The 60,948-nt window shown below is 38.1% G+C and overlaps 4 protein-coding genes across 4 annotated transcripts; 3 read left to right on the plus strand and 1 right to left on the minus strand.

Annotated features, from left to right (window-relative positions):
• Positions 1-10,574: 10,574 nt before the first annotated feature.
• Positions 10,575-11,090, plus strand: LOC126700526 (uncharacterized). The gene has a single exon (XM_050398720.1). The coding sequence runs from the start codon at positions 10,575-10,577 to the stop codon at positions 11,088-11,090; it is 516 nt and encodes a 171-aa protein (XP_050254677.1).
• Positions 11,091-22,908: 11,818 nt separating this feature from the next.
• On the plus strand, positions 22,909-35,206 carry LOC126700533 (NAC domain-containing protein 4-like). Its single transcript, XM_050398734.1, has 5 exons — positions 22,909-23,080; positions 23,752-23,916; positions 33,620-33,756; positions 33,863-34,212; positions 34,909-35,206. The coding sequence occupies exons 1-5, from the start codon at positions 22,909-22,911 to the stop codon at positions 35,204-35,206; spliced, it is 1,122 nt and encodes a 373-aa protein (XP_050254691.1).
• Positions 35,207-36,095: 889 nt separating this feature from the next.
• On the minus strand, positions 36,096-36,736 carry LOC126700541 (uncharacterized mitochondrial protein AtMg00810-like). The gene is made up of 2 exons (XM_050398741.1): positions 36,601-36,736; positions 36,096-36,439 (listed from the first exon to the last, which is right to left on the minus strand). Exons 1-2 carry the CDS (start codon positions 36,734-36,736, stop codon positions 36,096-36,098), a joined length of 480 nt encoding a protein of 159 aa, XP_050254698.1.
• A 15,788-nt stretch (positions 36,737-52,524) lies between these two features.
• Positions 52,525-55,326, plus strand: LOC126700551 (protein NTM1-like 9; the record flags this gene model as incomplete). The annotated part of the gene is made up of 4 exons (XM_050398746.1): positions 52,525-52,767; positions 53,840-53,974; positions 54,068-54,353; positions 54,652-55,326. Coding segments are annotated over 3 exons (441 nt in total), but the record flags the coding sequence as incomplete, so codon positions are not given.
• Positions 55,327-60,948: the final 5,622 nt, after the last annotated feature.

Raw genomic sequence — 60,948 nt, forward strand, 5'->3', positions numbered from 1 at the left:
GAGAAAAATTTTAAATGGTATCTTTTTTTATATTTAAAATGTATTATAACGTTTTATATTTAGGTTTTCCTAATATCTGCTTTTCAAATGATAACATGATTAATCTACCTAATCTTTTCGTAACATAATCAATTTTAAGTATGATTTTATCTAATTAATTTTGAACAACTTATTTTGCAGAAAGGGCTAAAGACAAAAAACTCCCACAAATTTGGCTAAAATAGTGCCAAAAAAGTCCAAGTTTGGCAATTAATTTGGGGAAACAATCCTCTCTGGTCAAATGTCAACCCCACAAATAACTTCATACTTGTCATAAAATGATTAAAAAAACTCATATATAAACAATATTTTTCCAAATCACTCATTGTATAACATTATGTTCTTCAATCAAATCCAAACAAATAGTTACATTGAACAAATTGTCCTTAAAAAATGATATTGTTTGTGTTTCATTAGTCAAAGTAATTATGTGTTTGAATTTAATTAGAGAACCTAATTTATTAGATGATTTTTATTCCTATATTTATATTACGATAGAGTTTAATATTGTTTTAATAAAAATTCTATAAATTGATATTATTTTGATAATTATTTGGGGATCTAGCATGTTTTTTAGAATAATGTTTTGTAAACAAGATTTTAGAGCATTCCCATTTGATGCTCTAAAACTCGCTTTTAGTAATTTTGCATTTTGCTATAACACCAATTGTTCAAAAAAACCTTACACCTAGTGCTTTAACATGGTTGAGATCCTTGCATTTTGCTATAGTAACATCTAAATATAGATGTTTACTGTAACTAGATCTATATATTAAATACTATTGTTTTATTCGACCCCTAAATTATTTTAGTTTTACAAAAAGAATTGAGTATGAAATGATGTAGAGTGTATAGTTAAAGTGGTAATGTAAAATAAAATAAAAATGAATAAGGTAAAATACAGTTAATACCTACACATAATCTTCAAATTAATTTATGTAATTTGTTATTTTTTTTGTATTTTTATGCAATTTCTGTTATTTTAAGTTTAGGGCATTTGTTTTCTTGTTTTTAGGTGCTTTTAATGATTTCAAGTCAAATTTGGTTCCTGTTATGGTTAGGTATTAATTAGGATTTATTTTTGAATATATTTTCTATCAAGTTTATGGAGCTTTTAAATAGGCCCCTTGGTCTATAAATGTTTTTGGAAGAGATTATTATTAATAAAATTCATACTTTTGTCTATTGTTTTCTCTTGTTGATTCTAGATCTATCACCTTGTGGATTTAAGGAACCCTTCGTGGATTCAAAGTTTACTACTAGAAACTAACAATTTAGTTTCTATTCCATCAAAGAGAGTATTGTGTGTGTTTTTGTTTTGTTTTGTTTTGTTTTGTTTTTTTTTTTTTTTTTTTTTGTTTTTTTTTTTGTTTTTTTTTTTTTTGTTTTTTTTGTTTTTTTTGTTTTTTTTTTTTTTTTTTTTTTTCAGACTTCCATGACATTAGTTAGTATTAGAGCCTTGACTTACCCTGATCTAATGGCTAACTGGTGTGACGGTAACCACCACAACTACAACAATGAAGTTGAAAACACAGTTCACACTAGGGTTGATTCCACCAATTTCGTGAAGAGAGACAACTTGTGGGCGAAATCCTACAAAGGATTGTTACTCTTCTTGCTAGGAAATCATCTCACAACAACGATGATTAATATATTCATAGACGCACTCCTAACTATAAGAAAATTCCATTCTTTGATGGAGATATGTGTAAGTTGGATTTTATTAATTGGCTTCTTGATTTGGAAGAGTATTTTAATTTTTGCAAGATTTACAATGAAGAATAAGTATGGTTTGTATCTAATAAATTGGACGATGAAGTAGAGGAATGGTGAGAAGACATTCAAATTGACAGAAGGTGTCGAGGTAAGCATCCAATTCGCTCTTGGAAAATAATGAAAAGGGTATTAATTGATTTATGATTTCCTAATGATTATTATGATATACTAGATTATACTAGTGTTGATTATAAATCAATATATTCATATAAAACGCAATATATTCGAAACATGAAAGGTCAACCACAAAACCAAAACTATCACAGCTAAGTCCATGTATCAAGAAAAGAAAAGGGTTTGAGGGTTAACAAGATGCAGCCAATTTCTAAAGAAAATTTTGAAGTGGTTGAAAAATGACAAGACTTGCAACAAGTTGTTGAGTTGAAACTTGAAGATACCACTTGTCAAAATTTTGATGAAGAGTTCAAAGAAAAGAGGTTGAGTTGATTGTGGATAATGACAAAAATCAAGAGATGGTAATTATTGAGAATATTGTGAAAGATTCAATTGAGGTCAAATATGAGAATGAATCTACAACTCACAATCCCCATTTTTCAGTTAATTTGTTGAAGATGACTACACGATATATTGATTTTCTTGGAGTAGAAATTTTTAATTTTATTACCAACCCTTTGTTGATTGATGTTGCAAATAAATTAAAGGTAGATGAGAAGAAATTTTATGCTACATTTTATGAAGGATTCAAGTGTTATGATCCTAGTGTCCCACATTGGTTAACTATAAGCTTAACCATGTGTTTATAAGCTCTTGCGCACCCTCCCCTTGCAAGCCGGTTTTCAAGGGTGAGTTTTACTCATGAGTTTGTAACATTTGGTATTAGAGCCAACCATCACCCCAATTAATCGGGTGTAACTCATTGAGTATGGGATCAAATGAGTTGCAACTTTGTGGTTGGATCCCGAAAGGGGCGACTTAGAGGCTGGATTAAAATTATTGATAGTTGACTAGAGACACCATAAAGAGAAAACGCTACCAACGGGTCAGCGTCGCTAGAGTGAGCCATCATGGACATCAGCTGCAGAGCGTGGTGGTATGTTATGATCCTAGTGTCCCACATTGGTTAAGTTTAAGCTTAACTATATGTTTATAAGCTCTTGGGCACCATTCCCTTGCAAGCTGGTTTTCAAGGGTAAGTTCTACCCATGGGTTTGTAACATTCAAGTTTCAAAACTAGATCAAGTTATTAAAACATATAAAGTATTTGTTTATTTGGATCAAAAGATTTCAGATTTCGAATATCAACTTGAGGACGAGTTTTTTTCAAGTGGATGAGTCTGATGTAGGACATAATCTTCAAATTAGTTTATGTAATTTGTTATTTTTGGTAATTTTTTTATAGGTTTAGGGCATATATTTCCTTGTTTTTAGATGCTTTTAATGTTTTTTAGGTCAAATTTGGTTTTTGTTATGGTTAGGAATTAATTAAGACCTATTGTAGAATATATTTATTTGTCTATCAAGTTTTATGGAGCCCTTAAATAGCCCCTAAGTCTGTAAATGTTTTTGGAAGAGATTATTATTAATAAAATTTAGACTTTTGTCTATTTTTTTCTTTGGTAGATTTCAAATTTATCACCTTATGGATTCAAAGAACCTCTCGTGGATTCGAGGTTTATTACCAAAAAATAATAGTTTAATTTTTGTTCCATCAAAGAGAGTATCGTGTGTGTTTTTTTCAGACTTCCGCAACATCAATACCCCTAAAGTTTAGTTTAATGCTAGCCAAGTTCAAGACTTTTCAAAACTGACCAACTTGGTCCCTAATAATTGTGAGAAAGAGAAAAAAAGAAAAAGAAAAAAGAGAGTAATAAATAGTATTTAGGAACCATGTTGGTCAGACGTTAACCTAAACCTTAGGGTATTACCGTATTTTACCTAAAAGAATATTTAAATAGAGAGGTAAGATAATAAAGTATGAGATGTATTATGTATTTTGAAAGTGGTAATGTAAAATAAATAACTGTTTTTTCTTTTTATAAAATTATTTTATTTTATTTTTATTTATAAATTTTAGTTTTGGATTTCAATGTTTTCAAGTGCTAAAATAAATGGCGTTTTTTTGAAAACATTTAAAAAAAAAGATTTTCAAATAGTTTCAAAATAGAGTGAATTTAAATGATAAATATTAAAAATATATTATTTAGCAAATTTTACCTTTTGAGGGTTCGTTTGGGATCTGTTTATTTTGCTGAAACTGAAATTTTTTGCTAAAAGTTCTATAAATAAAGGTAAAAATTAGTGGAAATAGTATAATATGACCCATGAATAGTACTAAAAAGTATAATAGAACTCATGAATATTAGTAAAAATATAATAGTAAAATAAGTTGGCAAAAATAATTTTTGCCAAATGGGGAGTATAATGCTTCTAAAAAAAAAAAAACTTTTTGAGTATAATACTTGACAGGATGTGTTAACGGGTACCTTGTGGTGCCCGTTAACCACAAATTTTTTTTTTTTTTTTTTTTACTTTTTTCTGACGAAAATTTTGTCTTTTTCTGATCATTTTTTCAGTTTTGTAGGTACTATTTGATATATTTTTTGACTGTTTCTAATAGATTTTTTTTAATAATTTTTTTAATCTTTTTTGCACTTAACGAGCACCGTTTGGTGCTTGTTAACATTCCCCATACTTGACTATGTGTCCTGGGCCTCATGGCCAATCCGAAACACACAATCTCTCTTTGTCAGAGCTCAAGGTAGCTTGTAAACTAAGCAGAAGACTTATATGGAAAGGTTTTCTTTTATTTTTGGGATAATTACACTTTACCCACTTGTGGTTTGCCTCTAATTTGATGTGCCTACCCGTGGTTTAAATTTTGACACTTTACCCACCTATGATTCTCATCGTTACTGTGCCATAACCCACCTCTCCCTCAGCCGTTACTCTAACACATATTATGTAAAAACCTCACTCCCATCCAGATCAAAACACTCACTCCCAAAACTCACTCACTACCATCCAGTTTGCTCACCAAACTAAGATCCTACAATGGGCTTTGCTTGAGATAACTGGGTTTTGATCGTGCATGCAAACCGAGCAGAGGAACAAGGAGACACAGTTGCTCCTCTATTCAGCTGTGGCAGGTAGATTAGAATCACCTAAGACAATGCAATGCACTTCGCTTCGCTTGAGATAACTGGGTTTTGATAGTGCATGCAAACCGAGCCGAGGAAGAAGGAGACACAGTTGCTCCTCTGTTCAGCTGTTGTAGGTAGATTAGGATTATTACTTTTTAATTTTTGAAACCTAGGGTTCTAAATTGGGTTTTAAAATTCTTTCTTCCAAATTGGTTTTTGCTTAACCATGGAACTGGTAGTGCTTGTGATCTAACTGGTAGTGCTATGATCGAATTGGTAGTGCTTGTTAAACAACTATGTTTTAATTTCATCAAACTGGGTTTTTGCTTCCTAAAGTACAAGCTTTTTGTTCTGTTAAACCTGAGGATTACTATGCTTACATACTGTGAATATGTTCTGTGCCAACATATATACTCTGATTTTCAAACCAAATGTGAAAAAAAGGAATATGCTTGTCATAAAGATATGTTCTGTGCCAATTACATCCATTTTGAGTCACCAACAAAGGAATATCCTTGTCACCAAAAAAAAAAAAAAATGAAAAAAAGGGGCAATGCAAACAAGTTCAATTCTAAGCTATGCTTCTCATGAAATTGGGTTTTGCTTCTATTCTTCAATGTGGAGTTGTTGGACGATAGTATTGATTATTGCTTTTCTGCTTTCCCTTTCCATGGGTTTGTCTCCCAAAAACAGAACAAAATTTTTTAATAATATTGTTTGTTTCTGTGTTGTGCTTTGTGTGGACCACAGGACCACATGATACTTTTCCACATGCAAGCCCATCTCATACTTTATTCTATTGTATTTTAAATGCAGATGGCTGACTTGACATTCAATTTTGAGATTCATCATGGTGGCCAGTTTGTGTGGAACCCAGATTTGGTATATTTAGGAGGTAGTACTTCTTTTATTGATAATGTTGACCCAGATAAACTTAGTTATTTTGAAATACAAGATATTTGTTCTGATGTAGGGGCAGTTAGTACAAATAGATTTCATTATCTTATTCTTGGAGGTAATTTGGAGCAAGGGTTAAGGCTTATAAATGGAGATGATGATGTAGTTTATATGTGTGAGATTCATGTTGCATGGCCTACTGATAAGATAACACTATATGTTGAGGGTGGTGAGGAGCCACTTGTAGTTGAACAACCATTTGGTAATGAGGAAGTAGTAAATGATGATGATGTTCATGAGGCACCTCAGAATGGTGATGATGTGCATGAGGTGGGTCAGAATGATGATGATGTGCATGATATGCATGAGGGAGGTAAGGTGGATGCTGAATAAGATGGTGGACAAGATTTTGATTGGTTAGAGGAAGGGTTTGAGGGGCCAGATTTTGATGATGATGTATTTGGAAATGTAGATGATGGGCCATCTACACATGATGGAGTTAATGTCAATGTAGCAGCCCCACATAGGCCCTTTGAGGGAGATGATGGGCCATCTACACATGAGGATCTACCTGTGTATGTAGCCCCACATAGGACTACTGCAATTGACAATGACCCACCTCTTGAAGTGGGTGAATGGATAGACCTACGTCTTGAAGATGACATGGAAAGTCTAGTAGTGTCTAATGATGATCAGCCATCACCACCTGCTGTAAAAGAACCTGAGTTTAATGTCCAAACTGACATGAGAAAACCAGAGTTAAAGAAATGAATGAAGTTTCCAAACTCTAAGGTATTTAGGGAGGCATTGAGGGAGTATGCTATAAAGAAGTCAGTAGATATCAAGTTCAAGCTGAATGAGAAGAAGAAGATATCAGTTTATTACATAAATGAATGTGGATGAAGGTGTTATGCATCTCAACTACCTGGGGAATTGACATTCCAAATAAAAACATTCAATCTAGAGTGCATTTGCCTTAGATCCTTCAAACACAGCCAAGTGACTTCAAGTTATGTTGCAAAGAAGTTTATGCAGGAGTTTGACAAAAATCCCAATTGGAAAGTGGCTGGTGTTCAACATCATGTGAAGTAAGCATTTGAAATTGACATAAGTTACAGTCAAGTGTATAGGGCAAAAAGGAAAGCTACTGACTTGATTACTGGGGATGAACAGCTGCAATATGGGAAGCTTAGAGATTATGCAGAGATGATAAGATTGAATGGTAAAGGAAGTAGGGTTATTTTGCAAACTAAAATGGAAGACGAAAATGCACAGCCCAAATTTAAGAGAATGTATATCAGGTATAATGCACAAAAAGTTGGTTTTTTGGGAGGTTGGAGACCAATCATTGGTTTAGATGGGTGCCACCTGAACGAGAGATTTGGGGGGCAAATACTTTCTGCCATAGCTAGAGATGCAAATGATAACATTTTCCCAGTTGCATTTGCTGTTGTTGAGTAAGAGAACAAAGATTCATGGGTATGGTTTCTGCAGCAGTTTTCAGATGACATTGGGAATCCAGAGCAACTTAATCTGGTCTTCATCACTGATAGACAAAAGGTATGACCTACGATTGTACTAACATATTTAACCCACATATTTAAAGTTCAATAATATATGCCTCAGTTCACTTCAACATGTTTAACTAACATATTTATTTAATCTGTTTTGTATATGAATTAGGGCCTTAAACCTGCAATTGAGATGCTGTTCCCAACTTGTGAGCATAGGTATTGTGTGAAGCATATCTATAATAATTTTAAAATGGATCATAAAGGGTTGGAGTTGAAGGATGCACTGTGGAGATGTGCTAGAGCCACAACAATCAGGGAGTTTGAGAGAAGAATGCAAGAACTGAAGGATTTGGATGTCAAGGCATGGGAGTATCTTGCTGACATCAACCCTGCACAATGGTCTAAGACTTACTTTAGTAGTAGAGCTTTGTGTGACTGTTTAGCTAATAACTTGAGTGAATCTTTTAATGCCATGATCTTAGAAGTTAGGGATAAGCCAATTTTAGCAATGTTGGAGTGGATCAGAGTTAGGCTTATGACCAAACAATACAAAAAGATGAAATGTATAGCAAAATACACTGGAAATGTGTGTCCTAATATTCAAGACAAATTAGAGAAGTTAAAACATGAATCTATACCTTTCAGTGCTACTCCAGTAGGCAGCTTCATGTATGAGATTGATAATAGTCGTGAGAGACATGTGGTTGACTTGGCTAGGAAAACATGCAGCTGTAGGATTTGGGATTTGAAAGGACTTCCTTGCAAACATGGGATCTCTGCTATTGTTAAGAACCTGGAGAAATTGGAGGACTATGTGCATCCTTGTTACTTGAAAGAGACATTCGTTGAAACTTACAAAGAGATAATACAGCTAATGCTTGGCTAGTCTGAGTGGGTTGAGACTAACCAACCTGCTCCTGTTGCTCCTCATGTGAATAAACCATCTGGTAGACCACCAAAGCAAAGAAAAAGAGATCCTGAAAAGCCAAGGAACCCTTATAGAGTTTTTAGTATGAACAAGACAATTAAGTGTGGGAAGTGCCAGAAAGAAGGACATAATGCAAGAGGGTGCAAGGCAAGCATCACTGGTGAAACTCCATGGCAGAGAAGAGATAGACTTGCTAAATCAAGAGATGTAAGTATTTCCATGCTTTGAACTATATTCATTTCCTCAAGTATTTCATGTGTATGTGACTTGTACAACCCTCTTTGTAGGCACAAGGTAGTAAATCTACAAAAATAAAGCAGACTGCAACACCTCAAACTACATCTCAGCCACCAAGTAGTAGATCTCAGCTTGCATACAGAGCTTTTGGTCAAATTGCATCTCAACCTGTAACAAACAATAGATTTGAGGCAGTAACTCAACCTCCAACTTGATTTAGGGCCAATTGGTTCTCTTCATCCTCACAATCGAGTTTCCATACCCCTAGAGAGACTTGAGATTTGTACGGCACCGAGACCCCAAAGCCCATACCGGCATTGAGCCCAAGCCCATACAGGCCCTGGGCCCAGGCCCATACCGGTTTTGGATGCAGGCCCAGCGGAAAGGTCCAGTTACCCTACGCCTTTCTTGAAACTGCCTTAACGTGAAAACAAGTTTTGGGGTTTGAGTTCCAACAGACGATCGGTTTAACTTTCCCGGGCAAGCGAATTGGCCGTGTCCGGGAAGGTCATGATATGCATGGGAAACTGGATTGCCGAACATAATCGATCAATCTGGAACCAAGTTCCAAGGTCATAAATGCTGCACCGCCCTCTCACCTAAACATCCACTTTAACCAGATAATATTGGACCTTTAGTAGCACTAACGGTGACTGTAATCATAATCTCCCCACTAACCTTGGCTATAAATAGAAGAAATTGGGGAGAAGAAGGGGTTAAGAAAAATTGAGAGAAAACGATCAAGTGAGAAAGAATAAACTGAGTGTTGCTTTGAGTCTCTCTGCCGAGAACGACCCAAAGTAGGAAATCCTCAAACCCACTACAAATAAGTTGTGAGCCCAAGTAATTTAAGGCCCAGAAGTCTCGTACTTGGTTCTTACAATTGGCGCCCACCGTGGGGCTCTCCTACGAAGCTGTGGTTCGATTGAGACTCAAACAAGGGAGATGTCTGAAGAGCGTTCAGGAGGGCGTGCTCCGAGCAGTTCTATAAGATCTTCTCGGGGATCGACGTGGAGGGAGAGAAGGCAGAAACGGCGGGAGGATAGGGAGCATCCAAGAGGAGAGGAAAGGTCCGGATTGGGAGAAGGATCGGCCCAGACACACCGGACGATTTCAGGCGTCTCGGCGCATCGGCAATATGATGATAGAGACCGAGAGTTGGAGCGGTTACGTAGGTTGGTAATGGATTTGGAGTTGGAAGCAAGGGATCGGCGCCACGAAAGGAACCGCAACCCCCAACAAAGGAGAAATCGGGGCGAGGAGGGCTCCAGCCGATCTGGTACGCAACAGTACCGAGACCGATCACGCTCTCAAGAGTCACATCGGCACTCTCGGGAGACACGTCATCAACGGGACCGTTCCCGATCGTATGGATATGATGACCGAGGATCAGAGTCGCCGGAGGAGCGGCAGCACCATAACGCCGCAATGGACGCCATGAGCAGAGCCCTGCGGATGGCAGCCCGGTCTCCATTCTCCGATGAGATTGAACGGGCCCCCATGCATAGCAGATTCACGCGACCGCCATTCAATTCCTATGAGGGGAGGACAGACCCCGTGGAGCATGTCAGTCATTACATCCACATGATGTCTTTGTATGCACACAATGATGCACTGATGTGTAAAGTGTTCCCCTCTAGCCTCGGTTCAACGGCCCTGAGATGGTTCAATGGGTTACGGAAAGGCTCCATACGCAGCTTTGCCGAGCTGATACAAGAATTCGGCAGTAGATTTGTGACATGTAGCCGAGTGCAACAGCCGGTTGACGCACTACTTTCCATGAAGATGAGGGTCGGGGAAACCCTTCGGAGTTATGCCAGCCGATACTGGGAACTCTACAACGAGATTGGTGGAGGGAATGAGAAAATTGCGGTAAGCACCTTCAGGATGGGGCTTCCCGAAGACTCTGAGTTACGGGAGTTGTTGACAAAAAGACCCCCCGAGGATATGAGGCAACTGATGAGGCGTATAGAGGAGTACAAACGCCTGGAGGATGACTGGCTGCAGAGCAGGGGGAAAGCCCCATTAATTGGGAGATCTCGGCAAGGCGTTTTGCCGACAAAACCAAAGAGAGACTTCAGAATGCAAGAACCAGAGGTGCAAATTGAAGGGGTAAATGTGGCATTTAAGGAGCCCGTGCACAAAATCTTGGAGCGGATCAAGAACGAGCCATTTTTCAGATGGCCAAACAAAATGGGGGGCGACCCATCTCGGAGGAACCAAAACCTGTACTGCACCTACCACAGAGACAAGGGACACACCACCGAGCAGTGTCGGGTACTAAAGGATCACCTCGGGCAGCTGGTAAAGGCAGGGTACCTGAAAGACTTCATTGCAGACTCTGCTCACCAAGAAGCCAGACAGGGCGTCCAACAGAAAAGCAACCCCCTCCCGCCTCCACTGGGGGTAATCAAAGTCATCCATGCTGCACCAAGAGGAACAGCAGCGACAAAAAGGGTATTGACAGTGGCTTGCACGGGGGGAGGACCAGCCGAGAAGAAGAAGAAAGTTGGACGGCTTAACATCTCGTTCGGGGAAGACGATTTGGAAGGAACAGTCCAACCCCATGACGACGCTTGGTGGTCACGGCCCGGATAGGCGGGTTCCTGGTGAAGAGGGTAATGATTGATCAAGGGAGCGGGGCTGACGTCATGTACCCAGACCTCTTCGAAGGGCTCGGATTAAGGACCTAAGATTTGGCGAAGTATGACACGCCGCTAGTCTCATTTGACGGGAGAGTCGTAATTCTCGAAGGACAAATCTCTCTCCCAGTGAATATGGAAGGCAAGGGAGTTATAGTTACCTTCATAGTAGTCCGATCATTCTCGCCGTACACCGCAATCCTGGGGAGGCCGTGGATTCACGCCATGGAGGCTGTCCCGTCCACCCTCCACGTGAAAGTAAAATTTCCTACTGAGTATGGAATTGCCGAGGTAAGGGGGAACCAACAAGTGCCGAGACAGTACCTTATCACCGCGGCCACATGGAAAAGTGAACAACCCGGACAAGCTAAGCGGGCCGATAAAGAAACTTCATAGCAATTACAGAGGCTCCGAGGGGAAGCGGGGGCGGACGTGGCCGAAGAGGTACTGAAGGTTAGGATTCTTCCAGATACTGACAAGTATTTTCAGATAGGCACAAGCATGAATGACCGGGAAAGGGTAGAGATGTTGTTGTTCCTTTTACAGAACGTAGATGTTTTCGCATGGAACCCGTACGAAGTGCCCGGCGTAGACCCCGAGTTCATTGTCCACAAGCTCAACGTGGACCCATCATTTCCCCCGAAGAAGCAGAAACCAAGAAGAGCATCAAAAGAACACGTCGATGCAGTAAACCTGGAGGTTCAGCGGCTGAAGGAAGCCGGGGTCATAAAAGAAATATTCTTCCCGAGATGGCTAGCAAACACTGTCGTAGTGAAGAAGAAGAACGGTAAATGGAGAGTTTGTGTGGACTTCACAGATTTGAACAGAGCGTGTCCCAAGGACCCATTCCCAATGCCCAAGATTGATCAGCTGGTAGATGCCACGTATGGGCACCCGAGGATGAGCTTCCTGGATGCCTTCCAAGGCTACCACCAGATTGCCTTGGCGCCTGAGGACCGAGAAAAGACAGCATTTATATCCCCGAACGCAAACTATCACTACGAGGTCATGCCGTTTGGATTGAAGAATGCCGGGGCCACCTACCAGCTTATGATGACAAGAATGTTCCGAGAAAAAATTGGATGCACGGTTGAAGTTTATATCGACGACATGGTGGTAAAAAGCAGAAAAGAGTCGCAGCATACTGAAGACCTTCGGGGAGTATTCGAGATACTATGGTGGCACAAATTGTGCCTGAATGTCGAAAAGTGCACTTTCGGAGTGGGGGCTGGCAAGTTCCTGGGTTATCTGATCTCCACTCGGGGAATAGAGGCTAACCCCGACCAAATAGAGGCCGTCAATCGCCTCAAACCACCAAGCAATCCTAAGGAGGTGTAAGTGCTCACTGGAATGTTAGTCGCCCTGAACCGATTCATCTTTAAGTTCGCCGATCGCTGCCTGCCATTCTATCAACTTCTGAAGAAGTGGAAGGGGTTTCGTTGGGACGAAGGATGTGATGAGGCTTTTCGAGAGCTGAAGGAATACTTGGCAAAGGCGCCGAGGTTGACGGCCTCGGAGCCTGGAGAGGATTTGTTTATGTACCTCTCAGTTACCGAGCATGTCGTAAGCGCTGTGTTGCTAAGGGACCAAGGAGTACAAATGCCAGTGTATTACGTAAGCAAAACCTTGGTAGATGCTGAGACAAGGTACTTGCCTCTGGAGAAGTTAGTTTTGGCCCTGGTGCACGCCACGAGGAAGTTGCCACATTACTTCTAGGCTCACACGGTGTTCGTCCTCACCGAGTATCCTTTACAGTCACTGTTGAAGAGATCGGATTTCACGGGCCGAATCGCCAAATGGGGGACTCGGTTGGGATCGTTTGACATAAGATACTGACCTAGGAGCTCGGTGAAGGGACAAGTCCTCGCAGATTTCATCGCAGAATTCACACCTAAGAACGATGGCAAAGTAATCTGTAGTGCAGAAATTCGCCCGTGGAGGGTATTTGTGGACGGCGCCTCAAATGCTATGGGGGCCGGAGCTGGCATTGTCATAATTACCCCTGAGGGCATACGATTGGAACACTCCTTCAGGTTGGGATTCAAAGCCTCAAACAATGAAGCCGAGTATGAGGCCCTACTGGCCGGCTTGAGGGCCGTATTGCATCTGGGTGCAAAAGATGTAGAAATTTACTTGGACTCTAGGCTGGTTGTTTATCAGATCACAGGAGACTTCGAGGCTCGGGACTCTCGAATGAAGGCTTATCTGAGTATGGCCAAGCAGATCATCAGCCAATTCGGAATAGTAAAAGTATCCCAGGTAGCTCGGTCACAAAATAAGCACGCCGATTCCCTTACCACGTTAGCCTCATCGGCTACGGAGGACACGCCTCGGTTAGTCACAATAGAACTTATAAGGGAGCCAAGTATCAGTGTGAAGAGTGTCCCCGGCCAAGCCAGAGTAGAGGTTGCGCAGGCAGCAGTGACTAATCCGTGTTGGATGAAGCCGATCATAGATTTTCTTGCCAAGGATATAGTTCCGGAGGATGAGGACGTGGCCAAGAAGATTCGTCGGGTTGCTCCCCGGTACTGGCTGTCCTCGGACCGCAAATTGTACCGAAGGTCCTTTGCTGGCCCTTACCTTTTGTGCTTGCATCCCGAGAAAGTCAGGGAGCTTCTGACTGAGCTATATGAGGGGGTGTGTGGCGGACACGTTGGGGGACGATCTTTGGCACACAGAGTGATGACCCAAGGGTTTTGGTGGCCTCAGATGCAGAAGGATGCCGCTGAATATGTTCGGAGCTGCGAACAGTGTCAAAAGCACACCCCTTTGATCCATCAGCCTGCAGGGCGTCTGAATCCTGTCAGCAGCCCTTGGCCGTTCGCACAGTGGGGGCTTGACATTCTCGGACTGTTCCCCCGAGCAACGGGGAACCGCTGTTTTGTATTGGTGGCAGTAGATTACTTCACGAAGTGGGCGGAAGCTGAGGCCCTGGCCAATATCCGAGATACTGACGTGAAAAAGTTCGTATGGAAAAACATTATTACAAGGTTTGGGGTGCCAGATGCGCTAGTAACGGACAACGGGCTACAGTTCGACAGCAAAGCCTTTCGGACCTTCTGCAGCGAACTCGGCATCAGGAACAAATATTCAACCCCGGCTTACCCATAAAGCAACGGTCAAGCTGAGGCAGTAAACAAGACTATTCTGAATGGGCTCAAGAGGAGGTTGGACGGGGCGAAAGGAAGATGGGCAGATGAACTACCCAGTGTATTGTGGGCTTACCGCACGACCCCCAGGAGATCCACGGGGGAAACCCCATTTTCTCTGACGTACGGAGCGGAAGCGGTGATACCGACTGAGGTGAGCTTATGCAGCGCAAGGGTCGTTGGGTTTGACCCCGTCCAGAATGCCGACCTGATGATGGAGCGTTTGGATTGGTTAGAAGAATGCAGAGAGGCCGCGTCCATACGACTCGCCGAGTATCAGCAGAAACTGGCCCAAAGATACAACCGAAATGTAAAGGGGAGGGAATTCAGTGCCGGGGAGCTAGTACTAAGAAAGGTTGTGGGAAACATGCGAGATATAGCTGCAGGGAAGCTTGCTCAGACCTGGGAGGGACCATACAGAGTTACAGCCATTGCGGGTGCAGGGGCCTACTACTTGGAAGACCTCGACGAGAGGCCGTTTCCCCGGCCATGGAACGCCAACAACTTAAAGAAATTCTATGCATAATTACCCGTGTAAGCCACAACTTGTATTTCGTTAAAATCAAGATTATGATGAACTTATTTGTATATTCCGTTTTCGCGACTATGTACCAAGAGAATTGCAAATAATATTTCTAAGGACAGAAACCTGACCCTCGGCTCGATAAAATTCGCCGAGCAGGTGGAAACCTTACAAATAAATCTCTAAGGACAGAAACCTGACCCTCGGCTCGATCATAGTCGCCGAGCAGGCGGAAACCTTACAAATAAATCTCTAAGGACGGAAACCTGACCCTCGGCTCAATAAAATTCGCCGAGCAGGTGGAAACCTTACAAATAAATCTCTAAGGACAGAAACCTGACCCTCGGCTCGATAAAATTCGCCGAGCAGGTGGAAACCTTACAAATAAATCTCTAAGGACAGAAACCTGACCCTCGGCTCGATCATAGTCGCCGAGCAGGTGGAAACCTTACAAATAAATCTCTAAGGTCAGAAGCCTGACCCTCGGCTCGGTCGAAGTTGCCGAGCAGGTGGAAACCTTACAGCTAAAATCTTTAAGGACAAAGACCTGGTACTCGGCTCGATTAGAACCGCCGAACGGGTTTAGACCTTATAACTAAAAACACAAAGGATAAAAGCATGACTCTCGGTTAAGCTAAATGACCTAAAGCACTGGCATAATCCCCGTGAAACAAACCAATTGACAAAAATTCATGCAACTGATTAAAATAAAAGTCAAACGGAAAGCATGTTACTCGTCAAATAGATAAAAGTAACTGTTCATGCACCACATCCCGGTGCCTTAGGCAAATAAACCTTTGAAATTAGAAAATTGATAAAAACAAAGTAAAAATACAAAAGGGCTATAAGGGAAATCAGTTGGAAGGTCGGGTAGGATCAGTCACTTCTGCCTGGACGGTTAGGGGGAAAGGCGGGTCTTCACCAAGGAGCTCCTGCACAGTCGGGATGCTGGTGACTTCCACTTCCTCGGGCTCGGCGTGAGCATCAATTTGTTCAACCAGCTCCCTCATACTGGCCGTTTCCTCCTCGTCAATAGCGGTCGGAGCTTCCTGGACGGTAGGGACAAGGCTCGGAAACGGAATTTGGCCGGGGTCCTTCAGATGCGAATCTTCAGGGGCTCCCATTGCTTGGAGAGCGGCGAACCACCCGGCCTTAAAACCGATATTCCGAGCCCTAGCCACTACCGGCTCTGCTGAATTTTCGGCATCAGCGAAGCCCTCGTTGTACCACTTTTGCTCCGCGGCCTCCAAGGCTGCCCTGAGGTCGGCTATCTCATCGGCGTTGGCAGTATTAAGGCTGATGGCTTCAGCTAACTTGACCTCCGTCTCATTCTGCTTCACCAGGAGCTCTGCGCACCTCTTTTCGGCCAATGCCCGATTCTTCTCCGCAGCAGCAGCCTTTTTCTCGGCAGTCTCAGCAGCTTTGAGCTTTTCCTTCGTCGTTTTGGCTGCCGACTCCCGCGCTCCCTTCTCGCGCTCGACTTCCTCGGCTAGATCCCGTGTTCGGCTGGCTACTATATGAGCCAGTTGGGCAGCCTGGCAAGCCCAAAAATTAATAAAGAAGCAAAAAAGGATGTATGGAAAGAAAACGAATAAGCTAAGTAATTACCGCAATGGCGTGCTACTCTAACCGGCGCCCCACAGACTCCTCGGATCCCTCCTCAAAGGCATGCACGTCCTCGGGAAGAAGAAGACCTTCGGCCAAAGTTTGGGCAATACGGCTGCCTTCGCCCTTCTCCCACATCCGAACACAGGCGGTTGAGGGCAGTGGTTTGCCGTCCAACAGAAACTTTGGCTTCCATGCTGGAGCCACCTGAGAGGAGGACGCAACCCCCGTGCTAGCTTGGGTCGATGGCTCACAGATAACAATTCCTCCTATTGGTTGGGGAGGAGTCTGGACTGCGGCATCCCCCGGACCCGTGGGAGGTTGATCGGTTACTTTCTGCTTCTTACGGGCCCAGACTACGAAGGGGGTGGAGGCTGAGACACTTGACCCCGACCCTGAGTAGGTGGGGGCTGATTGGGCTGTCGGGCACCGGGTACAAACCAGTCAATGGTCATGACTCTCCTTGACACCATCCTTGCACCGGGTTGGATAGCTTCAGCTAGCAAGGCAGCCGCTTCTATCACTTGCTGTTGAGGCTCGGCGGGTGGATTCTCGGGATTGGGCTGCTCTTGGACTTGGTCTCCTTGCTGTATGGCTTCGTGGGCTATCTCTCTGAGGCGTTGAGATACCTGTTCCGCGGACTCGTCTCGCAAGGGAGCTAGCTCGTCCGAGGCAGTGAACCACCGAACAAATTCTCTTGCCTCCCCGATTGTAAGTTTCGGAGGCAAAAAGTTTGCGTACCGGACGTCTATGTATGATAGTAGGGGGCTGTCAACTAATAGTGCCTGCTTGAAGGTCTGCCAGGTAGAGTAAACTGGCTCTACTCCGAGGATCAAGTGCGAGGCCCGGAGTTGTCCGTCCCAATGCACGTATATCTCGGAACTGAGGACGAAGTTCAGATCCTTGACGTGGACGGGTCGGATGTCCGGAACGAACACCTTGCCGTCTACAAAAGAGCAAGTATCGCATTAGTATCTAACAATAAGAAGAAAAAAAGAAGCAGAGGAAAGCAATTATATCAAGGGAATAATACGAACCCACTTCACGCCGTGAAAGGGGGCAAGGGACGTCCCCGGCAAACCAATTGCCGCGCACCCTTACAAACTCCCCGGCGGAGTTCCTGTTCGAATCAGGTAGGCATGATATCAACCGTACCCGATTATCTCTTGTCTTTAAGTAATAGTTGGTGGATTTGTTCCCACAGAGGCTATACATGTGGTTAATGTCATGGTGGTTTAACTGTAAGTCAAAGGTATGGTTCAACTTACTGACGCAGCTAACTACCCGGTAAAAGTTGGGGGAAAGCTGGTCAGGACACAGCCCGTAGTACGTGAGTGCGTTTATCAAGAGGGGATCCACGGGGAACCTAACCCCTCCTTCTAAAATTGACATCAAAGGGAAAAAGGCTGTGCCCCGCCCTCGGTGGAGTTCAATATCACTCTCATGGCAGTAGGCCACATCCACGTCATCGGGAACATTAAATTTACTCCTAAAGGTGGCTAAAGCTGCTGGGGATTCTAGAAGGTAAGAGTAACCCATCTATAACGACTAAAACTACAAAAGGGGAACTTGAAGAAATAAAACTGAAGGAATAGGAAGGGGAAGAAAAACTTACTTTGGGTTCTAAGGAGAAAAGGAACACTGGGCAAGCGAGTAAGCGCACAGTGATTTGGTCAGCAGAGAGTAAGCGCAAAAAATCAGAGGCGAAGGAAAAATGAAATGATGTTCAGAGGGGGACTATTTATAGAGCCAAAAGGAAAGGGGGGGGAGAAGAAACGTTTAATCGATCAATAAATGGGCACGATTTACGAGCGGCCCATCGAATGCCAAACGTAAGTGATTCGCGCGCCGCTTCGGTTTACGAACCAACAGGCAATAATGGCGACTGCATCTGGCGCCGCGAAACGGCGCGTATTTTGAGATAAATATTAATGAGAAGCCGTAGTCACGAGTCCCAGGCTATAAGATTCCCGAGGACCAAAGTCCCAGACAACTCCTTGATTCTTCTCGGCGACCGAGTATGAATCAAGGGGGGGCTAATGTACAGCACCGAGACCCCAAAGCCCATACCGGCATTGAGCCCAAGCCCATACAGGCCTTGGGCCCAGGCCCATACTGGTTTTGGATGCAGGCCCAACGGAAAGGTCCAGTTACCCTACGCCTTTCTTGAAACTGCCTTAACGTGAAAACAAGTTTTGAGGTCTGAATTCCAACAGACGATCGGTTTAACTTCCCCGGGCAAGCGAATTGGCCGTGTCCGGGAATGTCATGATATGCACGGGAAACTGGATTGCCGAACATAATCGATCAATCTGGAACCAAGTTCCAAGGTCATAAATGCTGCACCGCCCTCTCACCTAAACATCCACTTTAATCAGATAATATTGGACCTTTAGTAGCACTAACGGTGACTGTAATCATAATCTCCCCACTAACCTTGGCTATAAATAGAAGAAATTGGGGAGAAGAAGGGGTTCAGAAAAATTGAGAGAAAACAATCAAGTGAGAAAGAATAAACTGAGTGTTGTTTTGAGTCTCTCTGCCGAGAACGACCCAAAGTAGGAAATCCTCAAACCCACTACAAATAAGTTGTGAGCCCAAGTAATTTAAGGCCCAGAAGTCTCGTACTTGGTTCTTACAAGATTCTTTACCATCTCAGACACCTCTGCTTTCTTCTATTTTGTTTATTTTTTTCCTTTTACTTGCTATTGTTGGACCATCTTACTAACTGCTGGATTTTGGTTATGCAGCCAAGTGCATCTGTGAGCACTAGTGGTATACCAAGTCAAAGAAGTGGTGGTGGTGTTGCTAGGGGGTCTAAAGGTAGAAAGCTTGGTGTATCAAGGCCAACAAAGTTTCAACTAGTTGGTGGAAAGGGCAAGAAGGCAGTTGGCAAGGGGCTGTAAATGAAGATGGAATCTGTTAAAATTTCAACCACTTTTTTTGTTATAGTTCCCACGCTTAATTTATTTGCTTAAAGTATTTGCTTAAGCATGGTCAAGTGTCAAAAACAATATTTGCAATTTTGGTTGGAAGATGTGTATGTCTGATGTGTGGTGGACTAGTAGTTGGGTTTTGGTTGGAAGACGTGTTAAGTCACAGGATGTGCCAAAAACAATATTGGCAATTTTGTATGCATGTAACATAAAGTCACAATGACTGTTTTCACTTTTATTAATGTTAATGTGCATTGACACAGGATAAAGTATTTTGTTGTGTTGTGTTTGTCTTTGCTTTTGGTGGATTTACATAGATGTATGTATTCACACAACAAATCATGTGTATGTGTAAAACATGTTCCATTTATGGGCAGCAAGTGTGCATTGACATAACAAATCTTGTTCCATGTTCCATATATATTCCATTTATTGGTAGGGCAGGTGTGCATTGACACAGCAAACATGTTCCATGTTCCATATATTAATCTTGCATTAACACATGTGTATGTATTGAACCAACATGTTCCATTCATGTTATTAACATTTCCACATAACACTTTGTGCCAATATATATCAATCACAGAATGAAGTAAAAAAAAAAAAAATTATACTAAAGAATATTTGCACAAAAACAACACTTTCCATTGTATGTTCACTGAGGCAAAACACTTTCCATTGTATATTTGCACATTTCAACATCCCCCCAAGCATCATGGCAGATTAAGGTTCCTCACCCTTACATTGTTGTTCACTAAGGCAAAACACAACAACAATATTACAAAAATGAAAAATAACCATGACAAAGCTAGTGCCACCTTGTACAATCTCTCACTCTCTCTAACCCTCTTAAGTTTCTCCCTATTTTCTACATAAAGCTCATGAGTTTCTCTTTCCCTTTGGTTAGATCTTTCTTCCATTTCCCTAGTTGTCATTTCTTTTTGATTTGCAAGTTGCAGTTCATTCTCAAGCATACTTATCCTTTCACGGTCACTCTTACAAGTTTCATTATCCACCCACCGAAAGAAGTCACATTTAGGACCAACTGGATCATTACAATTATAACAATTAATTTCAGAGTTTACAATTAATCACAACTAATAATTCAATTCAATTCAAATACAAGAATGTAATTGTTTCTTACATTAAATTGACTACAACCGAGGAATCTTCTTCCATAGTTACTAGCTTTTCGACTTGTTCGTAGGGAACAATTCTCAAGGGTATATAAATGACCATCTCCGGCACGGTAGAAACCACTAGTTGTAGAGCCATTGCCAGTTGATGAAGACATAGCAAAAATTTGTTACAAGCTTATAAACCAACAAATTTGTTACAAGTGGCATAATTCAAATTTTCAGCATGTGTGACAGCATAAACCATTGTTAACAATTATCAAATTAAGTAAGATAAACTCACATTGAAATCCTGCATTAATGCATTGCAAACAAGCACCTTTGTAAGAAACACCAAAATTCCAAGAAAGAAGCAACCAGAGATTGACAATTTGACCACTTAGTGTTGCCATTTGGCTTTAATTTGTGGTTTTAAGAAGTCTGTCTACATTTTCATGACTCTTGAATTTTGGATTAGACTAAAGTATAATGTTTCTTTGTGCTTTAAGGTGAAAGTAACTAAGGTTGGTAGTTTTTCCCATGAGCATGACATTTTAACACAAAGTGACTGAATCATAGAATAAATCTAGACATACTTAAATTTCTGTTAGGAACAGGGGTATTTAGTAGTTGAATTTGAGGACAACCAAGCCTCCAAGAATAGGGGAAGAGATGTGAACAGAGAGATAGAGAGAGAGAAAATAGAGAGGATTGAGAGAATTTGGAATTAAGAATGTTCATCTGATACATGCCAATCCTAACCACACTACTCTAATACCTCCCAATATCTAACTGCCTAACTACCTAAAGCCAGCTGTCCATATCCTAACTAACTAATCATATCAACTAACTCTCATGCTATACAATACTGGTGTGGAGAATACAAGTATATACTGCCAACTAAGCAATTACAATTATCACCTGTAGTACAATATCACTGTACACTCTGGTAGCACTAATGGATGCACACCTCATCAGCTACACTTGCACGCCTCATCAGCAACTCATGCATCCTTCATCAGTAACTCACACACGCACCCCTCCAGCACCACACATGTAGCACCACATGCATAACTAATCAGCAAATCATGCATCCTTCATCAGCAACTCACACACGCACCCCTCCAGCACCACACATGTAGCACCACACGCACAACTAATCAGCAACTCATGCATCCTTCATCAGTAACTCACACACGCACCCCTCTAGCACCACACATGTAGCACCACACGCATAACTAATTAGCAACTCATGCATCCTTCATCAGCAACTCACACACACATCCCACCAGCACCACACATGTAGTACCCATATGCACAACACCACATGCACACCTCAACACCCAACTAAGTAACATACTCACATACTTCTAACAATTTCGTAGTTTGTTAACTTGTGCTAGTGGACACTTTTTTCCCACCTATTAACTTGACCCACTACTTTTTGTCAATCACTCATAATTGTGAAATTGGGCATGAAAATGGTTGTGTTCATAGCATTAATGGTTGGAATCTTATTGGGTAACAGAAGAACATAGTTGTATATGACAGGGGAAGCTAAATGAATAAAAACCCAAGTACCATGATTAGCCAAATAAAACAGAGACTTTTTAAGTACCATCAGTACAATTAAAACGCAACCAGTACTCCCACATTGATGAATACAAAAAAAAAAAAAAAAAAAAAAAAAAAAAAAAAAAAAAAAAACAAAACAAAACATAGATTTGCATTTAAATTGTCCTTGCAACAACCCAATTTCGTTTTTTTTTTTTTAAACCCTAGGTTTCAAAAAATCAGATGAACAGAGCATATGAAAGTAAAAAACCAAAACTTGAAGCTCACCCAAGCAACAAATGAACCTAGAATCAAGAGAAAACAAATGGATCAAATACAAAAAATAAAAAATATAATTATTGCACAATGAACTCACCTGAACTCACCCAAGCAACAAATGAACCTAGAATCAAAGCTCTTTCTTCCTTAGGTTACTTGCACGATCATAGCCCAGATGGTTCTCGGTCAAGCAAAGCACATTGCATTGTGTAGGATCTTTGTTTGGTGAGCAAGTTGGGTTGGATGGGAGCGATTTTTAGGAGCGAGAGTGTTTTGATTTGTTTGGGCTTTTTTTTTTTACATAATATGTGTTAGAGTAATGGCTGAGGGAGAAGTGGGTTATGGCATAGTAACGGTGAGAATCACAGGTGGGTAAAGTATCAAAATTTAAACCACGGGTAGGCACATCAAATTAGAGGCAAATCACAGGTGGATAAAGTGTAATTATCCCTTTATTTTTTAATGAATTGAAGGGGAAGTTTCAAGTCAATGCAATACAATACATATACTAGAATGTTCTCACTCCTTAGCCCTCACCCTCTTCTTCTCTTATTTAAATCCGTGTTTGTTTTTGTAAATTTTCTTTTCCTATGAAAGTTGGAGTTATTGAAAAATGACAACAAGCATTAAAGGAATGGAATCAATGCTAGTGGGATTCAGATTCCACCCAATCGATGAAGAGCTTGTGAGTCACTATCTCAGGCTCAAAATGGAAGGCAATGACTCCCTAGTCCGTGTCATCCCTGAAGTTAACGTGTGCAAGTGGGAGCTTTGCGATTTACCTAGTATGTATTATTGACCAAAGTGTCAAAAATTAAAAAATTTAATCTTTTTTTTTTTTTTGGTTTGCCACAGTGTTTTCTCAAGGCTTTCAACCAGAGACTAATCACTATTCGTGCCGGATGGGCCCACGAAGGGGTAAAGCACTAGCCCAGGAAATTCTTTTCAAAGTGCAAGTGACTTGAACTAGGGAGCACACCCATAGTACTAGCTAGTGCAGTGTCTATATAGTTTTCAAATTTTTTATTTATTCAATTCTTAGTAACCATTCATTCAAGTTGGGATTTTTTTTTTTGTTTCTAAAAAAAAAAATTCATGCTCAATAGTACAAGTGCTGTGTCTATTTAGTTTTCAATTTTTTTGTTTCAATTCTTAGTAACCATTCATTAAAGTTGGGATTTTTTTTTGTTTCTCAAAAAAAGTTCATGCTTAATGTATTGGTTTTGCAGTGTCTATTTAGTTTTCAATTTTTATTTTTTTTATATTCAATCCTTAGTAACCATTCATTAAAGTTGGGATTTTTTCGAGGTTTAATAGCTCAACTGGCATTTCCCATATTTCCGATGAAGATATTGAGGCCTCTCGTCCCAACAATTGTATTATAAATAAAAATAAAAGTTGGGATTTTTTTTTTTTTTTGGTAACGAAGGGACTTGAATGTTTCATGGTTGCCCAGAGTTCTCAGTGATCAAGTCAGATGACCCAGAATGGTTCTTCTTTAGTCCCCGGGATTTCAAGAACTCCAACAGCAACAGAACGAACAGGGCTACCAAATCCGGGTACTGGAAAGTCACTAGTAAAGATAGGAAGATCAAAGCTAGAGGCACCAACAATGTGATTGGTACAAAGAAGACTTTAGTTTTCTATAGAGGTCGTGTTCGTGGTGGGGTCAGGACCAACTAGGTTATGCACGAGTATCACCCAATTGTCACTCTTCCTCACCAGGTTGGTGTTCTTCATGTTAATGCTCTTAATTTGGTATACATGAAGATGATGTTAAATTATGCATTTTTATTGGGATTGTGGTAGGCATAAATTTCCTTGGTTTACGTGTTTTATTGTTTCTTGGTAAGTATAATTTATGACAGTTTTTAGACCCCTTAAACAATTGATTAAACCAATGATTAAACCTAGGTAATTAGTCAAGTTGTTACTTAGTCCAATTAAACAAGTCTAGGTTATCACAATAATAAAGATCAAATCATGCAAAGTAGCGGAAAATAAATAACACACGATATGATCACCCAGGAAACCAAACCGGTAAAAACCTGGGGAGGATTTGACCTAGCTATCCTCAAGGTAAACTTGAATCCACTATCTTGAAAGAATCGAAGTTCATACAAAAGGACTTACAAGCACCCCCGCTTGACTTCCTAATGCTACTAACTAGTAGAACTTACTGACATGACCACGTGCAAGCTCCGAATCCACGGACTCCTTCTTTCTTAGATTCCCACCAGCTACAAGCACCACCGCTTGTGTATTCTTTAAGTTTTAATGGCAGCAACTGTTTTGATCATCAAGGTGTAGAAAATATCTCCTCCTTGAAAACCCTAAGTTTGTGTAAAGGAAAGCTCCTCTAGATCTCATAAGAGATTTACACAAACCGCAATATGAGCAACACTAAAACGTGGCTAGGGTTTGCCTTTTATACTTAGGACAAATAAGAAACCCTAAAAACGTTTTAAAACAACTAGGACTGAGTTGGAAAATTCTGCAAAAAAGCGATCTGCCCGAGCTTCGATAAGTCGAGCCTAAGCTTCGATCGATCGAGCCAGGCCGAAAGCCACAGTGCTTTCTACTTTACACTCGATTCCAACTTTACATTGAAATACAACTTTGAGCTAGTTTTAAACACTTCTAAACACATTGTTTTGATCATGGTTTGCCAACAATACAAATTAGAGTTCTAAATACATAAAATCCTACACTTTAGAACCTAACAAACTCCCTATTTGGCAATCAATGACAAAACACAACTTAGAAGCTCAAAGTTTACAAAATGAAAAGCCCTTTACAAAATAATGCTCATAAACCAAATTCAATCCTAACTACTATCCATCAGTTGCAAGTGTAGACAGCAGCTCAATTGAATCAACCTGTATATTTCCTGAAACACTAAACAAAATGCATAATCGCATGTGTGGAAATAATACAAGTAAACAAAATAACTTCTTGATTTCAAACAACACACAAATAAAGACATATATCAATGAATAACTCATAAATATAGATCAATAAGCAGTTTGAAACAAGAAACAAATAAAGTACCAACAAAAACATAAAACTCCCCCTAACATGAATATCCTATCAAAAACAAGGTAAGAGCTAAAAATGTTAAGTACACAGTGAAGCACCTAGATACAATCTAAAACTCCACAAGCTCCAACCAAAAACAAAAAGGCTCCCCCTAAAAACAAAAACCTACAAGTACTCCCCCTTTTTGTGACGGAATGCCAAAGGGCAAACAAGATATCCATCATCAAAAGGGAGGTGGTCTAAACTGCGCCAACTCTGTACGCAAGGCACGGATCTCATCAAGTACGTCCACCAAAATCTGTCCTTGAGCCGCCTGAACGGTCAAGACATGATCCAACGTGCGACGAATGTCTGAATCATCTGTAGCAGTCGGTGGACGAACAGCAGCATCAGCATCAGCAGCAGCACCTGAAGTCTCAGCAGCAGCTGTACCTATATAAGAGGGAGGAGGGGGAACACTACTAGATGACGCACCTCTAGGACGAGAAGGAGGAACTCTCAACTGAGCAACCCTCTGATGAAGAAAGGTGGCACCTATGGGAGCTATCACATGAACAGGCTCACCTGACGGAAAACCATCTAGACCTAAATAGAGCAGAATCCTATGAATGAAAATAGGATGAATCAGCGCATGCCCTACGACAGAACTCCTATGAACCTCGTTCAAAGAACGAAGGAACAAGTGAGGAAAATTGATGGACGCTCCAGAAGCAAAGGCGTACAAAAACACACATCGTTCTAAAGGGATGGTGTGGAAGTGAGAGATAGGCCACAAGGAATGACACGCAATCCTAAAGAAGAGATAGGCAGTCTTGGTAAGCTCAGCGGACGTGATCCGAGGATCAGAACCCCACTGGATAGATGACCCAGTGATGTAAGACATGACAACATTTAAAGAGGGTGACTCATCATAGGGATAGTCAGCATCCCGAACAACCGGCACCCCAAGAGCCTCAGCCACCACCCGAGGGGTAATGGTGAACTCTACACCTCATATCCAACTCCTAACGAGGTTGTTGGAATCATAGATGTGGCAAGAGAGGTTCGAGTAGAACTCTCTAATCAGGGCGATCGGAGGTGGATGATCTATCTCTACGAGAGGCAACCAACCCCTAGACTCAAAATTGGCCCTAATGGCCGGATCAAGCGCATCTAACACAACAACTCGCTCAGACCATATCTTACGCCTACAGTTCAAGGTGTCATAGGCTTCTCTACACTTATCATTCTTAAACAGCTCTACTCTAGGTGGAGACTTAGAGGAAGTGGTAATGGTCCTATGAGCTCTAGTTTTCCTAGGCATGGTACGAAGATAAGGATCAAAACACAGAGCGAAAGAACAAAAGCCACAAAACCAAAGCCAAGGGCATATTGCAAGTTAGCACAAAAACAAAAATATAGAATCAAAATCTATATGATGCATGAACAAGATTAAATGTCATGATGCATGTTCTAATGCAGTGAATTAAGTCAAAAAAGTTCAAATTACAAAATTGGCTTGCACATAAAGGTTTTTAACACAAAAACCCCAAAATATAGAAACCACTTGATCAATTTTAAAAAAATTGACGAATTGATCATTATACATGATATAATAACAAAAATAATGACCAAATACATCAATTGAAGAAGCCAATTTCATCAATTTAAGCCAATTTGACAAAATCCCCAATTCAGATCAAATTCAAAACCCTAGAATTTCCAATTTTTCAAAAACCACAAAATTGATCAAATTAAACTATAGAGAACATCAATATAACATCATGGCACAAAAACCCATTGATCAATTACACAAGAATAGGCTTGAATCATCAAAAACCCCAAAAATTTTGAAGATGCCAAAAATACCCATGAGAATGCATGAAAAATGCATGAAAACAAGAAATAAACTTGAAAAAGAAGGGCAAAAGGGTCTTACTGGCTTCTAAGGACAAAAACCTTGCAAAAATCTTGAAGGAAAACGACAAAAATTTGATGGTGGAGCCAAGAGCCAACGCGGAGAGAGAGAAAAGCTTGAAAAAGTTTGAATAGTGACTTTGAAAAAGTCCAATTCAGCTTTTTAAAAAACCTGATATACGAGTTTCGATCGGTCGAAAATCAGCCTCGACCGGTCGAAACAGACAGAGACTCCTTCTCTCAAAAATTTTAAAATTTTAAAAATTTCGATCGGTCGAAAAACAGAATGGACCGATCGAATCAGGTAGAGGCTCACCATATTTTTCAGGAAAAACACAATTTTTGAAAAACAAGTTGATTTAACTCAAAACATTAAAATTTAAGACCAAAAATGCATGAGTATGAGATGATATGATTTTCCAAATAAGAATTTTAAGCCCAATATTCCCAAAAACAAAATTTTGCATTCTCCACAAATTTTCAAGCAACAAATTTAGTTTGCACATAATTCAAAGTGATTGCAAAAACTTGGTTGGTCAAACCATAAACACACACAATAACATGTACAATGTTTAGCAAAGAGTAACTCGTGCAGTCTGTGCGACTAGCAAAGACATGAGATACATGTGAAGTGATATGTGAATAGCAATCAATCACAAAGTCTACAAAATTCATCACAAAGAATTTAAAAGAGATTATCACCTAAAGAGTTACATCATATAACTCCCACATCTCTTAGATCATAAGCTTGCAATCATGTAAGTTTCTTGTATTTATACCTCATAATATACATTCCAATTTTAAGTTTATGTGAGTTTGGCATCAAGCCTAATAGTACACACCAATTAGGTTTTAAGAATTAAGCACTTTTACCGATGCTTCACCTTATGTTCTTTTTGTGCATGTGCTACATTTTCTCGAGCACAAAATCTTATGATATGTACTAAGGTGTTCATGATTGGCTAGTGAACAGTGGTGAGATGGTTATTTATGCCTTTCTCTAAAAGTTCAAGTCCAACATTTAAAAACAAGTGACTTCAAGATTAAGACATAGTAATCAAAAACCATACACATCTTTCCCACACAACATGTACTACAAATCTTCAACTAGTAGAGTGCAATAAATAAGCTCATCAAAGCTAAACAAGGTACAAAGAACATATTATGTGAAAATAAATTGACCAACCTTGTTCTCAAAAACCAAGAAGAATAGTGCAAAAACAAAATGTGCTTCCTTTTTCCCTTTTTTTTATTTTTATTTATATTTATTTTTATTTAATAAAAAATAAATAACACCTAGAATGATATGCATGAATGTTATGCTATGCAAATCCTAGAGACAAAAAAAAAAAAAAAAAAAAAAAAAAAAAAACCAAAGAACAATGGTCACAAAGGGTAGAGCAATGAAGCACAAGGACCATGTCAGAAAGACTCAGTTAGGTCGAGTCTTTTGCATCCAAAACTTTTAGATGCACCACGAGCATTGGAGTTCTTATTCACTTGAGAATGATTACCAACTCCAGGATTGGAATAAAGGTTTAAAACCTTTACCAAATCACCAATAAGTACCATAGGATCAAGTGCTTGAGGCACAGGTACTTTTGGTTTGTTTGCTCTCTTTGCAGTTTGCAGCTTGTAGCAATTTGGACGTATGTGTCCAGACTTTCCACAAAAATGACAAACCCATGCAGGTTTATCATGTGTCTTGTCCTTAGATAGGGTAGGCTTCTTAGGCTTAGATTCTTTCAGATCAACCCTAATCTTCCTAGATGATGAACCTTCTAAGGGTTTAGCAACCTCACTCGCAGAGGGTTTGACAGTCTCACTCACTATCTTACTCATTGAAGGTTTAGAAGAAGAAGATGAAGGAACAAACTTAGTGGAATGGGGAGCGGACACACAAATTCTATCAACATAACCTAAACCAGTTTTGTCAGAAGATGACTTTTGAACACTCAGCATTTGATCAAGTTTAGAACTAGCAGATCTAGCAACAGATAAATCAAGTTTCAAAGATTTAACTTTATCAAGCAAAAGCATGTTTTCAGTTTTCACATTGTTCAAAAGATCATTAGCATCAAGCAATTTAACAAGCAAATTTTTCTTTTTAAGCTCAAGAGATTCAATTTTCTTTAGGCCAAGTTCAACATTCATAGCATCCTTTGCAACAACTTTGCAAAGTTTGTTATAGGCCTCTTGAAGATCTGCATCTTCAGAGAGTTCCCCATCAGAAGGGTTCTCTTCAACAGATATGCTCTCATCAACTACAGCAGTAGCAGTGAAAGCAATGAAGTTTCCATCCTCATCACAATCAGAATCATGATCAGAAACTTCACCATTACTAAGGGTTACAACCATAGACTTACCCATAGACTTCAAATAGGTTAGACATTCAGATTTCATGTGTCCATACCCTTGACATCCAAAACATTGAGAGCCCAAAGAATTATTGGAAGATTGACCTACTCTTTCTCTAGGTTTATTATTGTTATTAACCTTAGTGGGATCATGCTTCCTAAAATTTCTAGGTTCAGCAGTGTTTGTGCCTCTTGCCTTTCTATTGTTATTCCTGAGAAAGTTTCTAAAATTCTTGGCAAGATAGGCAATCTCTGTAGCAGAGAGCTCATCATCAAATCCACCACTATCAACATCATCAACTGACTTAAGAGCCATTGATTTGGATTTGGTAGTTTTGGGTAGATCCAACTCATAGGATTGAAGAGATCCTACAAGCTCATCAACAGGGATGGAGTTCACATCCTTACTTTCAGTAATGGCAGTCACCTTGGGTCTAAAGTTCTCAATCAAAGATCTAAGAATCTTCTTAACAATTTTAGGTTGATCATAGATTTCACCCAAGTTAAAAGCAGAATTAACAATATCATTCAGTTTAGCATAGAATTCATCAAAAGATTCATCATCAAACATTCTAATGCTTTCAAATTTAGAAGTCAATTGTTGCAATTTATTTATTTTGACAGCCTTTGTGCCTTCATGCACAGTCTGGAGGATATTCCAAGCAGTATGAGCGATCTCAACATTTGAGATTTTCTTAAATTCCTCCATAGAAACAGCATTAAAAATCGCATTCATAGCCTTGCTATTAAACGAAGCTGCTTCTTTCTGAGAAGTTTGCCACTCACTAACAGGAGTAGTGGACTTCTCCCATCCGTATTCAACGGAGTTCCACACCCTCTGATCAATGGATTTCAGGAAAGCTTTCATCCTTACTTTCCAGTAAGCATAATTATTCCCATCAAAGTGAGGAGGAATAACTAGAGAGTGTCCGTGTTCCATGACAACAGGGGTCAAGGATCAGCTCAGTGATCAAAGGATCAACAACGAAAGAGCTACCTGCTCTGATACCACTTGACAGTTTTTAGACCCCTTAAACAATTGATTAAACCTTGGTAATTAGCCAAGTTGTTACTTAGTCCAATTAAGCAAGTCTAGGTTATCACAATAATAAAGATCAAATCATGCAAAGCAGCGGAAAATAAATAACACACGATATGATCACCCAGGAAACCAAACCGGTAAAAACCTAGGGAGGATTTAACCTAGCTATCCTCAAGGTAAACTTGAATCCACTATCTTGAAAGAATCGAAGTTCATACAAAAGGACTTACAAGCACCCCCGCTTGACTTCCTAATGCTACCAACCAGTAGAACTTACTGACACGACCACGTGCAAGCTCCGAATCCACGGACTCCTTCTTTCTTGGATTCCCACTAGCTACAAGCACCCCCGCTTGTGTATTCTTTAAGTTTTAATGGCAGCAACTGTTTTGATCATCAAGGTGTAGAAAATATCTCCTCCTTTAAAACCCTAAGTTTGTGTAAAGGAAAGCTCCTCTAGATCTTACAAGAGATTTACACAAACCGTAATATGAGCAACACTAAAACGTGGCTAGAGTTTGCCTTTTATACTTAGGACAAATAAGAAACCCTAAAAACGTTTTAAAACAACTAGGGCTGAGTTGGAAAATTCTGCAGAAAAGCGATCTGCCCGAGCTTCGATCGGTCGAGCCTAAGCTTCGATCGATCGAGCCAGGCCGAAAGCCATAGTGCTTTCTGCTTTACACTCGATTCCAATTTTACATTGACATACAACTTTGAACTAGCTTTAAACACTTTTAAACACATTGTTTTGATCATGGTTTGCCAACAATACAAATTAGAGTTCTAAATACATAAAGTCCTACACTTTAGAACCTAACAATTTACTTTCCATGAAAGTGGAAGACGAAATCAAGAAATTGATTTCAAAAGAGACCATTATGGGATCGATTGGTAGAGAAATTCATAGAATTGAGGCAGTCAAAATGCAATTTAAATTATTTTTTACTTTTGTATGTAAATCCTATTATAAATTAGTCCACTTTAGACTCTTGTCTCATGAATGTAGGCCATTAGACCAAACCACTTAAACTCTCATGTTTACTCTCCTCTTTTATTTTTTTCTCCATCACAATTTCTACGTTATGTAAGCAATTAGAAGATTACTCTATGCATTTAAGATAATTGTTAACATTGTTTTCTTGTTGCGAGTTGATGATTTCTGTTATAAGTGGATCAAAAAAATATTTGGTCTAAAAAGTTTGCCCACTTTCTAATTCGATTGCTTTTTGAGTTTTAAAAGTATTAATCAAATCCTTGAAAATGATTCAATTTGGCACAGTGCAAACTACTAGTTGCACTAAAGAGCATGTTTATGATTATTTATATATTCTTCTCAAAAAAAAAAAAATTGATTATATATATAGCTGTCTAAAAAAATACGTGAGCAGCACGAATGGATAAAAAGCAACCAATTGGTAGGGACAACACTATGCTGGGATGAAGGGCCTATCCCCCTTCTCCTCAAAAACCTTTAATTGTGTTAAAATAACTTATATTTATTATTTATGAAAATTAATTTTTTTTAGGAGTTTAGTCCCATAAAAATATGTAAATTTGACCCCCCAAAAAATAAACTAGTCCTTTTTTTAAGACACTAAAAAGAAGTTTAGAAAAGATAGTAATATATCAATACAAAATTATAAAATTATAAATATGTTATACAAGCTTATAAACGCCCCACTCAAATTCATTTTATATATATGTATATATATATATATATATTAATAACCAAAACTTAGAGAAAATCCAATTAGATTTTGATTGAATACTCAATTTTGCATCACGTATCCCATTTAATTTTTAATTTTGTACCGAGTGAATTATTGAATGTAAAAATCAAAGAGTCCAAATTTAATTAAATTCTAAATTGGATTTCAAATGGAGTCTAATTTTCTGCCATGTGTTCATTTAAGTTTTTAATTTTTGTGGCAAATGAATTATTGGATACAAAAGCCGAAGAGTTTAAAACGAATTAAATTCTAAATTATATATATATATATATATATATTTATATAAATGAGAAACCATTACATATTTTAGAAATATATGGTTTAAAAAAAATGTAAACTAATACAATGTATAATTTGAATTTCTTCTAAAAATATTTATATAATTTGAACCATATAATTGTGATTGTTTTTAATTGTACATGTGCATATGCATGCACGGCACTACACACTAGTTATATATAATACATGATAATTTTTTGGGCATGTGGCTAAAGAAAATTCATTGTCAAATTTAAAATAAAGGACCTATTTGATTAATACTTTTGAAACTTTGGACTTTGGAGACCAAATTAAAAAATAGGATAAACTTTAAGAGCCAAATGTGGTTTTGCCCATTTAAATTCCATTAAAAAGTTAATTGGTGAATTTGTAATTTTTCACATTGGGTATAAGTAATAATCACATTCATAGACTTGGTTTTGGATAATTGTTATGCATTACCTTAAACTTCAAGGCCCCTTTGCCTGAGATTTTTTTTTAAAATAATTTTAATTTATTTTATTTTATAGAAACGAGGGTATTCAAATTTCTTTGAGTATCTGATGGACGTGTATAGTTCTCCCATCCCACACACCGGGTTATTATAGGGAGGAATCCCTTGGGAGTGACCCTAAGATACTGACAATAGATTTTGAACCTAGGATCTCGTGCGGCCTTGGGAACCATATAGTCAACCCTTGAGGTTCTTAAATGTTTTCAAATTGCCACAAACTTTCTTTGTTTTATAATTATTGTTTACAACAAGAGATTGTGAACTTCATTGTTTGTATCTCTAAAAACTAAAAACTAACATTTCTAAACAGAAAGTGTATTATTACTTGATGGATGCTTAATGTCATCCTAGACTTTGACTGATGTGAGTAGAAAAGTTTAGGTATATGCTTCTGATTTTGACGTTTGAATTTTGTTTTTTTTGTTTTTTCTGAAACTTTTGTTATCTACTACCACAAAGTAATAGTGGCTCATTCACTTGTGCAGAGGGCCTTTGTCCTCTGTCGCTTAAAAAAAAAAAAACAGATGAGAAGACTAATGTGACAGCCCGTGATGAAGGTGAAGAAAGCAGCTACATTGCTTCTGATTTTGAAAATCCAATGAGAGAGGATACAATTCCAGAGGTAAAAAGGAGCATGCCATATGGATATTTCCCATATCAACTTCTTATATGGACCATGAGAAGCATATTTGAAACTGATGCCTGTTTGTTTACAATTCTTAATTCAGGTACATGATCAGACAGAAGAAGACTTGGAATCAGCCCTTCAGCTGCTGCATCAGCTGCAGGATTATGATGCCTCTTCCTCACAACTTCCATTATACAATCAGCAGGAACCCTCTTTCGTGGATTCCACATTTACCAATGGCTGTAATGGACTGCAATTTCAGTCTGATGATAATGAACATGAAGAGGATCAAAGAAAGTTTGTCGATTCACTTTTTGTTGACCAGGATGAGCACCCCCATGAAGAAATACTGCACTTGAGTCACACAGATGCTGACACAGCCCAAGCAAAGGTAGAGGTAAACATATATTCTCCAACAGCTATTGGAGAATCTCCAATAGCTAGTAAACTGTAAATCTCCATAGCAGAATATTAACAGGAACATTGTAATAATATGAATCTCATATTATTACAATGTTTATGTGATAATTTCTTATAAATCTTTAAAAAATCTCCATGTCGAATGAAGATTTTAAGGTCTTTGATGTTTTGCACTGGTCAACCACCTATACTTTGCTGCATTACTGGCACTGTAGGCTTTCAGAACTTCTGTTTTTGAAACTGGCTGTTTAGGAAACTTGGAAAATTAACTTGTCCACTGAATTCTATACGTTACAGTGTGCTATGATTGAATTTGGAACTGTATCCTTTTCTGACGATAGCCAACATAGAGAAGATTTCTTGGGACTTGATGCTCCTTTTGACTGTCTACCAGCACCTGAACCTAAATTCATACGTTGCATTTCAAGAGTCTGTTCAGAATCTAGTCCAGAATCTCTTCCAAAGATAAGAACCTTCAAACCTCAATATCACCGAAGATCCCACCACGTTGTAGGACAAACAGCTGCTCGGAGAAGATTCCAATTGAAGAGTAACAGTTCACTTAAAATAGTGACCCAATAAATGGTGAGAGAATTAATCAAGCTGCAGCATATGATGAATAGATAACTGTCTCTACTGAGACATTCTTACATGGAAGTAAAATTTGTGTCAGGTTACTTGTATGTTTGCTATTATATTTTGACTCTATATGATTTCCTTTTGCAGGACAAAAATGCTTCAAGGCACAATGTTACTGTTGATCTTCCCACGGAAAAAAAATGTTACTGAGTCTAACAAAGAGCAGAAAATGGCTAAAGGCACCAATGCAAAGGAAATCCTGAAATCAACAAGAGATGGGTCAGCTGGCAGTGATCGTAAGGGTTATCTCAATTTCCAAGAGACATCGCTTCTAGTCCATGAATCTAGTCCACCCTGGGCGTATTTTGTCAATATACTAATTGGTGTTTTATTATTTGTGGTTGTTATTTGGGGAGTGGTGATATGTGGAAATTACTGGTGCTAAATTCAGACAAAAAAAATGGTTAACTTCACCTGAGGATTCTCTTCTTATGGGAAATGTTTTCCCACATTTTGTCCCAAGAAGAGACATGCAGTGGCCAGATGGGCATAGTCTCTCTTAGCATTTGTCTTTGTTGTCCTAATCAAATGTCGATACCCGGTATAAGTAGTGTTTCAGACTTTAGTTTTAGTTACTCAGATATGGCTTGATCTGTTATCATCTTTTCAAAAAATGTATCAAGAGTTATATTGTTACTTCAGATTTGAAGATATTCTTGTTAGAAATACTGAATAATTGTATATTGTATTTCTCAAATCATAGAATATACATGAGTGCCTTTTATATGGAAGGCAAAGTGTGTAGTACAAGTAAGTGTGCTATACAAGTAAACAAGGTGGGCCTAAAGCCCACATACCCTAATACACGTTAATAGCCCCCCTCAAACTCAAGGTGGATGTGAGACCAACTTGAGGTTGTCAACCAAAGTACGAAGACGTCCCTTAGGATGTGACTTGGTGAAGATATATGCAAGTTGATCTTTAGAGGTGACTAAGATTAGCTTGAGAGCACCATGGACAAGTTGATAACGGATAAAATGACAATCGATCTCGATGTGTTTAGTCCGTTTATGGAAGACATAATTGTGAGCAATATGAATGGCACTCTGGTTGTCACAATAAAGAGGAGTGATAAAGGATGTAGACACACCTAAGTCTTTGAGAAGCCATCATAGTTAAAGGAGCTTAGATGTGGTATTAGCAAGGGCACGATATTCTGCTTTAGTACTGGAGTGGGCCACATGAGTTTGTTTCTTGCTTCGCCAAGAAATCAAGGAAGAACCAAGAAGAAAGCAATAACCAGTGGTGGACCTGCGATCAGTGGGATCTCCCACTCAATCAGCAACAGAAAATGCATGGAGAACAAGAGGAGACTGAGCAGAGTAGAAAAAGCCATGGAAGATAGTGCCCTTTAGGTACCGAAGAATGCACAAAACAGTAGCATAGTGAGTCAATCGTGGAGTAGACATATACTGGCTCACCTGGTGAACAGCATTGGAAATGTCTGGACGAGTGACAATGAGATAAACTAGGCTGCCAACCAAGCGTCTGTAAAAAGAGGGATTAGACAATGATTTCCCTCCTGTGAGAGTTAGATGCGCATTAAGTTCAACTGGAATGTCAACAGTCTTGCTATCAGTGAGTCCAACTCGAGAGAATAGTTCAGAAGCATACTTGGCTTAAGTAATATAAAGTCCATTTGTAGAATGAGTGATTTCAAGACCTAAGAAGTAGTTAAGATGTCCAAGATCTTTCATCTCAAATTACTGATTGAGAAAATCATTGAGTTCTTGAATGCCACTGAGGTCATTATCAGTTATGATCATATTATCCACATACAGGAGAGGTAAAATAGTGCTTTTGCCAGTGCGACGAAGAAATAAGGCAGAATCATAATGGCTAGCCATGTAACCCAAGTGAGAGATAGTAGAGCTGAATTTGGTAAACCAAGCTCATGGAGCTTGTTTAAGGCCATAAAGTGCACGTTGAAGGTGACACACCTTGTTTGAATCAATAGAGAGACCAGGAGGAGGTTGCATATAAACTTCTTCACTTAAATCCCCATTAAGGAATGCATTTTTGACATCCATCTGAAAAAGGTCCCATTTATTGGCAGCAGCAACAGCTAAGAGGGCACGAACAGATGAGATACGAGTAACCGGAGTAAAGGTCTCTTCATAATCAATCCCATACTTCTGTGTAAACCTTTTTGCAACAAGAAGGGCTTTGTAGTGCTCAATGGACCCATCAGAGCGAGTCTTAATCTTGTAGATCCACTTACAACCAACCACAGATTTCCCGAGGGGGAGTGTCACCAAATCCCGAGTATGGTTTTTAGATAATGCATCAAGTTCCTCTTTCATTGCAATCTGCCATAAAGGGTTTGTGGAAGTCTCACGATAAGTGTGAGGCTCGTGTAGTGTAGCAAGGGCAGTGTAACAATGATAGTCAAGTAAATGTGCAGGAATAGATCTTACCCGAGTTGAGTGACAAGGTGGAATGTCTTGTGCAAGATCTTCAGGCGGAGCAGGAGAAGGGGACCCAAGCTCAAGGTTGGGGTTGGGTAGCTCGTCTTTGACCTGTTCATCTTCCACCTATTCATTAAACGGTGAACTAGGAAAGGGATTAGTGATATCTAGTGGTTGGATAGAGAAGTTTACAGGAGAATCAGGAGTAACTATAGGAGGATCAGGAGCAGCTACAGAAGGAATACGTACCTCATCTGGAAGGAGATCTAAGACAGAGGAGGAAGATAGGGAGGCACGGAAGTGAGAGAGTTCGACAAAGAGGCGATGTTCCCAAAAGACAACATTGCAGGAGATACGAAGACGATGAGAGGCAGGATCATAACACCGATACCCCTTTTGAGTTTCGCCATAGCCAAGAAAATAACAAAGCCTTGACCGAGGCTCAAGTTTGTTATACTCATGTGGCTGAAGAAGAACGAAACAAGCAGAACTGAAGGAGCGAAGGTGGTGAAAGTCTGGAGGTGACCCAAAAAGACACTCATATGGAGTTTGATTTTGGATGATAAGGCTTGGAATACAATTAATAGTACGAACAGCATGAAGAGTAGCTTCGTCCCAAAAAGGAGCAGGAACTTTGGCAGAGAGAAGGAGAGCACGAATAGTGTCAAGAATATGATGAAGTTTTCGTTCGGCTCTACCATTTTGTTGAGAGGTACCTGGACAAGTTAGTTGATGAACAGTGCCATAGGAATGCAAAATAGCTTGGAAAGCATATTGAGTGTACTCAAGAGCATTATCAGATCAAAAAATTTTGATACGTTTGGAAAATTGAGTTTCAATCATTTTTGCAAAATTAGAATATACTTGCAAAAATTCAGAACGATGTTTCATATTAAAAATCCAGCTATAGCGAGAGTAATCATCAACAAAGACAACAAAATATCGAGATCCACCACTACTAGAGACAGAGGAAGGCCGCCAAACATTAGAATGAATAAGGTCAAAGATATCAGTGGAAACTGAACCTAACAAATCTCTAGAAGCTAATTGTTGTACTCGAGAAGAAGATGCATGACCAAGTCAAGCATGCCAAAGTGCAAGGGAAGGAATAAAAGGAACAGCAGTAGCTGCAGCAACAAAAGCAGGAGTAACAAGTGGAAGACGAAGGTTGTTCACGGGAAGCATAGATGTTAAATTTTATGCATGTTTCCTTTCCTTTTAATGTGTGTGTGTATATATATATTTATATTTATAAAAGTTACACAAGCACTTATTTCCATTTTTTTCCCACATGCTTAGATTTGCGTTTGGAAATCATTGTTCCATTTTGATTCCTGCATTTGGATGTTTGGGACGATTGTCTATAGATATTTTGGAACAAAACTTGCGGCTGCCATTTTCCACTCTTGAGCTTGTGCTAATTTGTTTCCTAGTGGTTCTAATTTAGAATAGAGATATGGTATGGAACACTGGAGATGTTTGATCATTTTAAATTTTTAATGCATATATATTGTCTTGATCATCTTGTTTATAAGCAATTGTTGCCATGTTCTACTTGGAGTTTCCAGAGCAAGGTTAAACAATCAGAGAAATTGGTCTCTCTATGGGTCTTATTTCCATGATTTCACACGGTTCTATAAAACTACAGTTTACTGTGGTTTTCCAAGTGCCAACTTTGAAGGTGGTCAGTTGTTAGGGGTTGAGTATGCCAAAACTGGGACCACGTTCTAATTTTGGTGATTGCATGAATCTATTGGACAAGTCTCCTAGTTAAGGATTTAGCTATGAAGATGCATCTATCTGCCACTTCACTCAAGCTTTTATACTTTGTTGGGGTGAAAAGTGGGTGAATAGAAAGTGAGTGAGAGAAAAGTGAAAGGAATAAGAGATTTTCCTTGGTTTGGCTTGCGAAAGAAAATGGGTAGGAAAGGTAGGTTTTAAGCATTTCCCACTCAAGTTCAGCAAAACCTCATCTCCCCGAAATGGGGAGAAAATGAGGGTTATAAGGGAAAATTGCATAGATAGTATGTATTGTATACTTATAGGTAAACCTAACAATAGCAAAATAAAGATACACTACAATAACACTGCGCACCTTTAGCGTGATGGTTATTTCACAAGTATAAGTGCTTGTGGAGTGTGGGGGGCAAGGGTGTAGGTTCCAGTTTTTAAGAGGGAACTTTACACACATATATACTTAGATTAATACTACGACAAGCTGTTTGATTTATTTGGTGTTGGTTCTGCGGTTTAGGGAAGAAAAAAAAAATCAACAATTCAAAATTAATTAGCAAACTCACAACAAATCATCTGAATTTTCACTAATTGTTTTAATCATTTAATGCAAATTAAATTTCATAAAAAATAATAAGATAAAATCAAATGATTTATTGTAAGCTTGCTAATTAATTTTGAAATATTTTATTTTTTCTAAACCGTGGAACCAACGATTTTAATAATTTCATAGCATTGTAGGAGAATATGTTACATATTTCTCAATCTATACAATGAGTTCACTAACACACCAGCCCCATGATACAACGGGTCCGACTCCCCTCCCGTTTAGAATCCTCATGTTTTCTCCAGTTTTTGTCTAGATGACTGACACGTGGCAAATGACACATGCAAAGGTAAAAAAAAAAAAAAAAAAAAAAACACCATGTCAACTATGAATTTTCTCTCAATTTTTGGGTCTTTCTCTTTCATTCTTTCTTTCTTTCCTTTTCTCTCTCTTTGCCCCTCTCTCCAACATTGTCAATGTCGCTTGAGAATAAAAGTCACCAAGATCATAACTCTTTGGAAAAAAGGGGTAAATGTGGGACAATAGATGAGGAAATCAAAGAAGAATAAAAGATATTTCAGCCAAAAGCCAAAGAAGCTTTATTGTGCAAGGTGGGTGTGCAGGACATGCAGGTTATTGTCCTCCTTTTGTAGAGCCATTTTCATTTTACTTGTTAAACCATCATCTTCTCTATCTCGATCTTGTTTTTTATTTCTTTTATTTTTTTCCATTGTTTTGAGTAGTTGTTTGGCCGCATAATTTATTGTATATTTCTTGTTGATTTGGGCTTATTGAAGACCCAACACGTTATCACTGAATGGCCAAATCTATTTGACGTCAAAAACTTCAATTGATTTTTATCCCTCCATAGTTTTCTTTTCTTAGGTTTAGTTGTATATTAAGATTGAAAGGAAAGCAAACTTGGGTTTTGTCAACCAAAAAAAAAAAATCAGACTTGGGTTTTTTCTTAGCTTTCAGAATTCACTTTTTCCCAAGTTTTGATCTTGATGCCTCTGATGTTCAGGCGCCGGTGATAATGTTGGAGAGATAGCTAGGAAGAGGCAAAGAGAAGGAAAGAAAGATAAAATGAAAGAGAAAGACCCCAAAATTGAGAGAAAATTCATAGTTGATGTGGTATTTGTTTTACCTTTGGACGTGTCATTTGTCACGTGTCAGCCATCTAGACAAAAACTAGAGAAAACATGAGGATTCTAAAAGGGAGGGGAGTCGGACCCTACATTGTAAGCTCCACCAGTTTGCACTACATCATAGAGCAAAAGCTCCACCAAAGAAATGCTATTCTTGACCCACAAAACAATCTAAAAAAGGTATCCACTCTATACAAGCTCTTATTTACCCACAAAACAATCTAAAAAAGGTATCCACTCTATACACATATATGTCATATATCATATTTGTGTATATACACTCATAAGTCATTTTAGATACACATCTCAAGAGTGGTAATACTACTTTATACAGACATAGAATATATATGAGTTATAATTAGAATTTAACTTCAACATAATGGAAAAATAAGTTTCAAAGACAATGGGGATTAATGTGATATTAATTTATTTGTAACAACAATTTGAGTTAAAAAAAACATAATATTATTTCATAATAAATTTTATAACAACAAAATTATAAATACAATTATTTATTTATTTAATTTTATTAAAATAAAACAACATTTGGTAAGGATAGGGCAATTGGTGAAAATACCATAAGGTGGCGTTTGGTACGAGAAAATCCACATTACTCCTGGCATCCAGATTACTAGGAATGTGATGTCTTGCAATCTAGATGCCTAGGAATGTAACTAATCCTATGTTTAATTTAATTGAGAATATTATTAGATTCCTAGGAAAGTGAGATTATAATATTTGGTTTAATCCTAGAAATCTTAAATTGAATTATTTGTTTTCCCATTCTATCCTTAGATTTGTAAATCCAATATATGTATTTTTTTTAAAAAAAAATCTTCCTCTAAATAAATAATGAAAAACAAAATATAAACTATAAATTATGACAAATTCATTAAAACTACATTCTAACATTTCAAAATGACAAGTACAATACAAAAATAACTATTTAAATTCTCAAATACTTTATTCTTAATAATAATTTTTAAAGGAGCTTAATCCATAACAAAACAACCTGAAGACATTTAGGTCTATAAGACCATAGAAGTAGCAATAAAAATAAAAGTAGTTCATCAACAATGAAATAAATGCGATCTATTACATATATAATGTATTCACTCTTGCATTTGTGAGCACTTGAATAACATAGTCATACCTAATGTCCCCAGGCAATGAGTAAAAATAATCACATTTACGTGTATCAGCCGTAAGCAATTCTCTAGCTTTGATTCCTCCTGATATAGAAAGTCCTTCGATTTTCAATAGTTCATTGAATACTTACATTCTTCTCTTAGCTTCCTCTAACTCAATCTTGAAGCAAGATGCAATGTGGCCATATGTCCATTAGTTTCTTCATACTTTTTTTTAATTTTTTTTTTTAACACGTGAAACCTAAATAGAACTTTGTTAATGAATATATCAACAGAGTTTTCTATTTTGTTTACGTTGTTTTGGTAGGAAGAGATAAAGACAAAGGAAAAGATATTGACGATTTATTTTATATTTTATCTCAGTTCCTTAAATGATAAGGAAAAAGGGTTAAAATTGTTAATTTATAAAAAATACAATTTCCTTTAAGCTTGGGAATCTGGATAACCACTTGTTTTAAAGGGAATCCACTTTTCTACTGAACGAGGGTTAAAGGGGGAATCCAGATTCCCCTGGTATCTGATTCCCTAGTGTGATTTGCAACCAAACATGAGATTCTTTAAACATTCCTGGGAATCCTAAAAATTACCCCGTATCAAACGTCACATAAGTGTAAAGGAAAAAGTATGCCAGTGGAAAACAGAGGATAGTGCTAACTATCAAGAAAATATTGATGGATTGAACATGCCAAATGTTGGATCGTATTCTTCAATGCTCTTGTACTTGCATTCATGTGAAACATCATAAAAAAGGCCAAAGAAACAATCTCAAATGCTTGAAGCACAAATTGAAAATTTTCAATTTGAAATTTACAATGTGGCAACAATTATAAAGCAAGGAAATGATATTTCTAAGGAGGGACTTGCCATCATAGAGAGTGGATTCCCACATTGTTATTTTGAGGAGAAAATATTTATAAGAATTGATGAGGATAAATACATGCACTAGATCACCTCCAACTTGATGCTCTCCTAATTCTTATTAAGAATCCAGGAAAAATAGAGTATTTTTTTGGTATTCTATCTTATTATAGGCGTAAAATTTTATTATCTAAGATGATATATGGACCAAATGCTCCTTAGAAGTTGGATAATCTTTTGTTAAATTTTTTGAAAATTCACTTTGGGAAGAAGACTACTAAATGATGTGATGTGTGGTAGTAGCACTTAAATTGCATGGTACTAAAAAATGCAGGAAGTACTTTGCATACTTTTGAAACGCTTTAACTTTGTATATGGTGGAGTTTATGTAATAGCTAATGAGTTTGTAATTGGTGAATATAATGGAAGATCAGGTTTTATGTACTTGAATAGTAAGGATGATGGTTTTCTTTTAATTTGGGACTATCATAACAGATGTGACAAAGAAAGAAGTTGAGATAAAAGGTTAAACTAACATATTTCTTTAAATTTAGTTAATCACATTATTTTTATTATATATAAATTATAAAATGAATGGATAGGGAAAGAAGTTTAAATAATGTAATAATTATGAGGTGTCATTTTTTGTTAATTTTTTTGGTATATGGAGTTTCAATTTAACGAATTCAACTAATCACTTTTTTTTTTTTTTTGGGGGGGGGGGGGGGGGTATAAACAAAATGGATGATTTGAGAAAAATAAAATAATATAGTAAGTGTGATTTTTTTAAATTTTATACTTGTCATCTTTTACTAATTTAATTAGTAAGAAGTAATATTTTTTATATAATAATTAAAAAAAAAGTTAATTCTTATATACTATGTAATAGGGGTTAATTCTTTATCATAACTTTTTGGTATTCTATCTTATATATGTATGTATATATATTAAATGGTGCTCCTACTTATAGATTTCTAAAATTGGAAAATTACTTCTCTAATAATTTGTTAATATGATAAGTTATGAATGGTGAACTCATCCTACCAATAAAATTAAAAGTATGGAATAGTTGGTGGGTTTAGTTAGTTCAACTAATAATGTCTTTTGTGATTGAATAAGAAATATAGTAAAGTCTATAGCAAAAACTAATTAGTGTCTTAGTCAGATAATAAAAGCAATCATTGATTCATTATGGAACAACATCATATGTTGAAATTGTGTTGTATTTAAAAAAAAAAAGAAAAAAAATTCTCTTTACATTGAGCGCATTAAACCAATGGAGAAAAGAACACCCATTTCCCTCCTCCTTTCCATTGTTTGCCAAGTTTTGCAAGTATAAGGGTAGCTTTGTTAAACTTAAGGGTCCATTTAGGATCTGCTTATTATGCTGAAACTGAAATTTTTTTTATGAAAGTATTGTAGATAAAGGTAAAAGTTAGCTGAAACAATATAGTGGGATCCATGAATAGTAAAAAAAAAAAGCTGAATAGTAAAATAAGTTGGTAAAAATAATCTTTACCAAACGAACACTTAACTTGAATATAATTCTTCATTAAAAAAGGGGGAAAAAACTTGAATACAATTAAATGGAGATTACATCAAATGAATCTTTGAGCGCATGATGTCAAGGGTGGCTCGATATTGTTGGTTAAAGAGAACAATTCCAAAAGGGATCTTTTTTTTATTTAAAATATACTATTATAAAGTTTTACATTTAAAAAATCATTCTTCTTTTTCTTTTAAAATGCAAAATTATTCTTCTAAAAAAACCCAAAATTATTTCTATCTCTCCAAAAATGAAAATTACTAATTAAGTTTATTTATTTAGATTTTACTAATATCTACTTTTCAATTAATAATATAATTAATCTACCTAATTTTCTCGTAACGTAATTCATTTTAAGTTTGATTTTATCTATTTTAAATTTGAATAACTTATTGTGGGGCCAGAGAATTTGTGACCCCGGCCCACTATACATTAGGGCTCAAGACCCACGCCGAGGAGAGACGTTGTCAAGGACATGCAGCGAAAGTCCAAATGGCCTAGAAATGCAGTCGTGGATGATCCTATCCTTGGCATCCCAAAACCAAGAAGGGAAGAACGACATGCCATCAAAGGCAGCCCCTAAAACGCTCCTAGAAGAAAAGATGAGTACAATAGAACTTGCACGGGGGTACAGTGTGGGAGCGGTTCAAGGAAAAGCTGTCACTTTCGCATTGAATGCCCCAGTAAACGTCCTGGCTACATTGATGGGAAAAGACCCCTGAACAGTGTGACTTCGGTTATTACAACTAACATAAAGTGGGGGAAGGCGGCTGATGGGATAATAATGTAAGAATTCATCCATGGGAAAGTGGGGGGGGGGGGGGGGAGAAAAAACAAGAGCATTATGTATCGTCTCTTGGACCATTGTAACCTAGTGCAAAAGGAATAATAAGAACATTAAGCTCCTCAGACGAGGTCCAATGACCGGAGCCACTCAGGCCGTGCCAGAGAGAAAGTCTTCTTGGACAAGCTCAGTTTACCTCTATGCAACCATCATGAACACCATGAATACCTACTGTCCGATAACCAAGGCCTGACCTTTTAGCCCACTCTCTACAACTTTTATTGTTTGGGCCTTTAACGTTCGAACCCAATACTCCTTGGGGATCGTTACAAATTGAGTCCTTACAATTGGCGCCGTCTGTGGGAAAAGCTTGTGCGTTGGCGCAGGCGGTGGTTAGTCATGGTAAGATCAAGCCCCTGTCAATAAGGGTCCCTCGAAAGAAATAGTTTTGGCAATGGTGCAAGCTATGTGAAAGCCCCTCCATCATTTCCAGCAACACGCGGTTGTTGCCCTAACTCAGCTCCCACTCAAGGCTACACTTTGAAGTGCCAGTGGCACGGGCAGTTCTAGGGGGCTTCTAACGTCAAGTTTATGCCCCACACACATGCAAAGAGGCTAATCCCCGAGGGACCAGAAAATATAAGTTTTGGACAGAACCAAGATCTTGCATGGTCCTCGGACTCAAACCTATGGGGAAACCAATTACTTTAAGAAAATATAAGTTTTGGACAGAACCAAGGTCTTGCATAGTCCTCGGATTCAAATCTATGGGGAAACCAACTACTTCAAGAAAATATAAGTTTTGGACAAAACCAAGGTCTTGCATGGTCCTCGGACTCAAACTTATAAGGAAACCAACTACTTTAAGAAAATATAAGTTTTAGACAGAACCAAGGTCTTGCATGGTCCTCGGACTCAAACCTATGGGGAAACCAACTACTTTAAGAAAATATAAGTTTTGGACAGAACCAAGGTCTTGCATGGTCCTTAGACTCAAACCTATGGGGAAACTAGATACTCCAAGAAAATCTAAGTACCAGACACGGCCAAAGAGCACGCTCGGCACCTCGGATGATGCCTTTAGCTTCCTAGAAGTATGTTTAGACACAAATTCAACGCCCCATGGGCACGGGTAAGTTAGAATTCTGGTATGTGATCCCAAATATATCATATGCACAACCATTCATACATGTTAAGATAACTAGTTCAAAAACCATGAGATTCGCAGTAATAGTAAATATCGATAAGGGCAACAAACATATAATTTAAAGGAAAAAGGAAGAAAGGAATTTCATACATATGGTCAAAGAGTTTAATTACAAGCAAATTCCAAGGTCCTCAAAACAAAAGAGAAACTAATTAACAGCTAAACTAGAAACAAATACAAAAGTTGGCCAGGGCTCCTACTTCTTCAATTTTGTTTTGGCCACTTCCTGGGGAGGCTGAGCAGGATTAGCCTCGGGACCCTGAGAGACATCCCCTTCCTGGGGAGGGCGAGCAGGATTAGCCTCAAGGCCCCCGGAGACATCAGCAAGGGGAATGGCCTGAAGGGGCTGAACTAAGAGGGCTGGCTCCTCGGCATCAGAGATCTGAGCATTGATTGTGGACTTGGCAGCCTCCTAAGGCATCTCAGGATTCAGACTTCCAGGTGTTTCTGTCGCCCCATGAACCTCTCCTCCCTTAGTCGACTCGTTAGGAGTGAGAATGAGATAAGCAGCCTCTGGCTGAGTAGCCTCAGTCTCTTGCGGAGCGCTCACAGCCTCGAAGCTGGCGGAGGCGGTCTCACAGATGGCTAGAGAATAGTACACCTTTTCCGCTTTCCACAGGTCGGACAAAGACTCCACCCCAGCTCGTTTGAGGACTTCATTCCAAACTTGGGAGCAGTATAGCCTACATACACCAGGGATTTGAGCTTTAAGGGTGGCTTGGGTATCAGCCACCCCCGCATTGTAAGCCTCATCCTCGGCCTTGTCCTTGGAGGTCTCGGCCTCCGTCTTGGCAAACTCAGCCTCTGTTTTGGCCCTCACAACTTCGTCCCTGGCCCATTCCGCAACACCCTTATCCCTCTCTGCCTCGGTCAATTTCTTCTTTGAATCACAGATCTGCTCCTTGGCTATCTCCAATTGCTCCTCGGCAGCAAGTAGGCACCTTCTCTGGTCCTCGGCCTATTTTTGGGCACCATCCAGGCCTGCCTCAGCACTATCCCTGGCCTTGGTAATCTCCTTCAAGTCCTCTCTGGCCTTCGCGAGGTCAGCCTCAGAATTTTTAAGGGTTTGCGCAGCCTTTATATGCTTATTACGCTCAAGTTCTGTGGACTTACTCTGCCCCTTAGCCTCATTCTCCAACCTATAGGTGACCTGAACGGCCTGCTAATTGAAACAAACACATTATGAATGAAAATCTAGGAGCAAAGGTCGATGGAGTCATAGGTATTAGGAGCCTTACCATGCCCAAGTACCTCTTCATGCTGAGGAAAACCTCCTGCATCCTCATATTCTTCAACTCGGTCATGTCAATGGGGAGCAGCAGGGTCCTCTCCAACGCGTCAGCCACATAAGTACCTTCACCATCTCGGAAGCTCCTCATGGATGCATCTTCCATCAGAGGCTCCCTGTGGAGCATTGGGGCAGGAAGCCAAGCATTGGGCGCAGATTAGGCATAGACCCCTTTCCCCTGACCTTGATGCCCAATCTTTAACTGTTTTTGAGCTCGCGGGGTTTCGTCCTCCTCTCGAGAGGAGTAGGATTTCCCCCCGTCCATTGGCTCCTTACCGTTGGAACTCCTTTTCCTTTTTGGGTCGGTGGGCTCAGGCCGAGGAGGTAGAATGGATGGGGGAAGGGCAGGAAGTTTGGGTCGGGGAGATTGTGACTGCGACCGGGAAGGAGAAGGCCTAGTCTGGGTAGGCAGGGGCTGTGGTGGGGGAGTTGGAACACTGTATTGCGACCTTCCCTATGCACCCTTCCCCAGCTGGCCCTCAAGCAGGTCGAACAAGCTGGTCGGGGGCTTCCTCTTAACACCCATCTTAGCTCGAGAAGATGTTCCCACTGACAACAGTTCCGTCTCGGACAAGTCAGGGTCACCCAAATCACCGGAAGGATTCTCGGATGGATCAGCCTGATCAAATACATTGAACCCTTCTTCGGATAGAACCAAATCACCCTCGTCCTCCGCTGCTTGGTAGGACGGAGAAGAGCCCGCCAACGGGATGCCCTCTGGGACAGGAGATCCTTCAGAGATCAAAAACCCGTGCTCGACTACAGTGATTTTCTGAAGCCGAGGATCGTTAGCTCTAATCACGTGCTTTGGGGCGGCAAATGACTTTTGGATGGAATCGTTCCCTAAGATTTTATGAGCGGCTCTGACTTGACCATCCTCTTCGTTTACAAAAACCGTCGCCTTGAGAACAGTCTCCAAATCCTCCTGGTTGATCAGATGAAAGTGTCGGTGAAAGGCGTGTGGATCTGCAAAAAGAAAGCATGTTCATAGTTAATAACTGAACCACACAAAATTAAGACGGCGCAAAAGATTGGCCCCCTTCTACTCTCTACACCTCACTTGGTTCTCCCTCCACAATTGGGCAAGGAAGGCCATCGTGCCACTCCCCAAATACAATAAGAAAGTCTTTGTTCAATCCTTTGCTGGACTTGGGGAGGCACTGGATTAGCCGAACCCTGTTGTCTCTCGTCGTCATGATGGGTTAGTCTTAACCCCATTTTTTTGTTTAAGGCGTCGACATAACCCAGGATCCTAAACACATTAGTAGCGCATTGGGTGGGAGCTAATCGGAAATGCCTAAGGTAACTCCTCATTATCAGCCCCATGGGGATTCTCACACCCACTTCTATAAAGGCGAGAAGGGGAATCACCACCTCGCCCGTTCTTCTCTTAAGATGCCACTCCCCCTCCTTGCAGTACCTCAAACCCACATTAAGAGGTATCCTATAGTTGGCGATAAATTTTTCCATCGCCTTTTCGGTCTCAACCAACTCTCTTAATTTAACCATCTCTAGAAACTGCTAAATAGACTCAAGGGATGACGGGAGAAGGAGAGGAACAAGAGAAAAATAAACCCAGAAGAGAGAAAGCACGAGTTAGTGAGAGCAAAAAAGTTACAGAAAGGAGGAAAAGTTCCTCGAACGGGCTTTTTGTGCTGGAGAGAGACTTGAGTTTGGATGGAAGTTTGATTGAACCCAGGATATGTGCGCCAGAACGTGGGAAGCACAGAGCCGCCCGCATTTAATGAAGACGCGCTTCACATGCCAAGGCGCCAGGAATGTGTCTCGGGTAGACGAAGAGGCTACGGTATTGATAGATGACAAGGATTGACAAGCCATGACAGAGACCTGATGCCATCAAAACCCTTCTCTCCGTCCAAGGAGTCGAATAGCAGGATTTTGAAGGGCTATTATGGGGCCAAAGAATTTGTGACCCCAACTCACTATACATTAGGGTCCAAGACCCGCGCCGAGGAGAGACGTTGCCGAGGACATGCAGCAAAAGTCCAAATGGCCTAGAAATGTAGCCGAGGACGATCTTGTCCTTGGCATCCCAAAACCTAGAAGGGAAGAACGACACGCCATCAAAGGCAGCCCCCAAAGAGCTCCCAGAAGAAAAGACAAGTACAATAGAATTCGCACTGGGGTACAGTGTGGGAGCGGTTCAAGGAAAAGCTGTCACCTTCGCATTGAATGCGCCAACAAACGTCCTGGCCACATTGATGGGAAAAGACCCCTGAACAGTGTGGCTTCGGTTATTGCAACTAACAGAAAGTGGGGGAAGGCGGCTGATGGGATAAGCACTCGAGTAGTTACCTGCCTGATCAACAGATGGATGGTCAGGATCAACGGAGAGGGGCTATATAATGTAAGAATTCATCCACGGGAAAGTGGGGGGGGGGGGGAAGGAGAAAAAACAAGAGCATTATGTATTGTCTCTTGGACCATTGTAACCTAGTGCAAAAGGAATAATAAGAACATTAAGCTCCTCGGACAAGGTCCAATGACCGAAGCCACTCAGGCCGTGCCGGAGAGAAAGTCTTATTGGACAAGCTCAGTTCACCTCTGTGCAACTATCATGAACACCATGACTACCTATTGTTCGATAACCAAGGCCTGGCCTTTTAGCCCACTCTCTACAAATTTTATTGTTTGGGCCTTTAACGTTCGAACCCAATACTCCTTGGGGATCGTTACAAATTGAGTCCTTACACTTATTATTTGCAAAAAAGAACAACAAAAATTTCCACAATTTTGGTTTAAAAAGTGCCAAATATAGACCAATTTTGACAATCGATTTGGGGAATTAATTCTCGCTCCTCAACCCATATATAATTTCATAACTGCCGTAAAATGATTATTAAAAGCTCACACGTGAACAATATTTTATCAAATCACTTGTCATAGTACATTAGGTTCTTCAAACAAATTTAAACATATAGTTGCATTAAATTAATTGTCCTTAAAAAGATAATATTATTTGTGTTTCATTGGCCAATATAATTTTTTGTGTTTGAATTTTTATAGAACCTAATTTATTGGATATTTTAATTCCAATATTCATATTATGACAAAATTTAATATTGTTTTCATAAAAATTATTTAAATTGATATTATGTTGATAATATTTAGGTATCTAGCAGCTTTTTTAATTCAAGTTTTAAAAATAGGATTTTACTGCATTTCCATTTGATGCTCTAAAACTTGTTCTTAGTTATTTTGCATTTTATTGTAGCACCAACTGCCTTAGAAAAAAAAAAACCACACCTAAGGTTTGTTTGGATATCACTTATTTTGTTGAAATTGAAAACTTATTATTTAAGTACTGTAGATAAAGGTAAAAATTAGCTAAAATAGTACAGTGGGGCCCATGAATAGTATCAAAAAATGTAGTGGAGCCCATAAATAGTAATAAAAATAAGCTGAATAGTGAAATAATTTTCATTTTTCATTAGTATCCAAACGGAGGCCTACTGCTAGATATTTTGAATTTTGCTAACATTATAGATGTTTATTGTAGTAATATCTATATCTTAATTTAATATTATTATTTTATTCCACACCTACTTATTTTTAATCTTACTAAAAGAATTAAGTATGAGAAGTTGAATGTATTATTAAAATATTACTGTAAAGAAAATTAAAAAATAATAATATTTAGTGTGCATTCGGCATGGCTTAATTTTGCCAGTTTATTTTACTATTCAATTTATTTTTAGTACTATTCATGGGTCCCACTTTACTTTTTGGTACTATTGATAAGTTTCACTATACTATTTAAGCTAACTTTTATCTTTGGGTTATGCTAACGAGTGCTCTTTGGGCATTGTTTAACAACGAATTTTAAGAAAATTTTGACATCACTTTTATGGGAAATGAAAAAACTGTCAAAATATTAATTGCCTTTTTTTATTTTTTTATTTTTTTTTCCCATAAAAACTTTCTTTAATTGGTTAACAATCAATTTTAGGAAAATTTTGACACTACTTTTATAAGAAATGAAAAAAGCTGTCAAAACATTAATTGCTTTTTTTTTTTTCTTTTCCCATAAAAACTTTCTTTAAATGGATTGTTAACCAATGTCCTAAGGGAATTCGTTAGCATTTTCTTTTATCTTTATCTACAGTATTTTCAGTAAAAAATTTTCAGTTTCAGTTTTACTTTCAGTTTCAGTAAAATAAGCGGATCTCAAACAGACCCTTAAATAGCAAGGTAATAGAGCATGAGATGTATGATTAATAATGTATTATAGTATTAAACTAATGTAAAATAAATAAAATAGATTTTTGGTGATGAAAAATATTTTTTTTAATTAATTAATTAATTTTTTTGCATTTCTGAATGTGAATAATGATTTAAAAAAAAAGGCTAGATTTTGATTTTCAAATAATTTCAAAGTAGTGTGAATTAAATAATAAATGTTAAAAATATATTATTTTGCAAAATTGACCTTTATAGGTATAATACTTGACTAAGTTTCAGCAAAAAAAAAAAAAAAAAAAAACCTGGACTACGTGTCAGCCTCTCTCTTTCTCTGCCAGAGCTCAGGGTAACTTGTATACTAAGCTGAGCAGAAGACTTGTAGGGAAAGTTTCAAGTCAAATGGAATCGACGCCAACCGATGGAGAACTCGTGAGTCACTATCTGAGGCTTAAAATGGAAGGCAATGACTCCCAAGTCCATGTCATCCCTGAAGTTAATGTGTGCAAGTGGGAGCCTTCGGATTTACCTAGTATGTACTGCATTATCTTACTGATCCAAGTGCCAAAAGTTTAATTTTAATTTTTTTAAAACAGTTTTTTCTCTTACTTCAATTCCAAGAATTAATTGGTTTGCAATCTATTTTGTTCTTGTTCATGATCAATAGTTAGTTTTCATAGTTTATTATATTCAATTCTTAGTGACCATTCATTGAAGTTGAGAGTTTTTGCATAAGTGTTTCCAACAGAGACGTTGAGAAAAAAGAAAAAGAAGAAAAAAAAGGGTGTTTTTGTGATGATGGTTGTGCAGGGTTCTCAGTGATCAAGTCAGATGACAAGAATGGTTTTTCTTTAGTCCCCGAGATTTCAAGAACTCCAACAGTAACAGAACGAACAGGGCTACCAAATCCGGGTACTGGAAAGTCACAGGTAAAGATAGGAAGATCAAAGCTAAAGGCACCAACAATCTGATTGGTACAAAGAAGACTCTAGTGTTCCATAGAGGTCGTGTTCATGATGGGGTTAGGACCAGCTGGGTTATGCACGAGTATCAACCAACAGTAACTCTTCCTCACCAGGTTGGTGGTGTTCATGTTAATGCTCTTAATTTGGTACACATATGAACATGATGTTAAATTATTCATTTTATTGGGATTATGATAGGTACTTTTCTTGTTTTACATGTTTTATTGTGTGTGCAATTAGAAGATTACTCTTATGTATTTAAGATAATTGGTAACAGAGTTTTCTTGTTGCGAGTTGATGGGTTCTATTATAAGTGGGTCAAAACCATATTTGGTCCATAAAGTCTGCCCAATTTTCCCATTCGATTGTTATACTGTTCTATAAAAAATGTAAAATGTTTCAATTTGGCCCTTACACTACAAAGAATGTTTATGATAAAAATGGGGAAAAAAAGTTGTCTTAAAAAATATAAGTGAGCTGCACAAATGGATAATAAGTGAGCATTTGGTTGGGACGAAACTATGTTGGGATTAAGGGGCTAATCCCCTTCCCCTAAGAAAAAATTTAATCGTGTTAAGTAACTTTTATCTATCATTTATGAAAACTAAATTTTATTAGAGTTTAACCCCGTCAAAAAAAATGAATTGACCCCAAAAAATAAACTAGTCTCTTTTTTTTTTTTTTTTTTTTTTGGACACTCGTAAGAAGTTTAGAAAATATAGTAGTATTTCATTACAAAAACAATAAGATTATAAAAGCCCCACTCAAATTCATTATTTCATTGTCAAATAAAGTACCTAGTTGATTATTACTTTTGAAACTTTAGAGACCAGATTACAAAAATGGATAAACTTCAGGGGTCAAATGTGGTGTTTGACCATTTAAGTTTCATTATAAAGCTAATTGGTGAAATTTTATTCGTCACCTCACGTACTTCATTATTGTTCACAACAAGGGATTCTGAACTTCATTGTTTGTATCCGTAAAAACTAACATTTCTTAAACAGAAAGTATATTACTACTACTTGATGGACACCTAATGTCATCCTAGACTGTGATTGACGTGATTAGAAGAGTTTAGGTATATGCTTCTGATTTAGATGTTTGAAATTTGTGTTCTTGGTTTTTCTGAAACTTTTGTTATTTACTACCACAAAGTAATATCAGTTTCATTCACTTGTGCAGAAAGCCTTTGTCCTCTGTCGCTTAAAGAGAAAAATGGATGAGAAAACTAAAGTGACAACCTGCGATGAAGGGGAAGAAAGCAGCTATATTGCTTCTGATTTTGAAAATCCAGTGTCAGAGGTTACAAATCCAGAGGTAAAAAGGAGCATGCCTTATGGATATTTCCAATATTGACCATGAGAAGCAAATTTGGAACTGATGTCTGCTTGTTTGCGATTCTTTATTCAGGTATATGATCATACAGAAGAAGACTTGGAACCTACAGCTGCTGCAGCAGCCGCAGAATTATGATGCCTCTTCCTCACAGCTTCCATTTTGCAATCAGCAGGAACCCTCTTTCATGGATTCCACATTTACCAATGGCCATAGCGAAGTGCAATTTCAGTTTGATCATAATGAATATGAAGAGGATCAAACAAAGTTTGTCCATTCACTTTTTGTTGACCAGGATGAGTACTCCTCTGAAGAAATACTGCACTTCAGTGACACAGACACTGACACAGCCCAAGCACGGGTAAAAAACATATATTCTCCAACAGCTATTGGAGAATCTCATAGCTAATGAACTTTAAATCTCTATATCAGAGGACCAGGAACATTGTAATAATCTGAATAAGTAATGCAGAAAGGATAGGAGGTTGACTCGTGCAAAAAGTCAGAGCTCAAAATTTTCATTCCATATGAGTGAACCACCTATACTCTCTGCATTACTGGCAGTCTGGCACTGTCGGCTTTCACAACTTCTGCTTTTGGACCTTGTTGTTTAGGAAACTTGGAAAATTAACTTGTCCACTCTTTTCTATATGTTACAGTGTGACCACTTTCTGGGAATTTCAACATTGTTTAATGAACATATTGCTCCTAAAGAATACAGACAAATGTCTATGGTTCAAAGTGGAACTGTTCCTCTTCTAACCATGGCCAATACAGAGAAGAATCAAATGGTTTCCTTCATGATGATTTCTTGGGACTTTATGCTCCCCCTGTTAGTCCGGCGGCAGATGTACCTATATTCATATGTTGCATTACAAGAGTTAGTCCAGAATCTAGTCTAGAATCTCCTCTCAAGATAAGAGCCTCCAAACCTAAAAATTACCGAAGATCCTGCCACGTTGTAGGAAAAACAGCTGCTCGGAGAAGATTCCAATTGAAGCGTAGCAGTTCAATTAAAGCAGTATCATCCCAAGAAGAGGTGAGAGAATCAAGCTGCAGCGCATCACATCATGAATAGATTCTGTCCGTCTCTAATGAGATGTTCTTAAATGGGAAGGTAGCAAATTTTGTTTCTGGTTGCTTGTATGCTGGCAAAATTTGTTGAACAGCATCTTTTTAGAAAAATATTGGATAAATAGCATGCATTTGAACTTATTTTTTTTTCCCGCTTGGAACTTGATTCTAGCAAACTCGAGTTCCTTGCAGGTAAATTTTTTTAAAAATGGAACTCGAGTTTACTAAACTTGAGTTCCACGTAGTTTTTTATTTTTTATTTTTTATTAAAAAAAAAACTCCACGTTAGATGAATCTAAGAGTAAACCAAGTTTCGAAAACTCGATTTTGGGTTGGAACTCGAGTTTGACAAACTCGAGTTCTAAAAACAGTCCAACTAACTAAATAAGTTCAAATGTGTGCTAGTCTCCAATATATATATATTTTTTTTCCAAAAAATGTACTATTTACCAAATTTTGCCCTTGTATGCTAGCTGTTATATATATATATATATATATATTTTTTTTTTTTCCCTTATGCTAGCTGCCTAAGGAAAAAACCATTACTGAGTCTAACAAAGAGCAGAATATTGCCCAAGGCAAAAGAAATCCTGAAATCAACAAGAGATGGGTCAGCTGGCAGTGATCCGAAGGGTTATCTCATTTTCCAAGAGACATCTCTACCAGGCAATGAATCTAGTCCACTCTTAGTTTATTTTGTTTGATATGACAACTTGAAGAATGTGCATATGGGGCAACGTACTACCTACTTAGTTTTCTCCCCATTTTGGGGAGAAAACATTTTGGTGGGCTTGGGGAGAGAACACCTAGATCCCACAATTTATTTTCCTTCCTCTCTACCTGTAACGACCCAAGGAAAAGCGTTAGCCACATTTGCGTTATACCTCTAGAGGACTAGTCACAATTGAGGCTCCTTACAGTTGTTAATAAAACCCAGTTCAATTCAGTAAATACCCGATGTGGGACTCATCACACACCCACACACATCACACAATCAATCAAATTGGGGCATCACAATCTCCCCCACTTAAATCCCTAACGTCCTCGTTTGGGCCCACTTTGTGGGGTAGTATCTCTGAGCCCACACGGGATTACCGGATTGGCTCTGATACCATATGTAACGACCCAAGGAAAAGTGCTAGCCACATCTGCGCTATACCTCAAAAGGACTAGTCACAATTGAGGCTCCTTACAGTTGTTAATAAAACCCAGTTCAACCTAGTAAATACCCGATGTGGGACTCATCACACACCCACACACATTACACAATCAATCAAATTGGGGCATCACACTACCCAACCAAACACACTCCAAAAAAGTTTTCCTTCTCATTTTCTTTCCAAAGTTTTCCATCCACCCCGTTTCACCTTCAAACAAACACACCCTAAATTTTTTACTTTTCTCTTGTTACTTTCTTACGTTGAGAAATGCAAGAGATACAACACTTTCACAATAATTTCATAACAAATCTTATGTGGTGAATTGTAAGTGGTAGGTAAAAATATGATGGCAACGATGAGCCCAAATAAGAATTAGTAACAAATTACCATATTAAATTTGTTGTGAAAGATTTTGTAGATGTAGCAACCCATGCCTCTATTTTCCTAAATATGCAGCAAGAAATAAGTTACGCTTGAATTGATGCCATGACTTGGTACTTATTTTGAGAGTTTTGCACCCTATCTCTAGCCAAACACGTAGGGCTATATAGTATATACAAGCTGAGTCTTAAATGTTTATGACTATTTATTTAAATTTATTTGTGTTGGGGATATATTTTTATGTAATTGGCATATTCTTTGACAAAACACACTTTATTTGTATTTGGTTAAATCTAAGTAGGTTCAAGATGATCATTACAAGTGGTTAAATTGAAGACATGAAGACTACTCAAGAACTGCTTAAGAAAAGTGCAAATCTGCAGGCCTCGATACCTCCTTGACAGAAGCTCGATCTGTCAAGATTCATTAAATCTCGACAGATGTCTTGATCGATCGAGCTTACAGGTTTTCAAATTATAGCCAGCAATGTTTTTATTCTAAAAGGCTATTTGTTTATGGGTTTGTATAATCCTTATTGGACTAGGAAAATCCAAGGTTTGTGTAAACCTATTTGGAATAGGAGTGCCCATTAAGCTCCTATTTAAAGGAGGTGGGAAAAGGAAAAACATAACCCTAGAGAGCTTTATAAGGTTTTCTTTTTGAAACTCTAGCCTCGTCCTACAGAAGAAAGAGTTCTTACTGCGTTTCTTGTACGCCTTTGGGTTCTGTAAGCAAGCAAAGTCTCTTGCACCAACATTGAAGATCTTATTGGTGTTTCTATGTAAAGCTGCTGCAAATCAACTAGAACAATCAAAGGGTTGTTGTGGAGTTAGTCATATACTAGAATTCGTGCAAAGGAGTAAGTTGCGTACTAGGATCCGCGCAATTGGTTAGTCACGTACTTGGGAGCCGTGCATCGAAAGGGCAACTTTCACTACAGAACAAGTCCAATTGGGTATTGGGGTAAGGGTTCAACTGTAGGTTGGTAAGGTACTTAAGATTCCTTTACTTGTAACTGCTTATTGTGATAATAATGGAGTTTTGGGAGTGGTGACCTGAAAATCACCCGGTGGAGTTTTTGCCGTTAGGTTTTCCCCATTCGTAAACAAATCACTGTGTTATTTATTTTCCGTTGCATAATTAGTTTATTGGTGATTTGTCTGTGCTACCACGCGTTTGCATGATAAATTGATTAATTAATAACTTGACTAATTAATTAATTAATTTATATCACAAGGGGTCATTCAGTTTATGGCCTATCAATTTGAATAAAAGTTGAGCTCAAGTTTATGAAACAAACTAGACTACATGTTCAAACTTAGTTCACTTTATTTTTTCTCCCAAAAAAAAAAAGTTTACTTTATTCTTTTCTTTTATATAGTAAACATCACGACTTTTTTTTTTTTTTTTATCCTTTCACAAATATGTGCTAATAATTAATAAATAAATTATAGTTGAAATTATATTATTAGAGTTTCTTTAAATAGAATGATTTTCTTTTATGAACTTGTAAAAATTAAACTTACTAACCTTGTATTGTTAAAAGTTATATGATTTTTACAGCAAAACAAATTATTTATATTATCAATAATAAATTATTAATACTAATTTAATATTTTAGGAACTTTTTTAAGAAGAAAATATAAATAGGGTAATTCTACAGTACCCCCCCCCCAAAAAGGGGGGTATAGTACCCACTAATAGGTAACTTGCTATATTAGGTTACTTTTTCCTCACATTTGATGGTTCCATTCTCACATTATGCAGTTTCAACATCACATGTGATAGTTCTTTTCTCACATTTGGTGGTTTCCTTACTTTTTTCTCACATTTGACGGTTCTATTCTCATATTGTGCAGTTCCAACAGTACATGTAATAGTTCTTTTGTCACATTTGGTGGTTTTTTTTTTTTTTTTCTCACATTTGACGATTCCATCATCACATTGTGTAATTCAACATCACATATGACAGTTCTTTTGTCACATTTAGTGATTCTACTTTTTTCTCACATTTGATAGTTTCATCTTCACATTGTGCAGTTTGAACATCACATGTGATAGTTTTTTTCTCACATTTGGTGATTCCCTTACTTTTTTTCTCACATTTGACGGTTCCATCATCACATTGTACAGTTCCAACATCACATTCGACAGTTCTTTTGTCACATTCAGTGGTTCTTTTATTTTTTTCTCACATTTGACAGTTTTATTGTCATATTATGCAATTCCAACATCACATGTGACAATTCTTTTGTCACATGTAGTAGCGTCCTTACTTTTTCTCACATTTGATGGTTCCATCTTCACATTGTGCAATTCCCCAAAACTGAAAAAACCTTTGAAACCTAAAAAAATGACCGAAATACCCCCAAAACCTAAAAATTACCAAAATACTTCTAAAACCTAAAAAATGACCGAAATAATTTGAAACCTTAAAATGATCAAAATATCACTGAAACCTAAAAATGACCAAAATACCCCAAAACATAAAAAATGACGGAAATTCATGCTTTACTCACATCAAATGTTTTGACATTGTTTTGGTTTTTGAACTTTGAAGCTTGATATTTTTGGAGCTCGTTGAATTGACTGTAAACTCCTTTTTCTTTGTGAGTAAAATTTACTAATTTAATAAAATAATTTTTTAGGAATGAAATTGTAACAATCGACGGTTCTCTTATTTGCTTTCTCACATTTGATGGTTTTATTGTCATAATAGGCAATACCAACAACACATATTACTTTACTTTTGCCACATTTAATGGTTCATTTTTTTTTTCTCATATTTGATGGTTCCATTGTCACGTTAAGTAGTATCAGTATCACATATGACTATACTTTTACCATATTCGGTTATTCCCTAATTTGTTTCTCACATTTGACAGTTTCATCGTTAAATTGGGCAGGATTAAAATCACACATGACCGAAATACCCTTAGAACCTAAAAAATGACCTAAAAGACCTTGAAATCCAAAAAATGACTGAAATAACCTTGTAACATAAAAAAGTGATTGAAATACCCTTAGAACCTAAAAAAGATCATAATAAACTTGAAATCTAAAAAATGACTGAAATACCCATAGAACCTTTGAAATAACCAAAATGACCCTAAAACCTTGAAATTTTTTTAAATACCCTAGAAACTTATAAAATGACAAAAATACCTCATAAAACTTGAAAATGACCAAAATATCCCCGAAACTCTTACCAATTACTAGAATACTCTTAGAATTTAAAAAAGTATTAAAATATTCTTAGAACCTAAACAATGACTGAATGACCCTAAAACCTAAAAAATGACCCTAAAAACTAAAAATGATTGAATGAACAAAAAAAAAGACCGTAATGCCCTCGATAAGTAGAGAATATCTGAAATATCCGTAGAAACTTAAAAATGATCAAAGTTCAATGTTGCATTGATGGTTTCCCTTTCTACTTTTTGTTTGTTTGTTTGTTTTTTAATGTTAAATGAAATTACTAAGATAGTTAGCTTTAAATGAAATTTCAATACTAAACGTTTCAATTAATTAAAAATGATCTTCTGGTTGACAATTTATAATATTTATTTTTAAAAATCTAATAAAAGTTTGATTATTTACTTCTAATAATTTTTATTTCTATTTATTCACACTCTTACTTCTACTCTCCATCAACAATTTTTGACAACCACAATATTTAATGTAATGAACAAATTTTTTTTAAGCCAACATTAAATCTCATGTTCACAACCACTAAATTTTCCAATTTGGATTCCAATCAGACCTGCACAAAATGAAATTTCAATGTTCAAATAGATACCAATTGGTTAAGCACTAAGATTATACAATTTAAAACAAAATTGTTGGGAACAACAATTCCTCACGAGTGATGGTTTCAATGGCACTTCTTTTGCATCCATATCATCTTATAAAACTAGATCAAATAACTCCATGTTATAATGTAGGATTTTTTTGCCATTTAACATGATTTTCAAAACAACTTTTTTTTTTTTTTTTCCTTATTGAGCTCTAGTTTTATAGGCTCAAGTTCTACTAATTTATATTTTTTAATTTTTATTTGGGTTCTAATGTTTTTTTAAAAAAATAAAAAAACTGCCTACATCTCAGTAAATCCCCTATAGCAGCATTTTAAGATATAACATAGACCAAAAATTAAGAGTTTCAATGGAAAGGTCATGGTTTAACTTTTAACACACAGATGAAGCCTACACATGAATGAATTAAATTTCTCCATTGAATCAAGTTTCGCCAATAAATAAATAAATAAATATATATATATATATATATATTTTTTTTTTTTTGTGTGTGTGTGTGGCTAAAAACTCTATAATATCACATTAG

The sequence above is a fragment of the Quercus robur genome, chromosome 2, assembly GCF_932294415.1.
Source record: "Quercus robur chromosome 2, dhQueRobu3.1, whole genome shotgun sequence".
Taxonomy (NCBI): domain Eukaryota; kingdom Viridiplantae; phylum Streptophyta; class Magnoliopsida; order Fagales; family Fagaceae; genus Quercus; species Quercus robur.

What these genes read in the sequence shown, in the direction of transcription:
- LOC126700526 (XM_050398720.1), top strand. Translation starts at nt 10,575, where the DNA reads ATGCAAGAACCAGAGGTGCAAATTGAAGGGGTAAATGTGGCATTTAAG.
- LOC126700541 (XM_050398741.1), bottom strand. Translation starts at nt 36,736, where the DNA reads ATGGCCTTAAACAAGCTCCATGAGCTTGGTTTACCAAATTCAGCTCTA. An exon ending in AGCACTATTTTACCTCTCCT is followed by an intron (nt 36,440 to 36,600) that starts GTATGTGGATAA and finishes ATATTACTTAAG; the next exon opens with CCAAGTATGCTTCTGAACTA.
- LOC126700533 (XM_050398734.1), top strand. Translation starts at nt 22,909, where the DNA reads ATGACAACAAGCATTAAAGGAATGGAATCAATGCTAGTGGGATTCAGA. An exon ending in GGAGCTTTGCGATTTACCTA is followed by an intron (nt 23,081 to 23,751) that starts GTATGTATTATT and finishes ATGGTTGCCCAG; the next exon opens with AGTTCTCAGTGATCAAGTCA. An exon ending in TCTCCAATAGCTAGTAAACT is followed by an intron (nt 34,213 to 34,908) that starts GTAAATCTCCAT and finishes TTCCTTTTGCAG; the next exon opens with GACAAAAATGCTTCAAGGCA.